We start from the raw sequence: 72,089 nt of genomic DNA on the forward strand, positions 1-72,089 counted from the left end.
CACCTCGAGACGCCAGCTTTCTAAGAAGCCTGCAGCTCAGCGCTGAACCTTGCTACCGCTTTCAATGATTCGCCTTCGAGTGAAATCGAAAATTCTTATTTTTTTTCCTTCGACGAAAGGATCTCGTGTCTAATTTGTTTCCAGCAATATTTCCTTCTCAGCGGCAAACACCGCCTAGAGGACAAGACTGAACAAGCATATGTCATTTTTGCATCAGGCTTACTCTGCTCAATGAATGATTTATTCTCAAACGAAAGAAAAAAAGAAAGCGAATTCCGATCCGACCAAATGTGCGTGGGTGCCGCACAAATGAATCTAAGGCGACGTTTTCCGAACTACATGGCCTTACATGCCGCACAATGTCATTTTCATAATTCTCGCTTTCTGAGAAAACAAAAATGCAACGGGAGAATTTCGAGGGTGCAGTCATCTAACATGCAAGGGCAGGCTCGAGGAATGCCGCCTACGCAACCGGTTTAGGGCACAAGGAAGACGAAGGCTTCGAGTCGCCTTGGAAGGCGTCAACTTTCCCGTCCCTCGATAAGCCGAATTGTGTGCATTTGCTCATTCATTCGACTGAACAATGAACGACACGAAGCGGTTTCCAGCTTTACAAAAGGCACGTGGGCGATGCTGTTGTCATGGCTACGCAATTATCCGCAAAGTGACGGCGGGGTCACGTCACTGCATCTAAGCGAATAATCGGATCACCGAATACGCGCTTACACGGAATGCCTGCTTTGCCGAAAAAATGCGAGCGCCCTGTTGAGTCGACGGTTCACCGAAATATAAGGAAAACTGATCCTAATCCTCTTTTCCATCCTCGAGGCCACTCAACACCGGCGGCGCTTCTCTCAAACGCAGGCGGGCCAACGCCGCCAACACGTTGCGAAATCAATGAAGCGCATGTGGGACACTGAAGCAAGTTAGAGCAATCCATTATTAGGTTCGGACGTCATAGGCCGTCCTCACCGCCTTACACGCCTGCACAGATTTCTCGATCTTCTCGGCAAACTCATGTGTAAAACAAAACAACGAATAAACATATCCTAGAGCTTGGCTAAAGTTTCGCCTTCGCGAGGCAACCCGATTCCCATCGTTTTCTCGAGGGGCGACGTTGCCTCATCGGGCTGGGACCTCCTCGTAACAAGTGTAGCTTTCTATTCAGTCAGACGGGTCTCGTGAAACCTGTTATCGCCGGAACGAGAGATCAGTCTTGTTCCTGCACGTCCCTTTGTTGCCCAGTTGTCGGCGAAAAGGACGTTCGGCACGGGACGATCGAATGGAAGGCCTAGTTGAAAGTGAGCGCATGTGCGTGTGCGTGTGTGCGCGTGTGTGTGCGTGTGTGCGTGTGTGTGTGTTCAGCGCAGGGACGAGATCGTCTCTCTTTGTGTTACCCAGCAGACAGGCTGCTCGCGAACACTTCGTCTTCGTCAACGTGCACTGATGAAACGGACGCGATCAGTTGTGTTACAGGGAGACTCACTTTCGTACCGTCTGACAGGCTATACACTTATCTGACGGAATAGCGCATTCGAACACACATCATGAGATTCGGCTAGGAATCGTGAACCGACATTTTTTTCAGAATTTTTTGTGTACTTAGGTAACGGTTGATGCTGCTGCGTTCGAAAAAGTGCCAACGGCAAGGTCGCGTTCTATGACTTAGGGGCTGAACTGTCTTAAGAGCAGAAAAAGATTAATGATCTCCGTATATCTTGTCGAGGTTCGCCGATAGTGTCCTGCTCTTGCACACTAGACAATGTGTTTAAACAAGCAAGGCACACTTTGTCGTGGCTTGAACGTGGCTTTGTCGTGACTTGCGACTTATGCCTGCCGCAGGGAAAGTCATGCACTGTGAAATAACTTAGGTTCAAGGGTGGAATCGCGCCGATAGTTTATGTTAGCATTTATAGTAGGAGATAAGGAAGCCTAACGAGATTTCAAAGAACGACAACAGAAATTCTACAGTATACGGTATTTCAGAGTATTTCACATGGGAGGTTTCTGGCCCTCTAATCGAGTTCGTCAACTTCCGACAGCCTCCGATACGGCGCTGGTGCGTCTAAAAAGCCACGATAGCAATCCAGGAGAGCTTGCGATGAGTGGTCAATCTCTAATGAAACAGACTCAACGTCATTTTAAAGGAAGAAATAAAGAAATAAGACTTGAAGAATTAATGCCTTACGCTGGCTTCCTGCGTTCACGGAGTTTCTCAGTGAGTCTTTTCAATGAGGGGGTTGGGCTCGGCGAGATTGAGAAAAAATAATCACAATGACAAATTAACGCTTTGACGAACAAATGAGTTTTTCGTACAAAAAAAAAAACTTCGCGCGAAACGTACAGCCACAGCATAACTAGGGTAGACATAAAGCCCGTGCACGAGCCATCTTGAAAAAAGCTAGGGATGACATAGACTCCGCGGTATCTCTCGATGCGGTGCAGTACGGGAACAGGAGAATGTTCGCGTTGTCGGTTATAGACGGCCGGGAGGTGCTTCGCTCCTCCCCCTCGGTAAGGGCGGCCACCCCGGGTATAGTAGAACAAATCGCGGTTGCGCTGGTCTTGTGTCACCCATATCGTTACTAGATTGACACCGACTCGAGAGACGTAATCATAGCTTTCGAATCGGGTAACCTCTATCGGGAGGCGGCCTCTATTCGTGAGAAGAGGGCTTGCCCGGTACTCATTATGTCACGTGGTTCCCCGCACACATGGGGACGAACATTCTCGAGGGCTTTCCAAACCCAAACGAGCTGGCCCACGACCATGCGCGAGAACTCACGCGCCGCGACGGTCTGAAGACTCCGAAGGGGCAGGAAGGGACTCAGCAGAAGGATCGACACCTCACGTTTAATCAAATTACTAAACATTGCCAACTTGGCAGAAGAGTTTAGCCTCTTCCTCACCTGAAACTCAGTAGAGGTTAGTCAGCTACTCTTAGAATGTTGCAGACGGGATCTTTCCCGTCCCGGGGCTTCCTCAGTAGGATATATACTCGGATGTGGACCCTGGTTGCACCGACTGTAGTGAAACATTTTGCTCTATGGCCTACCTGCTCTGGCGCTTTTCCGCGTTGCCTAACGACCTTCTCTCCAGCGAAACTGAATAGGAGGAGGCCATCAGAAGCACCGTACTCTAAAAGCAAGGCCAGGCTATCCATAGGGCCCAGGAGAGGGCGGAGGGTCACGGCGTTCTGTACTCTACGTGGGTGCGACCACCGGTAATCGCGGCCTCCCGTTAGGAGGTCCTGACAGCAGCTCCTCAGATCAACTAATGTTCGTTATCTGTCTGTCCTTTCATGATTCTTCCTCCACCGTGCACATTTCCGCAAAACGTATTTGTTTTAATTGCTTCCCTCGAGAAGAAAACATTTTCTGATAGCCTTGTCGCAACAGATGCTTCTGCAGATGGATGAAAGAGAATAAAAAGGGGCTCGAAATAGAGCGGACGACACGATCGCAATAAAGATCCATTCAAATGTGCTGAAAGTATAGCTTGAAAAAAAAAATCCGAACAAGAAGAAAGGGTGAGGTTGTTCATTTTACTTAAGCCAGCGCGGAGACTCTGTAATGACGTCTGCCTGCTACCAGTAGGAATGATATAATGCGCACTTTGCGCGCTTAATGCCCAGAGAAGGAGTGAAAATAATATTCAGGCACAAAAAAAGTTAACATGGAAGTGAAAACGTAGTGATAAATTCTCCTAGCAGTAAGAGAATGCAAATCATAGGTTGCTTGCGTGATAAATGTCTCCCCGCACACAAACCATTAATTCCAGGAGGCGTATATTCCGAGTCATATCATTTTTTCTTTTTTTGCTTTTGATCCTCTAGATCTGAAATAACCAGTTCAAATCAAAGTGACAAAAAAAAATCAAGTTGATAAACACAGATAATATGGTAGCCTAAGCTGCTACAAAAACGGTTAAAGAAACAGTCATAATTTAAGGGGAGGTTTAGGCAATAAACGAAGTACGAAGAAAAGCGAATCCTAAAAATGGACTGCTTGCGCAGTATATCATTGAATTTAACATGAATTTCACATGCAAACTACGGGTATATGTGATCTCTAACGACTGAATCCTTCTTTCCCAACCATTAATCTTGCCAACCAGACGTCGAAATGAAGTTCACGCCGCCATTGCTGGGAAAGCCGAAATATGTCTGTTCGGGTCAATAATTTAGACAGAGGAATCATGCTCATCGGTTGGGCGACGTATCCTGTTGGTCATTGCTGTTAGCGATACAGTTTCGGCGACAGCACTGTCGTAAGGATGGTGTGGTTGAATTGAATTCTGGGGTTTTATGTGCCAAAATCACGGTTCCATTATGAGGCGTGCAGTAGTGGGAGACACCAAATTAAGTTTGACCACCAGGGGATCGTTAACGTGCCTCCAATGCACGGGACAGGGGCGTTTTTGCTTTTCGCTCCCATCGAAGTGCAGCCGCCGTGGCCGGGATTCGATCCCGCGACCTCACGCTTAGCACGACTTTGTGTACTGTCATGGTCATACAAATAGCAATTAGGTCAATAGTATATGAATGCAATAAAGCCTCAATATAATGAAATAACCGAAACAAGAAAGATACTTAGTTGTAGTCGATGCTATGGTAAAAGCGCAGATGCGCTAAATAAAGTGACAATAAGGTGGCACGGGCTACCAACAATGCGAGAATTCGCACGTTATATTGAAACAGTCAAACAGAGCAACGCTCTGTGGTGGCAACGTGCCGGTGGCGAAATTGTGTTACAGGAAACACACGTGACTAGTTGCCTCGTCCGTCGTCTAGCATAACGTGATGCAGTTAATCACAAGAAACTGCCACCAGGTGACGTAGTAACCTTCGCGGCACTCACTGCCTGTTCAGGTTGATTGGCAAGAAAAAAAATTTAACGCGAAGGGGCATCGAATATGTTGTAGCTAGCGGTTCCCCACGAATTTCCTGCTTCGCAGTTCGGAGCCCGAAGAGCCATGCAGCGACCCTGCCGAACGAATAATCCGGTTTAAAAAGCATACACGGTGGTCCGGACCACGAACTCCCCCAAATAAAGCGATTACGTTATCACGAGCAGTTAGTGTACGCACGTGCAGCACGTAGGAAATGCCTCCCATCACGCTGCCTGCCTTAGCAGCTTGTTTGCACGCAACAATCACCACTCCTTTGGCACTTCGGTGCCAAAGCTTGAGTTGCTTGACCATTCTCCACCTGATAAGGCATAAGCATATGCTAGAGTTGTCAGGTCACATTGAAGGGGGCGGCCTCGATTCAGGTCGCCTTTCTACGCCCTGTAATGTTTTGCCGCGCACTAACTTGGCCACAGAGATTGCCGCTTTCAGTTTCTTTTTTTCGGTTTCTGTCATTCTTTGATGCTTTAGCATGCGACTGCTTATGTCCGTATTGGTGACGTGTCTGCTGTCACACACAACAGGGCTTCCATTTTGCGTCAGGCGCACTTATCCAACTTACTCAGGCCCCCCATGGGTTATTATATTTATTAATTACTTCGTCCCTCGAGAAAAACCGGCAAGGTTTGTTTTTGTCGAACTATAGTTAAGTCAAGACATCGAGAAATAACGCTGCGATTAAACTTAGCTGCTTCGGAATCACGCAACATTTATGGCCTGTGAGCGGAGAAAATGTTACAAAACACCAACACACAGATTCAAAGGAAAGGAAATCTTGCCTGTTATCCCGACTCCAATAAGTATATGAGACTTGCGTCACTGCCTCACCCCCCCCCCCCCCTCCCTTTGCCCACGACCAAACGCTTTTTTTTTTTTTTTGGCGAAAATTGGCTACGCACACTATCAATAATTTGATATTTCTCATACGCGACGAAGAGTCGTTAAAAGTTACTCGGACTCATTAATTCAAAGCACAATGCTCTTAGTCTCATCTCATCTCGCAAATATGAGCATAATTGCTTTAATCAAACGCCGTCGCGGACTTCTTTAATGAGCACAGGCACTGAACTCTACGGCGTGAGCAAATTTCCATTGGACATTAAAGTGCTACTGCGTCGCAAAATTTAAGACTAACGTTAAGCTTTCGTAACCGGCGCCTAATTGCCACCCCACCTATTTCTGCATAGAACTTCCTTAAAGTGACAAAGATGTCACATTAATTGATCGAAGTTCGCCGCTCGTATAAAGCGTGTGAAATCACAGGGAACGAATCGCAATGAGTAATGAGACGGTGCTCAAGAATCGCGTTAACATGCGTAGCCTCCTAACAACGTGGTCTTACTTTTTTGGCACAGTCAAGGTAGGTGTGGACCGAGAACGTCATGACGACAAAGAAGCCTCCTCGACATCGTGCTTGTAGAAGTGCTGTAGCCCAGTGGTTCAATGTTCCTGGTGGATTGAGACGCATTGTACCCCTAAAACTTCGGCCATTCGCTGCCTCCGTGCTCACTACCCTCTGTGCCACATTTGCGCACGCGTATTACACCTGCATACACTGTTCAAACAAGAATGCCTGCACAGTTTATTGCCACTCGGAGTAAGATGAAACGGCAGGATCAGAAAATCGGGGACATCAAGGTTGCGTCAGCGCTTTCGCGCGTTACTGTCCAATGTAACGCTATACTCCTCGGCAATGTCGGTCGGCGCCGGATACCTTCTGGCTATAGTTTTATGCAGCCATAAATAAACAGTAAGCGGATGAGCATGGTATTCCGTTCAATATACATGAATTGCAACAAATTTGCCATCAACGGATTGCTGTTACTTCGCCCGTGTGATGCATTCGAAAATAATAAAAAAAAAGAAGAGGAGTAAGTGGTTTTTGCCGTTCTAGCAGTGCGCCTCAACCCCGTCACTCGTCGTCTGCTTGTGAAGCGGCAATACACTCGCCAGCGAAGAGGCGAGACTTTGCTTCGTCATGACGCGCCACAGCTCCACGCCGTGAAAGCATTATCGCTTCGTGATAAAGGCGCACGGTGTCCGAAGAAAGCCGACGGCCGAAAATAAGTGGGGTCGATGCGTGACGCTGGGATGGCAATATATGCTCCACTTTCACAACGAAGCTGTATGTAGCTATGCTTTCCGGTGGTGGCCGACGTCTGTCCGTCTACGCGTCGCGTCGACACTAAAATAATTTTCGTCTCCAGTTTCTCGCGAATGCTATGGAGCTCTCAATCCAATGTATCTGGGAAAAAATTACACTGAAAGCGCCCGTTCAGACGCCTCTATTATTACGCCGAGTTTCATTTACTTGTCGTTATTCGTTCAGAGTGAAGTTGTAAACGTTAGAGAATTATGGTTAGAGAAAACAGCTGTAAGTCTTCTTTTATCAAAACTATCCCGAAACTAATCACACTGAAATTGGTCGCTAAGATGACTAATATTACGCCGAGTCTCATATACTTGTCATTATTAGCTAGTTCACAGTGAAGTTGTAAACGCTACATAATTATCGTCTTCTTTCAATACAGGGGCGTCTACGGAGTACATATGGTTACAGAAAACGGCTGTAACTCTTTTTTTTATCGAAACTATGTCAAAACAAATTATATTACAAAAAGCCGCTAAGATGACTAACTATACGCTGAGTTTCATACACCTTCAGTTATTACGTGGTTCACAGTAAAGTTGTAAACACTGTGGAATTCCTGTCTGCCGTGTGGCGGTACTTCAACATGTCATTACTTCATAAAAGAATAAGAATAAATTACGCCAGAATCAGAAGAGATACCTTTGTCTGTGTCCTTCAATAATATTAAATATATATATATATATATATATATATATATATATATATATATATATGCGTCGATTGAGGTAAGACACACCACAGCTCTTACTCATATTTCTTCACGGAATGAAAGGGCTGATTTTTTTTTTTAGTACTATACCTCGGAAACGCTGCAACCACGTCTCGCACGCTACTGCTCATGCAGAGTGCTAAACTATGCATGTCGCGTTAAGTCTGAAACACTGTTGCAATACACACAGTGCCGAGCAGCACACAATCAGAACACGAGCCATCTACTATATATAAGCTGCATTTCAGCACAATTCTCAAATTGCATTGAAGGCGTTTAAAAGTAAGCGAAATTACGCCGCATCTTGCTCGCCACGGGCCTATAAGATTGTTTCTCACAACAGCAGGCTTTCCTATCTCGACTATCCGTGAACCTGGAGGCTGTCAAAAACAAAAGCGCAACAAGACGAAAAGAAAAAGCGAGAGTCATGGAGAACCAAGAACTGCGTATAAGCACTGCATCAATGTCCACCATGCGCCACATTGTCGTGGCAACCAAGTTGCAAAAAATACATCGCTTTATACTTCAGTTTTATCGTAATTCTACAATACTGACAATTCCTGTTCCGAGAACCTGCCGGAACACCAGTAGAAAAATGCTGTCTCCAACAAGGCGCGTTTCTTTTGGTTGCTTTGAATGCGTACATCATAAAGGATACAAACTTCAAGATAAAAAAAAAACAGCCCTGAAATGTTATCGAACGCAGCTTAAACTATATTTTGATAAACATTTCCCAGCAGCAAGTCAGGAGGAAGCTGTTTTGAGATGACAGCACGCGGGCACTGTCGACAATCCCTGAAAGGTGAAAGGACTGCGTTCCTGAAAACCAAGCACGCCGCTTACCTTTACGAAGCAGATGGTCCAAGGGGGGGGGGGGAGGGTTGAAGGGTGCAGCTAATTCAGGTGGCGGACCTTGCTAAGGGACGTCACGGCACGCTCGTGCTGTTCCTGCTCAGGTTATCAGCAATGTCATGTCCCTTGGGCGAAAATTACAACGTTCGGAATGCCCATACAAAACGCATCGAGACGACGCCGACTGACCTCCCAGTGGCGCCAGAAAATACGCAAACTAAGCCTCGCGGAACGCGGTGAACGTAGCACGCTGCCACGGGTACTATCACGTCAGGACGAAACGCTAACAGCAGAGGGTGTGCAGCTCCGTACATGCTGCGCCGTCTAGACATAGATTATTGTCTCACCGCGGCTGCACATGCGTAGTTGAGGAGTTCGCGGCTTCGAGTCCTGGGCCGGGATGATGCAGCAATTCTTTGTCAATGCTTTTCCTTTTGCCGCTTCGTCAGTGATCAATTCTGTGCTCGGCCCGCGTTATCAACGCGATCAGCCTGCCGCGAACGGCGGGGGAAAATAGCGGCATAAAATCAAGCAGAAGGAATCGCTACGTTATACCGGCCCTGCTTATATCTTCTCGACCTTCGTTCGCGTTATATAAATTTGGATATCATACCAGCGTAGGGCTGCGAGCATCTGCCTTTTTGAAATACTTGTCGGTAGCTCGTAGCTCAGCCTTGCGCGAGAAGCCAGAAGTGAATAAGTAAACAAAAAAAATGGCTGTGGCTTAGCTAAGGTTAAGCCCAGGATGCGAAGCATACTAGCCTTTATTTTAGTTGTTGAACCACTGTTTAGCCTGGTGAACTGCTGTTGCTTGGATATATTTGGTTCGGCTAGACGAAGAAACAACTCATGCGTTACTCTGCTTCGCCTTCAAGAGTGGAACGCGACAGCGTTCCCGTCGACCCGCCAAGGGGTGTAAGACAATGGGCTACGGCGCAGCGACTACGCGCCCCGTATTGGACGCGGTGAGCGTCGAGTAACGCAGCGTTCGGCTCGGCAACGAAATGTGCGCCTGATCAAGCGACGCACGCCTGAGCCTTAGAAACGAGCTCGCTTCTAAGGCAACACCGCATTCACTAGAGGCGCTTTTGTCTCGCTTTTAACCATCGAACTCGTGGCTGAGTGTTCTCAGTTGTTCCTGTCCAGACCTCCTTCTTTGTCGGAGGGGTTGCGGTTGCAGGGGTTGTTCATCTGGCGCCGCAACTGCTCCGTGAGCTCAGGATTCGCCGCCTGCATCTTGGATGCTAGCTGCTGGCCTGCTTGAAGAAGTGCGTCGAGCCCACCACCTGTGTTTGGCTCAGACCTCCAGACATAAGCCCACTCATGATGTTTCGCATGTTGGGGTCTTGCATCATTGTGGCCGCCATGTTCATGAGCGTGGGGTTATTCAGTAAGGTTCCAAAGTCTAGGCCGCCGCCACCACCACCGCCTGCGGGCCTGTGTGTATGGCCATTGCCGGGGCTCGACATCTCACGTTCTTCCTCGGCAACCCGGAGATTGTTGACGTAGCTCTGGTTTTCGGGGTCAAGTTCTACTGCCTTCTGGTAGCACTCCTTAGCCTTCTGGTGTTGGCTTAGACTCGCATATGCTAATCCTATTCGGCCGTAAGCTTTGCCATACGTGGGGTCAATCTCCAATGCTCTCTGGCAGTCCTCAATGGCGTCCAGGTGGTTATTGAGCTTGCTGTGGGCTGCGGCTCTGTTGCAGTAGCAGACAGCATTGAGTCCATCAAAAGTAATGGCCTTTGTATAGCACTCCAGAGCAGCTGTGTACATCTCAATCTTCATCATGTTGTTACATTCCTGCTTGTACTTCCCAGCTTCCACTTTCTGTGCTTCGGTTGGCTCAGGTACATTTTCACTGCTAGTGAAAATGTACCTGAGCCGCAGGAGGAGGAGGAGGAGGAGCCTCCTCCTCCTCCTCTTCCTCCTGTGTCACCTCTATGTCGTGTGCTAAACAGCTTCGCTGGTCATCCACCTTAAGAGGGTGGAATGGCTCATGATATTTTCAATATTAGTTCTCACAGACGTGTTTTTCGATGCTACAAAATATTTTATCTTGTTTGCATCAACGTTAATTATGGAATCATTTCTCATGTTGAGCTAATGCGCTCCACCCGGCATAGTGGACGAAATTCAGAAGATTACACCCAGAAAGAGGTCAGTAATATTTGCCATTTAATATAAAGGAGCAGTCGTTACTACTGATTGGCCATTTTTAACCTGGTTACTTAATCCTACGCAGCATGTTTGTAGTGATTTTATGACAACTTGTAGCGTGTCTTCTTAAGACTTTATTACATTGGGATTGGTGAAGTGAATTTTTTTTCTTTTGCTGATTAGTCTGATTGACTTGGGCCTTACATAAGCGCTACATATAGATGTGTATGTTTCGTTGTCATATCAGACGGGAATGGTTCGTGTAATCTTTCTTCCCTCCCTATTTGCTATAATGTCAGCAGTGGCTCATTCACATTTATGACCGAACGAAAGGACAACCGTCGTCTTTAGCACTTCTCGTACTTCCATTTGAGAAAACAATAATACAAAAAATGAAGCGACTTCTACATCGCAATTCTTCAACCAAAACCCATAAAGTCAACCAACAAATTAAAAAAAAAAGAAACTTCATGAGAAGCTCTAATGCGACTGAACTTTGTTTCATAGCGGTAGCTTCAGAGGCGACACAGTTTCGATACTTTTTATAGCTCGTGAAGATAACATTAACGACTGAAAAGTTCGGCTTCGTTCTGAAAGACGTCTCGACACTCGCGCGACAAAGAAATAAAGGAAGAATAAATGCATAGCCTGAAGTCAGCAGGCGGTAGAATGGAAGCACATTAATTAGTGACGCCCAAACGCGCCTTCAAACAATTCAACGGATTGCTTCTCTTCCGTCGGCACTGTATAACGACAGTCATAGGGGAAGGGATGGCAGTTCTTCGTGTGCTGGGCACGTGGGTGAGAGAAAGAGCGGTATGGAGGAGAGCTGCTGATCAAATACGAAATGAGCGCAAATTTCTGCTTGCTTCTCTGAATTAGAGGCACGGGAGCGGTGGAGGTGGGAGTGTCCGAGGCGTTCTTCGAAACGTGCCACTCCCGATGGCAGTAAAAGAAAGGAATCGTAGCTAATGAAGGCGATTTCGCAAATCTGGCGCCAACACAAAGCGACCAACCAATCACACTGCCGACGACTTCCGGGTGTCGTCGACGCTTAAAGAGCAGCGACTTTCTGCTTTTAAACATGGACGCACGTCGTGATGTGAAACATCGAGCTTACATTTCTTTGCCTTTCAGCGGTAGGAGTAACAGTTTTCGAAGTACCAGTTATTGCCCAATAGGCGCCTAAAAAGACCTCTCCCCACTACCCCCAACTGGTAATGATGAATGATAGAATGACTAAATAAATGAAAGGAAAGCGTGTGATCGTTTAATCTAGCGTGAAGAATAGAACACAGCGTGAAAAGAATACAGGAAATGCTTGCTAGCTTGCATGGCGGAAAGTTACGACACAGAAAGACACCAATAATTATTAATTCTTTATTAATTAATAGTTACTTGCTTGATAGATAGATAGATAGATAGATAGATAGATAGATAGATAGATAGATAGATAGATAGATAGATAGATAGATAGAGTGACTGAATGAATAAATGATTGATTGATTAATTGATTGATTGATTGATTGATTGATTGATTGATTTCCAGAAAAGAAATTTTACCTCTCTTTTGTACCAGTACAACTATTATTGAACTGATACTAATGGATGCAATAATACATACTGTCCTCACAAACGACATAACAGCTTTGATCATCGGTTCCCAGGGGTTCGAAATCAATTTCGCCGGTAGTGATGCCTGCACGCCTCAAGCCAGTCGGAGTAAACAGATGAGAGCGGTTAGCCCATCTTCCAGCCCCAATCCTCGGTGCATGCGCTGCTTCTGGGCGATGTCGAAAATTGCACGCGTATGGCCTATTTCCGGGAAACACACCTCTCCCCCCCCTCCTCCCCTGTTTGCCGATCCGATCCGACGTGGCAAATGCTCGAAGACGCTCGAACAGACGAGATTCCCAGTATGATTTGTTTACGTACCCAAGGATTAAGCAGTCTGTTTTTTTACTCTCTTCTTTATCATTTGTGTTTATTTCTCCCAGGAGTTCCGTGCAGCACAGAAAAAAAAGTTAACACCAAATCACAGGTGCCGCTTTCTTTGCGCATTAATATACCAATCGGCTTTATCAGTGAAGTCATAACGATGGTACAAATATATTTATGTTGGGCAATGTGATAGTTCTGACTGTCAACTAATGTACCTCGGTGTTATGGCCTCGATGACCGAGATGGCACAGATGTCCTCCCTACGAAGAGGACCGCTGCGGTGATTGCACTAGCACTACTCACCCGTTCCTTTCTCTATATGTACTGTTTTCTTTTTCTGTCACCTACGGCCTTTTCATTTTCTCAAGACTAGAATTCCGACAGTGTGGTGCCTGCGATGTGGCACAGAACTATCACAGTGTACCATTCCATTTGCCCCAATTCGCATGTGAACGGTACATCTGCTGGTTTCGAAATGCGAGGGATTGCGGGTGTGTTTACGCTGCTTGCCGTTCTGAATGCAAGACAGGCTCAAATGTGAATCATGGAGGCACGCGAAGGAAACAGAATGAGCAAAGCGAAGAAACCACGAAGCACACAACATCAGCTCACAGAAAAGTGCAGGCCCGGGCTCAAATCTCTGGCGGGCCAAAAAGAAGAGAAAATAAAGGAAAAAGAAAAACGGAAAACATTTATAGATAACTCAGGCGCTGGCCAAAGCAAGCAGCAGTCATTTCGATGGCTAAGGTTCTCGCCTAGTACAAGCAAGCACATTAATATGTGGTATTATTTTTTTTTTGACGTGGCTTCCCTATTGAAGGAACAAACAAGACAAGCTGAAAATCGTGGCATGCTGGTAGTACAGTGGTCGCATGCGATGCCGTCGTTTATAGGTGCGTGACATATCGCATATTGCTGTCCCGCATGATACTCTTTGGTACCAAATGCCATGAGCCACGAGTTAGATTTTCTTTAGCCACACTGCCCTGTGGTATAGCGTCAAGGTTTTGTGTTTATGAGACTATATGGCCAAAGTACACTCAATCGATTATTTAGTGCCATTTATCGTACTTTAGAAGTCAGCGTATTGGCTTTGTGGCTCTGCCCTGCAGCTGGCCTGAGTCTACACGGTAATCAATAGGGAAGGCTCGGGAAGGTGGTTTGGACATAGAGTTTAATGCAATGTCTTTACAGTGGAATATAGCTTGGCGACCGCCCAACCGTATATTTGTTCGGCTGTACAAGGTTTCACTAAAAACAAAATTTAGGCTTATTTTATTCTTATTAGGGGATCTATTATTTGTGCGCCTCTCAATGCTTCTTCAGAGCAGTGCAGTATTTTCCACACATATGCGTAATTTATTTTGTCAAACAATTTTAATCGAATTGCTGAATCGCAACACTTAGCGATAGCGTTCTTGTAAAACTAGATAGCATTTAGACCGCCATATTCACCGCGGGCAAGTTAAATTTTGATAGTATGGCCTTTTCTTCTTCCTGACGTGTTCTGAAAGCTGCCGTATGGCAGCCGCAACAGGGTGAATGACCCTAATGATCGCGAAAGTACGAAGTTCGCCATGACATGCTAACTTCAGCTGAGGAAAAGTTGGCGAGACCGAAGCCAACATTCAGACAAGAAGGCGTCTTCGCCAGAGCATCGGTTGCTTTCCTTTCCAGGTTTCTTATAGCGCTCCCTCCGCAATGACGCATTGTTTTGAATGTTCACACCTACCTTACCTGACCCTCAACTTACTCCTTTCTGCCTGCTTATACACTCTTAAGAAAGACTGCGCCCTTTGGGGTGTATGTTTGTCGCGCAACAAAAATCGTCAACTGCCTTGCTTTCGTTTCCTTTCTATAAAACTCTGCGCTCACTACTTTCAATAACTCAACGTCACGCTGATAACACGCAAGCCATTCATGACGTGGAAGTACCGCGCCCGCAGCGTTGAAGAAAGGAAGTGCGAGCAAGATAGATGACACTTATTGTTGTGGGTCAAGGTAAGCCCCAAAGGGTGCACATTTTTTTAAGAGTGCATTTCTCTTCACCCATGGGGAAAGGGATATATATATATATAGGTCCCGTCAAGGGAAACAGCTTCTGATATCTGACGAAGGTAAGTTTTCTTGTTCGCTTCGGGATGATTATCCCATCGTTTGCCAGTGTTAAGCTCTAAATGTTTCCATTTTCATGTGGTATTTTTGCCTTCTTCGAAGTTAGCGACTACATATTGGCAACTATAAGGACGCTCGTAACCGGAAAGATTACTGCCGCCTTTTCACCAAGCTGGCTTAGCCGCCACTTTGGCGGTAACCACTAATCCCAGCAGCATGAGAAGAAAGGCACAAAAAGAAAGGTAGATCGTTCGACCAGACGTGCGTAAGATTTTCAACCTTATGCCGGTGGAAGGAAAGAGAGGGATGAAAAGAAAGAGTGGAAAAGGAGCAAAACCTGCCTTCAGCAATTCCAGAGCGGGGATGTTTGTTGGCACAGACTGATTCCACGAACGGATTACAGCGATTCACCACAGCCAACCCTTGATAGATCAGTCCTCGTGCCAGGAGCGGCTGCGGATTCGAAGTTCTCGTTCCAGTCTCCGCGGTGACGGATGGCGGAAATCCGAGAGACCAAGACCACAAAAAAACGGGTTTGCTGCCGCATTACCAAAACAACGAGATTGCGGGCTTTTTGCGGCGACTAAACGGGAACCCAACCGTGTAGACTACGGATGGGTTGGTTGCCTTGCTATACACTGAAAGTGATTTAGGAGAGGAAAACGCAACGCTGCCTTGTTGCAAGACGGTTACAAGGCAAGGGGAAAAGAACGTGGACCTGAAGCGAGAGGCTGAGCCGTAACACTGGGAAAATTGCTCTGCTAAGGACAACGAACAAGAAAAGCATATCGAATGAGGTTGCGACGAGAAAGGGAGAAGCAGGACCTATAACGGATTGCCGAGGCAATTTCGTGAAATTAGCCCACAGAAAGGAAAGCTCATATTTGCAGGGTGGTCCCGTTAAATGTGACGTCTAATATGAATGTCATCAAAAAAGAAGCACATGCAACGCTTGCGTGTGATTTGACGTACGGCTTATCTACATAAGGGCTTTAAGACTGTGTGTGTTGTAATAAACCATGGAATAGTCTATGGTATTGATGCTGCTGTGAACGCTGTGTCGTCCACTTTAGACGAGAATGTGTTTTTAGCAAGGGAGTGTTCGCCAGGCCGTCAGGAGTGTTAGAGTGTTAGTTAGAAAGGCGCAAGGTTTGAGAATGGTGGCGCTGGCTAACGCTCCCAGGGTAACTTCTAGTAGTAACACATAAATACCCGAGAAAGAGGATGGGAACATGGCGCCGCGGTAGCTCAATTGGTAGAGCATCGCACGCGTAATACGAAGACGTGGGATCGTTCCCCATCTGCGGAAAGTTGTTTCTTCATCCACTTTCAATTAAATTAATTCATAATTTCTTTGTTTAAATTAGTAAGTGCAAGTAATTAATTTCCCCTGAGTTGTCCTAGGTGTCTTTGTTGGCTTCTTATGATATGATAAATAAAAATTGGGCCCCTCGGTTAACCCCTTTCTTCTCGTTGATATATATATATGCTGCATACCAACGTCAGTTGCACTTCGCTCCTTGAAGAAGCAGGACGCCGGTGGAGTGAGCTCCTGAACAACGCTTTGCAATGTATTAAACGCCGTTTTACGTAATGCTAACGCTTTTCTGTCGCACTGACTGCTAAATCGCCACTAAACGTTCTTCCTTTCTCTCTATCTTTTTCTTCTGACATTCCAGGGGTTCTGTCCCACCAATCAACACTACATTAGATTTCAGATTAACTTGATTTACGCATTACACAGTGCCATTGATGTTTTATCTTAAGTTTCGGCAATTACTCAGCAACTGATACTATTTTATGGTCAAATGCTTCGATGTAGTGGAAATTAAAAGTGAGATGAAGTGCATGCGTCATCTTGACGAAAGCCAGCACTAATGATCGACTGTTCACACTTTCATACATGAACTGAGGACAAAAAAAAAAAAAAGCTCGCATGATCAAAGCTGCAAAGCACTTCGAAATGATTTCATGCTTGTTCGTCAGCACACAGCGAAAGCTGAGCGCGTCCATTTGGCATCCCCCCAAAATAGTCGCAAACGTTGACGAGGCATCAAATCCGTGTTTTAACGCTCAGCAGGAAGTTCGTTGTCATGCTGCTAACCAATGTCTACTGCAATGGAAGGTTTGGCTTCGCCTCACTGTACATAGAGATTTGGCGAAGCCTGCTTTGGTGAAAATGTACGACTTAAGGGGTTCTGTTATTTATCGTATTCTCGTGAACTGAATAATACGGGGAGATAAATGGAGCGGAGGAGGGGGAGGTCGCAACACTTGCCGCTACTTGCTCCGAGTAACACTTCGTTATGAGCAGGGCACTGCCATGCAGACATATCCATTAAAAAAAGTAATAAGCATCCCTCTCATACAATAATTATTCTTCCCAAATATATTATTGTGCATGTGGTAATAAGCAAAATGATAACGAATTTTCAATTCCGATGGCTTGAACTTCAAGAATTTTAGATTTGTTCGAAATAATTCTTGTCACAAGAAGCGCAGAAATGCATTGTAAATGAACTCTATCACAGGAGGTTTTAGATATAGGTATCTTTTGTTGAAGCGCCCGCGCACGCACGCACGCACGCACGCACACACACTTTCTCGCTTCTTGGTTGAAACGGAGATGCACGGGCATGTGGCGTACTCTGGCCCACTATTTATTTCATTAAACATGCCACCCACAACAGTGCTGAAGGCATGCTAAACTCAGAAACCAAGAAATCACACCAAGCTCGTGCGATACTGTCACGATAAAATTTGCTGTGTGTTGTCGATCGTCAGGTTTCAAAAAAGTTGATTAATTTTTCACCAAAAGCGCTCGAAACCACACCAGTGTGCCATCCTTGCTTTAAGACTCAAGAACCTTGTCGGTTTCCCAGAAAAATAAAAGCAAGAACAAAGCAAAACGTACCCTGCACATAAATTTCAGCAACAGAGTGGTTTCGTCCGCGCCGTTATTTGTCTATGGTAAAACTAGCTTACGCCACACCCCCGAAATAATTGATTTCATAAAATGCCGAAGAGAGCATCCCCAATTTTAGCCCTGCTGATAAATCGAAGCAATCAGCGTGCATTGCGGCCTCGCTATACGGGTGATTGAACAGTCTCGGGCTCAAAGAAATGTGGTTCGAGAAACACGCTTGAATAATCAGAATGGATGCCGTCGCGTCCAATAGTAGCTCACTGTCGTGTCCGTCATTGGTGAGAGTGCTGTGTTGTCACAGTGCTGCGGCATTTTGAATTTGCGATAGATAGGCATATAACAAATCTACAGATATGTGGCTCTGTGGACCAGTGAATGGGCGCTTATGGGAATAATTGAGGATGCCAGTGCAGAGTCTTTAAAATAGTGCCTGCATCAGTCTGCTAGCTCGTGGTAACTGGATGGAACGCGAAATGGCGGGAAATTGAAGGGTAGGTCGCTGACTGTGAACATACATGACCACTCGATGAAAAAAAGAGAACGTCGACCGAGAACTAAGAAAAAAAAACAAATGGTGAAAAAATAAGAAAAAGTCCTTGCTCATGTTGACATACTTGTTTGCAAGACCGTGAACAAGCCAGCCGTCTTGGCGTCGAAACGTCGTTTTAATTTTTACGCCAAAAATTTCTTATTTCTTGGTTGTCATTCTCATTTATTTATTTTTTATCGCGCCTCTCCCCGACCAGACAGGGTTCCGTAAGGCCCTGGATTTCACGTGACCGCTTGCACCCCATATGTAGGTGAGAGAACACGTGTCAGCGCGTGTCATAACGCGAGACGCAAAGGCGGCGCTATTCAATGTTCAAAGTAAGCCACCCAGCTGTTGTAGCATTCCCGTGAAATACCGGTCTTAACGAGACACACTGATTGTTCCAGCACGTATCACACTATATGGGAGTGTTGCGTAACGCTAGGAACGCGTACGCAGACTGCGTAACAGTGCCCACTGAGAGAGAGAGAGAGAGAGAGAGAGGGAGAGGGAGAGAGAGTGTCAACTTTTATACTGAGCCCTTTGTAAAGGTTAGTGCGCGCTGGCACCAGATGGGGTGGAACCTTCATTTGAGGTCCAATATGCGTCCAGCAGTTCCTGGCCCCAGCCGCCAGCGCGAGCTGAGTCGGTAGGTCAGGGCTGGACAACGAGGTCTCCCATCGCTCGGGGGGGGGGGGGAGCTGGGGAGGGGGGTAGGGATGGTGGGGGGTTCTTCAGCTTAGTGCACTCTGCAAGGATGTGTGCTAGAATGCCTTTTGATCGTCTGCAGAACGGGCATGAAGTTTCATGCTCTGTTGGGAACATCTTGTGCAAGAGCACGGGATGCGCTAGTGACCCCGCTTGCGTGCGTCCCACGATCGTTTGCTGCATTCGGCTGAGTTGCGGATGCGGACGGGGAAGCCTACATCTGCCGCTTTTGTACATTTGGGCGATTTCTTTGTAACATGTCACGGGGTGCGGTAGCTCTGGCTCGTCCTCGGCCCGGATGGACAGTTCTCGGGCATAGTGATCGGCGAGTGCGTTGCCGTCCACTTGCGAGTGAGCCGGGACCCACACGAGCTCAACGGCCCGTCCCGGTGATCTGAATTTGGTGAGGATCGCTAGTGCCGCAGGAGAGATGTTCCCCTTGCGGTAGCTTGCGTAGGCGGTCTTGGAGTGTGTGACCACGGTCCTCACTCCCGGTTGTGCGAGTGCGAGGGCCACGGCCACTTCTTCTGCTTCGGCTGCATTCGTCGTCCGTATCGACGCGCCTGTGACCAGTTTATCAATGGTGGTGACGACCGCCGTTGCTCTGGTTCCGTGCTTGGGAAGCGAGTAGTCCGCGTAGAGGACCTCGGGGTCCTCTTCCAGCTGTCGAGCCAGTGCCTTGGCCCGCGCAGAGCGCCTCTCGTCGTTCCTCCGCGGCCGCATGTTCCGGGGGAGGGGCTTGGTCTTAATAATGTCTCTCCACGTTGTGGGGAGCGGTTCCGTTGTCGTTTGTTGTTCAATGTGCCATCCTATCTTGCGTAGGACGGCCCGACCGTGCTCTGTCCGGCTCAGCCTTACTCTCTGGTGGGATAGGTGTGCTTCCACCAGCTCTTCCACCGTGTTGTGGGCACCCATTTCCAGCGGCTTCTGCGTTGACGAGTAGACTGGGATGACCATGGCGAGTTTGATTGCTTTCTTTATCGTCGTGTTCAGCGTCTCGTGGTTCACCTTCGCAAGCTGGAGGTACGGGGCGGAGTACGTTACACGTGACACGACGAATGCCTACACCAGGCGCAGTGCCTCTTCATCTTTGATTCCTCTGTTCCGGTTGGTGACTCTCCGGATCATGCTCAGGACCTGCCCTGATGTGGTCTTGATTTTGTTGACGGCTGCGTGCGCCTTGCCGCCGCCGAACATAGTTATCACCATCGACGGCACAGAGATCAAGCCAACGCAGCAGATCCGGATACTGGGTCTGCTGTTGCGCAGCGACAGTGCCCACAGAAACATTCCGTGTGTTTGGAGTGCACGCGCGCGTGTGTGTGTTTTTTCCTTCACATTTTTATTAATTTCTTATCCTGTTCTCGCACAGGTATCGCATCGCTTTGCCCCTCTCGCAGTACAGGGTAGCCAACCGGAGATAATCTCTGTTTAACCTCCCTGTCTTTCCTTCGCCTTTCTTTCTCTCTCTCTCTCACCAAATCTGGTTAGCATTGAAGACAGTGCACGTTGGCAGCTAAGAAGACAGTTTCGAGCCCATGTAATGGGACGTATGGCTTTTCTGCGATTTTACGCGCTACCTCGCATCAATAATTAAAGGTAAAGAAATAACGCTTGTTATTGCTATTCTAACTTTTCCCGTGTGCCAACCTATCAAAAACGCAACGTAGCTTACATTAGATGTATAAGAAAGTGTGACTACGTTTTCGTTTGCGCACGCGAACTTCCCGTAGAGTTGTAAAACCATTCTCAGTCGGCATCTCTTTTTCATCCATCCATCCATCCATCTCTTGGACAGCAAAATAGTCTGCATTGTCTTCGGCTTTGAAGCTCTTTTTACGAATCTGCCTGTTTTGTCGGCTCCGTAAGAATAGACAAGATACTTAAGACGGCCGGAGACCCACTTAGCTCTTTATTTAGCCTGCTACGGCGAGTATTGGAACACAACTTATGATAGCTGAGTGAGTGTGGTGTGTTGTGTGTGTGCATCTTTCATTTCACATGTCATCGCATTTGTCATGAGCAGCATGCGAAGGAAACCGAAGGGCAAACTTATCAGGGATTTATTAAAGAGATTTCATCATTTACTTCACATCGCGGATTAGCTCAGAATTGGTTTACCAGGTTTCATTAAAGAGCGTCTCTCGGCACCCCTTTGGTTTTGTTGCCTGCAAGAAACTCTTATTTCACCTAGAAAACTCATATCGCACTTAAGACTCCCTTCCTGATCCGCGTTTTTTGAAATTTTGTTTTAAACATAGTAGTTGTTCTCCGGGCAAAAAAGAAGAAGAAGAAAAAAAAACACAAGAAGACTGACATACTGTAAGCCAACGGAGCACGATTGTATCATTTTCTTGCCGATCGGATCATGTCGGCGCTGCTGGTTCTGACTACTAGTAAAGCTTCTGCATGCGTACACAAATCATCGATTATTATGAAAGATTCTACGTTGACTCAAGCGATAAAAGCTGCTCGAACCGGCGTTCGCCCAAAACGAGACGGTATCGATAGTCATAACTACGTCTTCGAGCCGCACGATTAAGGACGTTGCTTTAGTGAAAGACCCGACACAGCTTTCCCAATTTTGTTCTTCACCTCTAGCCGGTTTAATGATGACGGTCTTTCGTTCCATTTTTCTGCAATCTAAGCACTTCAAAGTTCCACCGATTTGTTAAGCGCTTCCTGTATGTGGCCCCTCGTCTGCTCCGTGTATTCCCTACCCCGTCCCACTGTGGATCCACGGTTCGACGGTGCAATGTGGCGCGAAATGCAAATGCGCTCCTTGGTAACTGCTCACTAAAGTCCTAGGGCACTTAACATTTTGGACGAAGAAGGTAATTTTGCATCTCTTACGGAAAGACATCTAGCGAAAACGATACATCCAACTTCAGGCTAGGGAGCATTAGCTCGAGCGCGCACGAAACTCCTGAACACCGGCTGTACGTTCGCCGAGCGCTCTATCAAAATGTAGAGGCCAGCGAAAATGGCTTTTCGTTAATTATTCTGTGGAACTCGAAAATAATCGCCGAGCTGACGCCAGCCGTATCAGGCAAGTGAAACGAAGAGCTCCCCAAAGAGAAACTCAGGTCGCGAGGTGTAATTGCCCGTTAATCACGACACTTTCGGTCATTAATTCTGCCATTAATGATTTCACAGCAAATGTCCGACAACTATTGTTTTTTTACTGCCATCTTCTTACAAAGCCGGCACGTGGCTATGCAAAGAAGGTATCGCAGTAGGTTGGTTAACGTAGAAATGTCACCGAACGCGCTCTGAATACTTCGAGACCGGTCTTTACTTTCGTCTCTCTTGTAGCTGCTGCGGCATCTGTTAAACTTTAGTTAGCATTGATTGGAACGAACAGCCGGTATTTACTTCGTGCTATTGTCTTCCGGTTAGATGGATTCCAGTTTTTCACGGAGGCGCGGCTGTTAGGCAAATACGTGCGGCGCTACCACGCAAACTGCAATGAAAAATGCGTGACATCTGGCGTATTCCAAGGACGATTGCATTAAGAAAAAGAAATGCTTGCACGCTATTTGGCTCACGTGCCATTTGGCCCCATATAAAAGCGACCTGCTGCGCTCCTGAAACCACTAGGCAAAGATGCGTGACATCTGGCGTATTCCAAGGACGATTGCTTTAAGAAAAAAAAAATGCTTGCACGCTATTTGGCTCACGTGCCATTTGGCCCTATCTAAAAGCGACCTGCTGCGCTCCTGAAACCACTAGGCAAAGATGCCAAATGAGCGATGTCATTAAGGTTAGTTTTTGGTTAGGCACTTGGGGAGCTGTAATGGGCCATTAACTACGACGCTTTTGATTGTTATGGTTCGCTAACGATAGCTTTGGAGCATACTACAGTGGCCCAATACTTGCTATCTTTGTTTCCTTATTTCTTCCGGCAAAGCGTACGCGCTTCCTCTGGGCGTGGAGCATTGCGGTTGTTTTGTTTAGTCTAGCATTGTTTCCAGGCAAGCACCTATATGCTACGCGTGTCCTATAGTTTCCGTTGCTATTATTGTTGCCGCTCCTCAGCCTAATATATTTTAGCACGTTCAGTGAGTTGGAAATTTTCGCTATCCGCTTAGTGTAATCGTCGATGCTCACGGCTTTGGGTGTTCACAGCGCCCACCCGCCTGATAAAACGCATTACAAACAAGCACACGGGCATGAAGGAGGACTGCGTCATGCGCCTCATACACTCTTTCGCAATCAGTCACATTACTTATGTGGCTTCCTTCCACAACTGGAACGTCACCGATAGAGAGAAAATCAACACCCTTATACGCAAGACTTACAATGTCGCCCTTGGCCTACTGGAGTCCGCAAGCACTGCTCATCGCTACAGCTGGGGGCATACAACACACTTGAGGAAATCGTGGATGCGCAAAGAGCCTCGCAACTCGAACGCATGTCCCTGACAGCCATGTGCCGGTACATCCTGCAGAAACTCGGCTTCAGTTACCATGTCCAACACAGCCAGAAACAGGTCATTCCAACCGACCTCAGCGATACGCTCATTGTCGCCCCTATCGCTCTAAACATGCACTCCGAATATAATCGGAGCTGATTCCAGGCCCGTGCCAAGGCAGTGCTGCGCTCCTTGGGCGGGAAGAGTACTACGCGCTTCCTAGACGCGGCAAAATACACACGAGAACACCAGTTCACGGTGCTAGTCATGGACGTTAACTCCCGGCTTACGCACGCGTGTAGTGTCGCAACAGAATACCCAGAAACAGCGGAAGAGGTGGCATTGCGCTTGCGCTTACCGGCCCCTTCTGCGAGGTAGTTCTTAGCGACTCACAATCTGCAGTTCGTAACTACGTGCGGGGGCGAATTTCCTCCGAAGCTCTCCAGATCCTAATGAAAGCTGGTTGACAGCACTTCGATAGCACCGCGATCATGTGGTACCCAGCGCACGTCGTCACCCTCACTGACGCGGGCCTCCCTAACTTGAACGAGGTAGCACACCGCTCTGCGCGAGAACTGACACGCCGCGCAGAACCGGAGGCCGCCTCTTCTAGTTCGGAACTCCTGGTTCAAAACACGCGAGAACGCTTGGTCACATACAATGACATTACCAAGCACTACCAGCTAGGAAGGTGGTTATTGCCCCCACCTCATCCCAAACTGAAACGTCGCCAGGCAGTCGTCGGGCGACAACTACAGACACAAACCTTCCCCAGTCCAGTGCGATTTCGGCACATTTTCCCCGGCCAATATTCTAGTGCTCTTTGCATGTCAGAAAACTATAGAGCGACGCTCTCACACATGTTGTGGGAGTGTCGTGTTATATCAGCTACAATGACAGTACCTCCGGATGCTCTTACGTCGATGTGGGCCTCCGCTCTGCGCAGGTCCAACCTCAAGACGCAAGATTGGGCTGTCCAGCAGGCCCGAGAGGCGGCGACGAGGCAAGGCCTCGAAGTCCCCTCATGGGAAACCTGAGCCCGGGTCGTTAAACTTTGCCGGATTTAAAGTAAAGTTGTTTCCATCCCTCCATATTCGTGTAGAGTCCCCACCGCCAGCTAAGTAATGATATCGTTCTCACGAAAACATGAATTGCATGGTCGCGGCACTTAAACCACTTGTACTTCGTGAAGCTTTAACAAAAATGACATCTAATTCTTTGACCACTCGGCCTCCAGTTCCTAGATAAGAAAAGCCCGCCTTTGCATTGAGGAGTGAAAAAAAAAACAAAGATGACATATGCCCCTGTTGCAATCAGATACTATGGAGCGTAGCAGAGGAGGCAACAATAGGGTAAAAACTTGACCCTGAAATGGAGTAGTTCTTAGGATATGTGTTAGGAGCCTCAATATCTCACTCTTTTGATGTGACCTTAGAGCAGCTTTCTTGAAATTTTGCTGCCTTCTCAAACTGTGGCTCTGCAAATAATATGGTTGCTGGTCCAATATACAAACGAAAGCTCCGCAAATGTGCGTTGCGGAGCTGGAGGCCGGCCATGCTAGCTATCCTGGCCGCGACGGCCGCATTTCGATGGAAGATGAATGCAAAAACGCTCGTGTGCCGTGCGGCGGGGGCGAAGTAACGAACCCAACATGGTCAACATAATTCCGGGGCCAATTCTACGGCTCGCTTCATAATCAGATCGTCATTCTGGCGCGTAAGGCACCACAGTTTAATCGACTGGCTATAATAATAATAATAATAATAATAATAATAATAATAATAATAATAATAATAATAATAATAATAATAATAATAATAATAATAATAATAATAATAATAATAATAATAATAATAATACGCATCATCATCAGCCTGGTTACGCCCACTGCAGGGCAAAGGCCTCTCCCATACTTCTCCAACCACCCCGGCCATGTGCTAATTGTGGCCATATAAACTGGCTAAGCCGGGACAAAAACAACGACCAAACGCAAGAAACAACGTTACAACTCAGCGACAACAAGATCCCACTGCGGTATATCTAATAATATCCGGAAGATGTGTGCCTCTGAACAGTCTTTTCTTTTGCGTTTCTTAACACGCTGTTTGTTCAAACGCAATTGTATTTCCAGACATCTGCCGTGTATAACTGCTCCCTCTCGGAGGAGGAATTTCGGATTGCGCGTAGGTGGAGGTTGTGAGGGCAAATAGAAATCTCAAGAAACACCGTGCCTCTGTTGCTATAATTTAAGTGGATCCCAAACGTATCAGAAAAAAAAAAAAGCAGGCACGGGAGACGCCGGTCACCACGCATTGGGAGCTTGTGCAAGGAGAAAGAAGGATAATCGATAAACGATATTTCAATACCGGAAATATCGCAGGCGAGCGCTTAGAAATATCAGAGGCGAGTGCTTATATAGCCGAACGCATTCGTTTTTGTCATTCACCACTGGACCGTGCAAAGCGAGGGCTGCTAGTCGGACACGCCCGGGTGAACCGGCCAAGAACAGAGAGATACATATGTATGGAATGGCAGGAAATAAGAGGATACATTACCGTCTGCGAATAAACGGAACTTCCGCGTCGTCCTGAGGAGACAGTCTCGAGATAATATCTCGAGAACCGGGCCGTATTGAACATGGCGGGCAGAAGCGTAGCCGCATAAACGCAAGAAACGAAAATAAGGCAACACGGAGAAAAAGAAAGACGTGGGGCCGCAATCCGCAGGAAAACAAAACGACAGCAAAGAAAGAACTAGGACCAACAGGAAGGAACAGTATAGGAAGTTGAACAAGAGCGGATAAAGCGAACCGGGACCGGTGTGCTCTAACGTTCACGTGCTGGAGGACTAGCTAGGTGGCCTGCAATGACAACAGCATCTTCAAAGCGGTACGATCGATAGAAACGTCAAACCACGTAGAGAATAAGTAAACGCCTTGCAATGAAAGCAGCTCTCGATATCGTTTTTGCTTTATTTTGTTACATTTGCGCCGTGCATAGGAGGAGGTGGCGGCCCCGATAGGCGGTCGAGAAATGCATCTGGCGTCGCCAGAAGCATCATTCTCAGAACGTCAACTTGTCACCGGACAGCCCATAACTCAAGCCCTCACTCCCAACGGGGGACCCCGCTGGTTTATCGCGCTGTACCACGTCTTTCTGCCTTCTTTAGCCGCCGGCTACCGAGAGCAAACAGTTCTAGCTGTACGCGAGCACCGGTTGAGGAGGGAAGGGGTTTCATTTCCGTTTTATGGTTATTCGAGGAAAACAACTCGGACGTCTCCGCGTTACTCTTGGTGAAGTATTTGGCAGGAATATCGCTTTTGTTTATCCTCTGATAGTTTGTGAAGAAGCCCAGTTGCACCCATCGACGGCACTCGCGTGGCTCGACCAGTCGAGGTGTTACAGTTCAAGTACGCGAGAACGCTGCAGTACTGCCACATTTCGCGGAATCGTCGAAGCCATCACGGTTTCGCAATAGCTCTGCTCTAGGATTCTTGAGCCTCTTCGTGAACATTGATTAACGTTGCATAGAGCAGGCAACGATCGCACTCGGGCAGAGCAAAGTGGCGAGAAGTCCCGGATTGAGAAAATCCTTCCCACGTGCGAGTGATTCCTAAGAACGAAAGCAGGCCAAATGTGGCAGTGAACCAGATATACCGGGGCTGTCTAGCGATGTGACTGTGTGTGGCATTAGAAAAATAGTGAACTCGAGAAAAATGTTTCAGCTGGCCAAAGCTGATAGCAGCGAACGGCAACAGTCTTTCTTTTTTGGAATACGCGCTAGTTACGCAATATGTTCGAAGATAACACGATGATGATGTGTGGGTTTTATTGACTCGAGGGCAGGTCTGGCAAAAGAGTGCCATCAACAAGGCTGTGAGCCGTCGAGGGCACAGAATGGGCCTCCAAGATACATGCTGTACGGCTGCAAAGAGGCCTAGAATTATATTGCACTGCCGATACCTCAAATACTTACATGATTAGAAATGCGAGAATGTACGTAAAGTGTATCCAAAGAATAAAATTGTCATACGTTACAGTAAAATAAAGCCAAAACTGTAATTATCGTCAGTTTTATGGAGCACCAGCTTCTCGTCGGATAACAAGAAGGTGCCGTGTTTCTCTTTTATTTTCTAAAGAAAAATAATTGCTCCAAACAGGACATTAGCAGTACGTCTGTTGAGATATTCATTAACGCCGAGCATATAGTTCCAAGAATTTCAGTGTAACAGTTATCTGTGTGTGAACATATGCTTCTTGCCCCTTCAATTAATTAAATATAGACGAAATTTGGCACCCGTTGATTCTCTTCTTGGGTCGGCACAGTTTTTCAACTCACAGCGAAGCGACAGCTAAAGTTATGCAGATTTTGCAGACGTCCCAGAAAAACTGGCTCACATGTCCTCACTAAATAATGCTTGCAACTAGATTTCCTGTATCGCGCAAATATTTTATGTGCACGAAGTGAGAAAACCGCTTTAAGAAAAAAGAAACACAGTTGAGCGTCAAATGCCACCTTGTTAAGCTTCAAACTGCAGTACTTCAGGCGTTTCCTTGGCGACTCAGATAAAGACAGCTCATATTGTGCAGGCGCAAGAATGATTACACAAGTAGTCATCTGAAGGAGCGCTAGTTTGATTGCCTTAGCCAATTCTTACCTCTTTATATATGTCAATGAAGTCAGAAGCGTTCATTCCTGCCAATTTAGGATAGTATACGTGCTAAGTACCGCACTCCTGAAATACCAAAGCTCGTGGAAGAACCAGTACCTACACACTTTAATGAAATTTCAACCGTTCCTTTGCTAGAAAGTCTGGCAAACTGGATTTCCACGGAGGACGCGCACATAAACAATCTCCGCGACCGAAATAGGCTTGGCGTTGACATTTCGCCGGCAGAAAGCGCCCCGACAATTGTGAGAGCGCACGGATACTAGGGCGTGCCACTTCACTAAAATCACACAAAAGAAAGAAAGCGAATAGGCTGCTCGAGATTTATACTGACTGTCCGCTTTGTGCTCGGGCAATGTCCGCGTTCTTTAGGTTTTTCTTGCTCGCTTCCTGCGCGGATCACGAAACAGCCACCACACTGTCAAATGCGAGTCCATTTCCCCGTTCCGGGCGGGTGCGAATGGCCCCCATACGCCGAAACGACTTCAGACCGTATACATACGACTTTCCTTCAAAGGCTGCGCCTTGTCCCAGAAAGCGCCCTCGGCGCAGGCTGTTGAATGAATACCCGAGACCACGGCTCCTGGCCAAGAGACGTTCCCTTTATTTTCCTCCCAGAGTCGGGCGAGATTTATATCTCTAGTAGTTTTCCACCAGAATTTCTTTACAATCTCTTCTTTTTCGACGTAGCAGACATATTCAAGGTTGAAAGCCGAATCGATCATCGTTATTGGCTTGCCGCTTACGAAGAAGGATTGGTCTAGTCTTTGTAGTGCACCGAAGAACACGCAGATATATGTATGGACAAATCAGAGCGCTTCGTTAAGGCAGAATTCATTCACCCAGTTCCGGAGAGTGTCTTTGCTTTTGGAGCGAACCTGAAGTTTTCGATGTATAGTTACCACGTTGAATATAACTACGCTAGAAATTGCGGTGAGTTCTGATATGGTACGACACCTCGATAAATTTCGACATGACAGTTCATTCGGATTACCCAGACGTCTTCTGGAAAGTAACGTTCAAGATGTTTCTTACACTGAAGAAAAGGAAAACGAAAGGAAAATTGTATATAAGCCTACATCAGTTAATCAACTTTTCTCTCTCTCTCTCTCTCTCTCTTTTGCGAGTAGCTTTTATCAGTCAAAGTTCCTTACCCTTTTTATAAAAGTGAAATGGAGTAGCGGAAAGCACGTGCTTACAGCTTATCCACTTGATACATCGGTTAAATCTATTCCATCTATCTACAACACTAACAAGCTAGGCCAGAATTTAACCACAAACTCTTTAGGCATGCAATTGAGATGGTTCTGACATCTCGACAGTTGCGCACGAATGCGTCGCGGGCGACCTGGCACACTCTCATTTATCAAAGTGACGTTCCTATACTTCGTTTCCCTTTTGCGATTTCGTGCCCATGCGACACGATTGCGTAGCTCAACACGCCTCAAGTGTTCTGTTAGATAGCTTCAAAAATTGGTGAAGTCCGCCTATATAACGTGACCGATGGTGGAGTGGAACCTGTCTTCCACTACAGGCGCCTCAATGCTCACCACCACGATTGCACGCTTGCTTCTCTCGTGCCAAAGTCACCCTTTAAACCCTCTTTGCGTCACATGAACGGCCTGGGTATGTGTGTTTCGAAAACCTTTGTTCGAAAACACCGGACGCTGACGCGGCATGCCGGATTGTCTGCAACACGGGCTGCTTAACACTACAGCGTTAAGACGTCTTTCTCAGCCTAAACTTCACTACTGGCAGGAACACGGCCATCTTGGTCAGGGAAAGTTGGCTCTTCCTAGCACTATTCCCTTGTGACAGCTAGCGCTTTGAGATACTATGCTAAACTGCACTGCCTTCGGGATCGGCGCACAGTTTCTGTTAGGTATGACTAGCACGAAAGTGCGTGAAGTCATCCTATAATGCTATTGCATTATAAAAAAAGACACGTACGCGTCCCGTAACAGCGCAGAGGCCTGCAAGAGGCGTGTGCAGGTGGAAGGGGGGAGGGGCAGAAAAGTAGGTTCGAAATTATTATTTGAGACTACCTGGAATTTTTTTAACGCGTGAACAATTGTAAGTAAACGATATTTTTTCGCATTTACATCATCACCGAAATGTGGCCGCAGCTGTCTGAAAGTGCACGCGCAACCTCGGGCTCAACTGCGAAATGCCATAACCACCGAGTCACTGCGGCGAGTGCAGAAAACTAAGTCATTTTTATGCTCGCTACATAGAGTTTCTCACTATAACACCTAGAGGGTAATCTGGCGCCACCGTCTATGGGAGTTTCTTAAGGGGGCACCGTGCCGTCATGGGAATGACGGTATATGTGTCTGCGAGGCTCGTGTTGGCTGGTGTTGTAAGAGGCTTCGTCTAAAACGTGGATATGGCTACGCAAATAACGCGTTCTCAAAGTAAAATCTTCATAAAATGTTTCCATTCACGCATATTACATCTTTACTCACCCACGATACATGACCAAGCGAAGAAAAGCAAGAACAGACGACCAACTGTTTCAAAGCGAGCGCGAACCTTGTCGTCTGTCCTCCAACTTTAGCGGCCCGCTGATACTTTTTACGTAACATGTAGTCGTACACACAATAACAAGTTCTCATAGTTAAACAAAACATGTTTTCGCGTAATAATAAAGCTAAAACAGCTTTTCACGTGCTGTTCTAGTAGAAAATGAATCATTGTGACAGACGGAACGGTACTTGCCAAGCACGTCTTCAAGGTGTCCTGTCTCTACGAGAACGATGCCAATCCGAATCCACAATATACCGGCATTCCCATGCATACCACAGCGCAGCAGCGCCAGATTTCCCTCTAGGTAATGTAGTAAGAAACTCTGCGGCTCGCTAAGACTCTGTTTTATCACTGGAGCCTAACAGCCTTCAGGACCACTAGGGCGGCTTCGAGGCTAGTTCGATCGACTTTTCAGCAGTGTGGACGCACACAAATAAACGTCTGAACCAAAAGGTTTCAGTCGCCTAACATTTAACGCGTCACTAAAACCAATAACCAATGCGATACGGGCCTTTGCTTTCCTTTTTCTCTCCCCTTTGCGGGCCTTCGTTAGAACGCAACTGTAGAAAAAAAAAAAACACACACACAAAAAATGTACGCGGCAGTTAGTACGGCACTATACATGACTTCTCGTCCCAACTGAGCCGTGATAGCTTTCATAGATCCTTTGTATTTCTCCTACGGTCCGCATTTCCGAAATATATAGCCACGAACAAATAATAGGAGCGCTGCCAATAAATCTGGCAGACCTTTCAAGACCATACAGACGTCATCGCCCTTTAGTCTTTTTTTTTCTTCCTGCGGTTGTCGCAGCCACAGAATGTGTCGAAAAAGTACGATACCCTTTTCCTTTTTCTCGCTATCAGTTCCCCTTGCGGTTGCTAGAGTTCGCTCCAGGAGTTCCAGTTCGTACAGAAGGAGCCGTGACTAATGACTTTCCATTGTGCGCTCTTGGGAGACTCCGTGTCGTTCGAAGGACCATACAGTGGCGCCTGCCTTTTGGTAACGGGCTTTCTTTCAGAATACCGGCTTGCGGCCGATCACACAGTCTTTACTTCTTTTTTGTTATGAAGTAGCGCGCATGGTTAGGCGTGAGAATTCGCGACGCGCCCTACTCATTCCACACACACTTTCACAATCACTCCTCTTTTTTTCTTTTTTCTTTATTTTTTCGGTTCTGCCGGAACCTGACCTCCGAGATTAGGGAACTCGAGCGCGCAGCGCGTACTGCCCGATCTCGAAGGCCATGGCAGGTGCAAACGTGCCCTGTCTGCGGCATGTAGGTGGCGACGTTTGCCATCGGAAAATTCTTTTCTCTAGGCTACGAAGTGTTTAGTTTCGATCGGGATCTATAATTGTAAATCCTTATACATCAGCCTCTCAAGAAAGTAAAAGCTATATTATTTTGGATTAGTTTATTTTCACGTTTTTCTGATGTTATTATTACGGCCATTATTCATTGCTGCAGTGCGTCGTAGAATGCGCTCACTTAAAACGAATGCTCTGACTTTGCGATTTTGGTGCATTTGAGACCGCCGAGAGATTTTCAGAAAATTGATGGTCCTAGTGCCTCTATTTTTAAGTTCACTCGAATTGGTGACCACACACTTGATGCGAAACCTGATTGTGGCTTCATGGACGACATTTGTGAATGTTTAACATCAGAGTGCTGAACTTGCTTTCACCTTTGCTCATCCTTCTTGCTATGTCATCATCATCCCTCATCACATCTTTATGTCCCCGTTCCCCCTCCCCCTGTGCAGAGTAGCAGGGTAGAGCACCTTAGCTCAGGCCGACCTCTCTGCCTTCTTTCAATTAAATTACCTCTCTCTCTGATGGAACAACCACTGCGAGATTTCTTCAAAGTTACTTACAAAAAAAGAAGCATTGTAGCTATCACTCCCATAAGTATTATTACCACGCTTAGAAAAACTACAGGCCTCAAGCACCAGTTTCCAAATGTATCTGCACAGAGTCAAACACACCGGCGCTTAAATGCTAGTATAACCGCAGCAGTCATTAAGTGCCCACGCTTTTCCACTGTTTATTTATCTCTCAATTTTATTTATGAACAGCATACTCTAGGCCCTGTGGTCCAATCAGGAGGTGCAAGGTACACTGTTAAATATGCATACCAACAGACTAGAACGCTAATATAACATTGCAAAAAAAAAAAGAAAGAAGGTCGTGGGTTCACTTGCAGGTGATATAGAGGCCGCGTTCAAATGTCGACGGAATGCGAAAGTTCTTGTGGGTTGAGTCTACGGGGCATGGTAATGAACCCCGGATGACCAAATGTAATCAGGAGGCCGTTACATACGGCGGGTCCCAACGTACATGTGCAATTGCTTGGGTCTATTAAAACCCCGCAATCAATGAACCCCCCAAATGATACCATCTCGAATACCTGAATGACAATGTCCTAGGTTATTGGGTTGAACGGCTCTCGGATATCAGCCGCAGGAACGTGTTGCTTCTTCGATATTTACAGCAGAAAGTAAGGAAACAGCGTATTTACGAATGTCGAAATCCGGGCATTGAGAAACAGAATTTGGTACATTTACCCGTTTCTCCTTACGAAATTGGAGCATAGCACTGTAACACGACATTGACAAAACGGCTGTATCAGACTGGTCTAAGGATGTCAGACATGGCTACCGGAGCTAGAGCTGGGTTGCTACGTGGCCTGCCGCAAAGACTGATTGGCTATGTCGTTGCGCTGCCGAACAAGAGGTCGCGGGTGCGAACCCAGCCGCCGCGGCCTGCATTCCGACAGAGGTGCAGTGCAAAAAAAACAAAAGAAAGACTTTCTTGCGTCATAAATTGGAAGCACGTTAAAAAATCGAGTGGTCAAATTAATCTCGACCCCCATAGTGCACGGCGTCCTTCGTCACCCCCTGTGCAGATTAGTTTTTAGTTGCTCTGTGCTCAGTCGATCAATCATTGGTGTCTGAAAATAAGAAATAAATAAACATTAAGCCCAGATTCTTCATGTCAAATCAAACACGTCACTTGAAGCGGCAAGCGCTTCGTATAACTGGCCTGACATGTCTAGCTTCCATTAAACTTTCTCTTTACTTCTCTCCTGTTCTGTGCTCACTAGTCTTTTTAGCACTGGACTGACGCACACGAGCCCTAGTGCATATATATTACACAATCTGAAGGAAGCATGGTACGGCATGACGTACTTTATGATACAATTTTGTTTTTCAGGTAGCGAGCTCGAAAGTACATTGATGTAGGGAAAAAATATAAATTCGTGGTGCAGCCTAATAAGGTATTAAGCCCAGCTGATTCCGAGAGATCCCAACGGGAATGAATTATTGTTTCTCTGCTTTCGGCGCACTGGTCACATTTGACTCGGCTAATGCATCGACCGGCTTGCCTTCGGTTGAGTTCGTTGAGGGAAAAACAAAAACCGAAGGTCGGGGTGGTTTGGTGCTGGTTCTGTGACAACTTTGATGTATGAAATACGAACTGCGAGCGTGTCATATCCTGGGCGCTGTATTGCGGCGTCTATTTCGGCCTTCAGTCTCGGCTTCAGCTTATATACGTTTCGTGTGTCTATAAGTTTATAAGTTGACAAGTTTCATAAGTTTGTTTTGCTTCAAAGACGAGAAAGGAGAACACGACATTACTACGCAAGCTCGACGAACGCGTTAATCAGGAATTGACTAAGACTACTGCAGCGCAAACTGTAAGCGTCTTTAGTCACCACCGAGACTTTATTTTGCCAGTTGTATATCGCCAATTAAAGGAAGAAAAAAATTACCTTCCATTCGAGACACTTCGGCTACAATAGGCTTCTTTGCAAAGCCCCTCTTATAGGCTACTGGGAGGCGCGAAATTAACATCTGCAAGCCAACTGAAACAAACGGTGTATTGCTGCCGCGCACGCGCCATCATTAGGAATCAGGAAAGAGAGGCGGACAAAGTTTAATGGTATCTGACAAGGTTAGCCTGGCGACAGGCTTGGATTCAGGTTAGGATGGTGAGGGATGAAAGAAAGTGAGACGGAAACGAAAGAACGACCCCCCTCCCCCTTCCCACACACACGCATGCACGCTCACGCGCGCACGTAAGCCATAGAGACACATAATAGAGACAGTCACTAAAAACGTCACGGGGATCCGAAAAGAGCGATATTGAGTGGGTGGGTTTTTGCAGCGTGATATGAAATCAGTGACCCAAGATACGGATGTTGAAATCAAATGCGAAACTGTAAAGACTTATGATCTCCGAGAGCCATCTCCGTTTTAACGACTTTTTAGCGGCATGTGTAGCGTTATTTCCTCCATTTATTTGAAAGCGAGCGTTGACAATGCTCGCGCCCGCAAAAATAAAAGAAAAAAGATGGTGAACAAACATTACTCTGTTGTTGAGCAACAAGTTCTGTGCATTGAGCTGAGAAATTTAGGTCAATACGCTAGATTTTCAGGGCCTTTAATCAGAAAATATTAACTGTGAAATAAAATATTGCAAATAACGTAACATAATGAGCACATTTGTTGAAGGCCGAGTTATGGTTAGTTCTGCATACTTTATCATTGCACTAAAGTATTCTTCTGCAAAAATCATAGGAAGAAAACGATCAGCACATATTTTAACCGAAAGCCTGCAAGAATGACATCTTGACAACAGAAAGCATGTTCAAGTTAGTCTGCATTTTGATGTGGTAAATAGGCGCAATTATAGCAAATACGAGAAAAGTAAGAAAAGAATATTCTTCCAGTGGCAACAGTCACTGCTTCCAATGAGCGATAATTCCACGTGTAATGTACTGTTCGCTGCTGCTACGCTCAGTAACTGTTTGCAAGGAAACTTTCAACTCAGTGTTGCTAAACTGTAACGCAACAGTAAGACTTGAGGCCTGCCTGGTCATGGCGTCTCAATGAATCAAAATAAACTTTGTCTAAAGACAGCGCTTGCAAAGTTTTCATTATTAAGGATATACGAACAATCATTACCATGAAAAAACAGCGAAAATGCAAGCAGAACCAGAAAACTGTTACTGGTCATCTTTGATAACAGACGCATAAATTACGATCCGCTCTTGGAGAGAGCGCGGGCCGCCACCGATGCAAAGCAGTTGGAGCTTTTAACCACGAAAGGAGTGAAACTTTTAACGCGCTGACGCTGTCTGTTTTACTGCAAGCTTTTCTATATCTTTGTTTACCTTCACTTCATTGTCACTTTCGTGTTCTGCACCAAAGTATTTGTTATCAAAAGACAGACAGCCTGACGTTCAAGCAACGAGAAAACAGAAGCCCAACCCTTCGCAGCGAAAACACATTAAAAACATAAAAGAAACAACATGGGACATTGACAACGTGTCGAAAGAAACGTAGCTGCAACCGCTTTTTAAGTTCAAAATAAAAGACAAAACTTCTGCGTTTTATTCAGCAAAAGATAGAAGGATCGAAGTGCCGAAACACGGCGTTCTTCACGCGATGCGCTGACAAAGCAGGGGGACAGAGGATCAGAAAGTCCTGTAGGAAGGGCAAACAAACAAGAAAAACGTTTGATATCTATAAATGTGGAATACCACGCGATATCAACAACAAACTACGAAACATTGCAGACCAGCGGACGGTGCACAGGAACAAAGGAAGACACAACGAAACGCTCGAGGAAACTCTTCTGGAACTTCGCTTTGCGACAGAAAAACAGCAGGGGCTGGACGCCGGAAATTGTGTGCTTGTTTCACCAAAACCGTGCAGTACATAGGAAGCTACGAACGCTGTTTCACGGGTGTCGCTATGCTAGGGCTTGGCGGAGAATAATACTACATTTCTAGTGTATAGCCCCCCCCCCCCCCCTTCCCATCCAGGTCTATCATGGCTGAACCGTGTCACTACGAAATTTAGCGAACTCAGCCAGGTACTGCAGGTCCAGGTTACCATTTGTGAAGGGCTCTCTATCTCTGCAGCGCTTAAGCGAATAATGTTATAAGATCCAGATCTATGCATGACGATTGGGTATGACGATTTTTCTCGAACCTAAATGCAGCGGAGAAAATCTGAGGAGAAGCGCTAGTCTAGGCGCGCGCTGCGGGTGCCATTATCAATGCGACGTTCCTCTTGACTCTGGCCTGAATTCAAGAGCCAGACAGCAGGCGAAGGTTGCAATGGCGCATGAATGACTTCAACGTTGCAATTTGATTTCTTGAGGGAGGTTCGCGTTCCAACTTCAGTTCGCCACACCGTGTATTGTGCAAAAATTCTACGATGACCCCTATTTGGAGTTAACATCTCCTGTCTCCCCTGCCCTCACCCACTTATGGCTTTTCAGTGGTTCTAAAAGAAAAGGTTATTGTATGCGTAACTAGATACGGAGGGTCGTAGTTTTATGCCAGACACATGACTGCGCCGTGGGTGTGATTGTGTGGGTCACAAAGGAGCTCTGTACGCAGAGTATCGAAATATCTATTTACTACTTTTTGACAAATGACATGTCAACGACAGCATATTCGAAATAAGTTCTTGCCTGACCCTACAAGCAAGCCACTCGTGTCCAAGAAAACTTCGGAAGCGTAGAGATTAGCTTCGGTTGAATGGTAACTAAGTTAGCGCCTGTGTATGAAACGTACTGCACGTCAGTACGTTCGCATGACCTCGTACTACTCTTCCTTCAGCAATACTGAACGGCTTAAGTGAACGAAGTATACACAACCTAGCCAAGCGTTCAATCGCGGCACCTCTGAAACTCAACGGTTCGAGGCTCGCTAATAAACGAACAACAATCTATGTCCCCGCTCCCTTCCAACCCGACTGAATGCAACCCAACAACGCAGTGCGCTTGCTTTCCTGTCGATGCGGATTTATCGTTGCCTATAGAAAGCGGCCGTGTGAGAGATGAAAAAAGAAGAATAAAGGAAGACTGTGAACCGTCGGACGATGTCGCTCGTTAGCGGCGTCAACAAGCTTACAGTGCACCGTCGTGCTCTTAACGGACAAATTGGACTGAAGTCCGGACACGTTTTCTGTGTTGTTGACGCTATCGAAAGCACGCGTAAGAGGCTGGATTTCGGTTCAGCGGTATAGAAATAAAATATAGGTGGGCCGAGGAGTTTAAGAATGCTTTAAGCCGGAGCCGGAGTTAACTTTGACCACTTTGTTGATCGCATGACGCGGACGAAGCTTTGAAGTTGCGGAATGAGAACAACTTGAAGCTGGCAGCAGCACCGGATTTCAAAAGAGGCGCCGAATAAGAGTTTCCTTCCGTGAACCAAGTTCAATCATCTGTCGTCTCTGTTTGGTCGAAGGAATTGTTCTCATTGGTACTTCGTCAGTTACTTTTGTCGGTTTTGCCTTTCGTAGTAAGTTACGTCTACTTAACCGACCTAATCTTTTTCGCAGCCCACGAAAAGAAGTACGCCACGACTACTGAGAAAACAAACAAGAAGAAATAGAATTGGAATCCTTCTTGCGATAATTGCGTACGTGTGCCAAGAGATGACCACAGTACTCGGTGTGACAATTCTGGCGAATCGATTAATGATGTTCGTAAGTCTTTAGCGCTGCCAGAGAAGTATTCAAGTGTTCTTAATTCTCAAATCTCAAAACTTAGCTAAATTAAACTTGAGGTTTTACATACTAAAACCTTTATCTGACTATGAGACACGCAATAGTGGGAGATTGCGTATAAATTTTGACCACCTCAGGTTGCCTAACATGCACCCAATGCACGGTACACGAGCGTTTTTGCATTCCAACTCCATTCTGTTGGTACCCGGCGCGGCCGGGTTCAGACCCACGATCTCGTACACAGCAGCACAACGCCATGGCCACTGAGCTACAACGGTAGGTTTAAAAAAATATGTCAGTTTTGTAAGGGTTGGCAGCGATAGCAAGATTTAATGCTGCGCTTGAATGAACTGCTCGGACGCTGTTCTAACTATACGTTGGAGCGAAATGTCGGTTAGACGCAGCACGCAAGACAACGTCTGCTGCGCGGCAGAAACAGCACCCTGGCAGCTAGCAGGCGTCTCAGAACGCTAGCGTGGTGAGCGCCGCCATTGGTGTTTCATGCATCTCACCACGGTGGTGCACCTACAGGAGACCGTCGGCGTTAGTCCGCGTACTGTAAAATATTAGATGGTGTTAGCTGGATGTTTACTGCTCGCTTCACTCAGACCTGAGCATACACGCAACGGCTCAGCAAGAACGCCAGTGCGACTGTAGTGCCGTGCGCACAATGCTCAAGCCAGCAGCTGAAGTTAGAAGGCTGACCTTGCTTCGCCGCCGAGGCGATTGAGCACAGCATTAAGCGTGCCTCCACCACCCGTTTCGTAGTTCTTGCAGCCAAATGAACTCCGCGCCTTTGGAGACCCTATGTAACTCTCCGCGCGCGAGCCACGTTCAGAGAAATTGCACGCCATCTATGGCACAGACGGTAAGACTGCGCCTAGGTTATCAGTATAATAATTTGTGTCGAAATATTAATTTAAAGCTAAGTTCATTCACAATGGTCCCTTATAGCTCTGCAAAGCTTTCCACGCCATACAATACAACGCGAAATTGTTACGCTGTCAAGTACACATTTTTTAATGCGCTCGCATTAGGAGTGTCGAAGTTGAAAAAAAAAGTATTCTATATATATATATATATATATATATATATATATATATATATATATATATATATATATATATATATATATATATATATATATATATATATATATATATATATGGCTGAAGGTGCTTCGGACCGCCGTCATGTGCACTTCACCCCTCGAAGGGGAAGAACGTGGGTCGAGTGAGCTCCTGAAAATTTTGGAAGGATGAGTGCGGTGTAAATCGTGGATCCGGGACCTCGATGAGGTTCGACGTAATGCGAACAAATTCCTCTCGCGCTTGCCGCTATATCGGCACTGAACGTCTTTGATACCTCGTGTTATATTTTTTTTCCTTGCACAGTTGTCTCATTTGGGCTTTGTTGTCACTTTATTTACGATACAGCATTCATGAAAATCTTGTCATTCCTGTGATTGCAAAAAATAGGGCACGCAAAAGATATTAGAAATTTGTGCTGGTCGAGGAGGAGTTTCTGAACGAAGATGAATTTTTCTCCGTGAGCTATATCTTTTTTTAACAGCGAAAATGTAGGCTAGTTAGTATTGCTTGAGTTTAAAAATTGTACAGTCTTAACCTCATTCCACGAAGGCTTCACTTAGTGGAACTTATATGAAACGAAGAGTGTACTAGACGAAAAAGACAGGGACATACAAAAAAAAAAAAGAAAGACGACAGACAATAGCACAGCTGTTCCACGCATTACGCACGATCTTGTGACATTGACGAGTGCAGTTTGGAGTTACTTTGTAGTATACTTAAATATTTTGTATGATTAACTAGATTGATTGACCTGCGTTTAACTAGAGAAAGCGCAAGGCCGTTTGTACGCGTTTTTTTTTTAGTATTTCATGCTTAGTCCTTAAGCACGTTTGCTAAATTTGCCTGATTGCTGGAATATCTTTTTATATATGAGCTAATGCTATCATCCATCGATCACTAAATTTATTGTTTGTGGAGACACCGGAGACATAATAGTTGCGAGCATTAAAATTTCTTTAAAAAACCACTCACTCACTCACACTTCCTCGCCACAACACAAACGAATGACATACTCGTACTTCCTCACACTAAACTATTTTACTAGACCACAGGTTTAAAATGTGTGCGCTTATATGGACAACGTAGAGCAATAGTTTACGTTGCGTTGACCTCTGTATGCAAAGATGGTAGGTTGACTGTAGGCCCTCTGCAGTCAAATAACGGCCGTCTGTGGGATGTCTGAACATTAAGCGATAACGGAAAAGTCTCTAAGCAGTGAAACTTGTCTACCTGCGACTTATACAGACTTCGGAATAGTCTCCCATATGCGCATAAGTCCTGCCCATCTTTATATTTTGTTCAAATATGAGCTCATACATTACTTCTTGTCAAATTACTTTTTCACATTTACAGACGCTCTGTTTCTTTGCTTTTGTGTTTGTATTCTTTATTATTTTATGTTATTTACAGTTCTGTGTTTGTTTTCAAAATTGATCTATTCGCGTTACTTCACATAGTTTTGTGTTTGTATTTTTGTAGTAATTTTCATCTATAGTTAGCAACTTTAGTATCTGTTTAACTCATAACCAAGATTCCCGAAGCTCAGTCTCTGGAACACTTGGAATTTTGGAATAAACATACTGTCTGTATGTTTATTTTTATCTAGGGTTTGTCTTTTGAATTAATAATGAACTGAAACTAGAGATGTTCTCATGAAAGCTGAGCGCTGAGCGCATACACTCACAGACAGTCATGAATTGTTCTGGCACGCGAAATTCACACTTAATGTAATCTTCAAAGGTTAGCGTGGACTCCGTTTCCACAAATCCGTACACGACTTTTCTGAAACGGAATACTATATGTGGTAGGGCACGAAGTTGGAAGGCCAGGTGGAAATAATTTATGAGAAAATGTTTAGAAAAGGCAGTGGATATGGCGAAATCAAATGCCGTAAACGAAAGACACCACGGCGGAATGCAAACACGGCCTAGAGACATATGTATAAAAAAAAAACGATAGAGAAAATATTAAATCAGATAAGGACGAGCGGGGCTGAACTATTCCATTGCCGAAGCGGGGTGCTCGTGCATAAGTGAACATACGGAATACTTAATCTTTGAGCGCACGCGCATCTAATTAGCTATGCGACGGTATTCGGACTTCCTTTATTCCCCGGACTCCCACGCGTGCTCGTGACTTGTGCGTCGGAAGCAGTGCGCCTCGATAGGAGAGGGACACGTGCAGCAACAAAAGGGAGACACGGAAGACGATACCGAAGAGGCGGAGCTGCCAGGTCAAAAAAAGTGTTCGGCAGCGTCTGCCCGCGTGTACATTCGTTCACCACAGTTTCTTGGTGTTTGTAAGAGCCTCAACACGCATTCACGCCCTGCACAAATGACGCGCGCTGTGATGTAGTTAAATCAGAGTAAGAACGCTTTTCGTGAATCATAAGCACACAAGGTGGGAACGGGCCATCAAATCTAAAGGGGGGGGGGGGGGGCTGTTGACGCGTGCTCATGGCTCCTAGAACAGCTCAAGTGGGACTCCGTCGCTTTTCTCGCAGTCCCGCATGCAAAGGCAAAGCAATAAAGAGAAATGAAATACGTCCGCCCTGTTCTACTAGCAGCGTACAGCCATTCGGAGTGTATACCGAGCGTGCCACAAGTTTGGCTAGTGTGCACGTAAAAGTACTGCATTGTTCTGACGGTGACTAAATCGCGTGTACGTCAACCGGGTATAGGTTGCTCTTGCAGTACTATATCTGAGCGACTACGCACTTTTCTTCCCCAAACAGCAGCAACCCACTTCCATAAGATATCAGTCATATAACATTTACCCTTAATGATGAGAATGTCATAGATAAACTCGCGAATCTCGTGGCGGGATCTATAAAAACTGTCTATAGTTAAGTGTGTCAAAAAAAAAGTTTAACACATATATACTTGACACAACTGAAAAGTCGTTTCCTCGTCGACGGCGGCTGCTGTTGTTGTTCTTGTGCAGGGTGCTTCAGTCAGTGAAAATTTTCTAAAAGGTGTTAAAATTATTTGTGGCAGTTAGTATAATTATAATGCATGAGTTGGTCTATTCGAAGAGGCGGACACCACTTATACAAAAAATTGAAATGCATAATCGATTAATTAAAATAAATTAACAAATTAACATTTTTTAGCTACTTACCTTACGGCACATCTTGCAGTTTCCAAATTCCAGCCGGCCAGACTGCAAGGCAGATCAAAGAGAATTGTGTGGACGACACCATTTACGAAATACGTGTCGTCAAACTTGCGGTAAAAATGAACTGTCGTTTCACTTACTTTCTTAACAAGACGTCCTATTATGCATCGAAGCACAAAAGTAACTGGAACACCAATGCATTTCTCCGCAAAGTTCGGTAATTAATGTAAGGTTCTCGTAAAGAGGTGCCGTAAAGCCGATGTTGTTGTGGTCAAGCACGTGCATGCCGCATGAAAAGGCGGATTCATATGTATCGTATAGCAGGGCTGGCTCCTACAGGCTGAAGCCAGCTTTCACTTCCATGATAGTGCACGCTTTACGTTGCGAGATCGAGGAAGGACTCGAAAAGAGTTATTTGCATCAGTGCATTCTCTCGAGAGCAGCCTAAAATAACGGGATGCCACGCGTCCTTTTCCTGGCAAGTCTGGGCCCCGGGGAGTCATTTGCGGGGGTTCGAGTCGCGTACGTCTCGCGACGACGCGACAAGTTTGCCCTTTGTAGCGGGCTTGAAAGTGAAGAGATTTCGAGTACTTAGTGCCGGAACGTTTTCGGGACAAAATTCAAACAACAACAACAACAACAACGACGACGAGCGAACATCAGTTAATGGCGCTGAATAATAGGTAGCACACAATGGTCGACTTTTCTTCCTCGCGGAGGAAATACTGGTACTTTATCGCAAGGTACTAATGAGACAAGGTTAAGGTCAAGTGCTTCCAGGAGCATTCCTAATTGAGAAACTCTGAACAATGCTGAAGCGGTGTCCAAAAAAATAATCTCTATGTCAAAGGTAATTTGCTTAAATGCGCAAGCAAAGTACCTTCGTCCAGATTCGCGGTGAGGTGAAATACTTTCAATATCGGCGTCTCTCTGGAGTATTATGGTTTTGAGCGTGGAAGCAAAGAGGGTGGTGATTCCAGCACAAGGTAGTAAGCAACGTTTTTCTTCCGTTTAACCTTCTAGCCTTTTGCAACTCAGTTTTATATGTATCTATATATATCTGTCTCCCTCTGAACAATGTGGTTTGATGGGCCCAACCTTTATTGGATATTTTCGTCTCCGAGTACGGTTGATGCAGTGGCCTTAGTTCTTGCCTCCACATGCCTTGGTAAAGGCTTTACCTAGTTCGACAAAAAATCTGTATTGCCTCAGAGGTCGTTTAGCAATTTACATAAAAGAGAAATGTCGCTTAAAAAATAAAGTACAGGGTCGTCAAAATTAAGCTTTAGTGTTCCCTTAAAATTAGGCACTGGGAGGCACACGAAGACCACCTGTGCAAGTAAGTAATGTGGCCAGGGGGACACAAAATGAGATGATAATTATAGCTGTCAGCAGCCCACCTAATTAAAATTGAATAATTACCTTTTTGTTAACTGCAGTAAGTAGGTATGTTTGTACTAAAAAGTTAGAGGCAGTCGTGTTTCTACACAGTATAAGTTGGAAGAATTCCTCTAGCGTGTCTGTGCTCCGACATATCCGACTCCAAATTTTAATTCCGTTCGCATGATTACGCATGCAAGAGAATGAGGATCGGCACAAAGCTCTTCCCTGATGTGACGCGTCTGTTGCGTGCGTGGTTAGTCTGACAACGGGACAGAGACATAGGCAAAGATAACTCTTCCCCTTCCCCTCTCTCAGTAACTGCAGTAAGTGGGTATCACTTACTGAAGTTAACAAACAGTTAATTATTCAATGTTAGTTGATTGGGCTGCTGACAGCGATAATTCTCATCACACTATGCGTCCGCCTGGCCACATAACTTATTTGCACAGGTGGTCTTCGCGTGCCTCCCAGTGCCTAATTTTAAGGAAACAATAAAGTTTAATTTTGAACACCCGGTATATTTGTTTTTGACGTACGTCCATTTTTCCGAGGTATGCGCGTGTGTGAGAGAGAGAGAGAGAGAGAGAGAGAGAGAGAGAGAGAGAGAGAGAGAGAGAGAGCATGCATGGTGGGAAGCAACTCCTGTGGTTTTGTTGCTGATGTGTCAGCAAAAAGAAAATTACGCACTGAAATACAAATAAACGGTCCGCATATTCAAAATTGCTTTTTTTAAGTATACATACATCATTTATTGTTTCTTTCTTTTTTAGGAATACATCTCAAAGAGTGAGCCTGCTTTTCCTTAAAGGGTTATGCATAGAAGAAAACGCAATCGACTAAGGCAGTGGGATATACGAGAACATTCTGAGAAAGAAAAAAAAAAACATTGTTCCGATGGGCATGTCTTTACTGCTCGACGGCGAATATCAAGTGCATGCCACAATAAAAGACTTTTGAAAACTTGGAGAAGGCAGTCAATCTTCTCGAAGTGTCACATGTCATATTATGTACCGCAGACGGCATGTTTCCGTACTCACGCCTGTTTTTTACAGAAACCTACGAAGTTCATTGAGCGTGCAAACCGCACACACTACGCTTGTCACCTTGTATATTTGCGGTTGAGCACTTGTGCGGTTCCGTCATTTGGCTATCAGTTTTTCTTTGGCTCATTTTGCATAACGGATAAAAGAAAAAGCGCTCGTTGAGTATAAGCTTGAATGTGCCTGTCGCTTCCCATAATATGCTTGCTCATACACCAGGGAATACCATCCGCAGCTCTCCACACAAAATCCCAGTGCATCATTTATTTTACGCTGAGTTTTATCACGAATATACTTATTTAGGGGGGGGGGGAGGAGTTGAGTAACTCATACAACCGTTCTTCACATGCTGAAGTGATGCCAGCAAGCCGCTTACTACGCGAACGATTACTTATAGTGATTCACCTGTAAGTCAGGTAACATTTCGTTATTATATGGCCACAAATGCAAGTGACCAAGCTTTTCTCATTTTCCTTGATGTGGAATTGTGTTTCGATTTTGCGGGGTTAACATAGCCACACTAAGCAACTAGCTACACCGGCCTTTTTTCGGACCTAACAACACTTACTTCTGCCATTTTCCCGATGCAATCTCCACAAGCTACCGACGTTATCAAATATATATTCCCGATTACCGCATACTATCTAAAGAAAACAAATCGTCAGAATGGGACGCATACATACGCTGAACTAATAGCAAACAGTGGTATACAATACGCGCACATCCATCAAAGCCACGCAATAAAGCCGTAAATCTTATGGCTCGCGATCGCAGGGTGACACGTATAACCAATGATTTGTCAGATTGACAAACAAACAAAGAAGTAAGCAAGCGAAGCAAAATGCAAAACAAAAGCGACGACCTTGGTTTCCTAGCCCACTGCGCTTGTCACAATAAGACAAATGGCACGGCCTTCTACGTACGCTTGAAACTTCGTAAAAAATATTTAAAAGAAAGTAACGATAAAGTTCGTACCAGCGCTTCTGAAGCAACAGGCTGACCGATATCCGACGGTTCGCTTCCGTCGTCTCGGCCGCGAACATTGTCAGGCAGCAGCGCCCTCTCGTTACGCTCTCTTCACAGGCATTTACGCTGCAGCTCCACCATCAACAACTGGTCACTCGAGTTGCTTTTGGCTTGTTCCCTCGTTCGCGCCAAGCTTCCGCCACTGAATATGAAACATCCAGAGTTGTGACAGTGAAGGATGGTCCTTCGGGGACGTCGTGTGGCCTTGCTCGGGAACCGCTGAGCGCTATACAGCGCTATACGCGAAGTACACGGGATCAACAAGAGACGAAAGACAAAGGCAGTCGGAAAGTGTTGCAGCCTGCGTTGCGTTAACCAATAATAATAAAAAAAAAACACTGACATAAGGAGCTTCGATAAAGCTTCGGTTAGGACTAGCTGGCACATAGTATTTTAAGGTGAAAAAAAAAAATCGGCGCCTGTGCTTGTCTTGTCTCTTCTTTGTGGTTTTCTTGTGTGCTTGCGCTGATTTTCTTCACCTTAATATTCTGATATAGATGAAGGCCTACTCCAATTTCTCTAAAGGTGTACATGTTAAACGTCGAAATGCTCTCATAGTGCACAAGCGTCCAACAGAATAAAATGAAATTTGGGGCAATAACGAGAGAACAATCAGTTTTACCGACTGCAGGAAGCAATGCTTCGTTTTAGAGCATCAAACGTTTCTCAGATATTTTTAGAGTTTTGTAAGCTTAAAATTAAGTCAAGCACGAAGTTTAGAAAATCGCAAGTCTTCCTCAAAACATCGAAGTTCCGTTAACTGCTCGTGTTAAAACAACTGAAACGGACAAATTTGACATATGAGCTTGGAGCATGCGTGAAATGTTCGTAGTGTTTGCGAGGATATTGCAAAAGTCCCACTCACAATTAAGCGACGCACTTCAGAGCGCTATGTGAGCGAGCAAAATAAGATGGCACGAGGGACTCCATATTCTGCCAGTAACAACGACGCCAAGTGAGGGACAATGAAGCGAGAGAAGGCATAGGGGAAAACGTATAGAACATCAAGTTTGTCCGCTTACACATCTAAGCAGCTGTAGCTTACCGACTCGTCATAGCGTTTTTTTTTCTGTGTGTGATGATACATACAGTTGTGAACTTGTCGTTCGACTTTTTATTACTTTCGTATTATTTAATTTTTTTCGTAAAAAATATAACCTGCATCAACATGCTGAATAATACAGGTGATAAATTTAAAACATTTCTCTTTTTTTTTGAGGAACCTCAAAAATTTATGAAGGGAATGCCGAAAATCACGACCTCCATTCTCATATATATATATATATATATATATATATGATCCCCCTCACCCTTCTCGAGCTAGGGCTTACATTTAAAGCTAGACTGGCAGATTACACATTTGTAGTTGTAGTACCAGATAGGTCAGTCTTAACACTAACACGAACAGAAGCTTGATAAGTTAGGAAGCACGCAAAAACGCAAGACGGGTGGCGACACCACGTTGCACTTCGCGCACTAGCACCGCATAGCATCGTGCACTGTAACAGCATATGCCATCGTCTGGTTATATTTGATTGATATGTAGAAATTACTGCATTGTATTTGAATGGGAAGCAAAAAAAAATAAACAGAATCTTGTTTCTTGGCTAATGTTTTCGAGCACATACAAAAAAAAATATATGAGAAACGTGATTTGCGAAAGTATACCATAAAATTTATGACGTAAGGCTACGCATCTGCGGCGGGGGCCTGGGTAAAAATTCGGGAGAGTCGTGGCCTTTATTTTTTTCAGATAATGGCCAGATTTTTACTCTCTCAGAAGGAAGTAGAGCTCAGAATGAAATGCTCTAATAGCTGAATTAGTGTTTGCATGCTAAATTTCCTTACTGTGTGCTTGATCAAAGCGGCCCCTATATGTGTCTATTCATACCCGTTAATCACTGCAAGCACCGCAATGACACAAACTAGGTGAAATCAATGACCTCAAGCGGGAGAAAATTTTATTTACAGAAAGGTCGGCCTGGAGCTATAGCTTGCTCTGGCCTGCAACTCTACGCCCGCGAAAAGGGACGGGGTGGACATGGAATGATGAATAATGAATATGATAATAATAGGAGGAGGAGGCACGTTACCACAAGTCCATCACACTGTGGAAACACTAAAGCCGGTCTTCTAGACCTGTGGCTTGTAGCAAGGTTATCTGCGACTGTCGGCGGAGCAGGTTGGGCGCTTGTTATTATTATTATTATTTTTTTTGTACTAAGGGCTGCGTTATTGGCGTCACGCCAAGGAATTCAAGAAGTATGGAAATCTCTGCAGTGTTATGAAACATCCATGCGCATACCGACCTTCGAGCTCGGGCTCGAGCGAGCGGGAACGCGAGATAGAATGAAAACGAGAACGGCGGAATGCTCCCACCGCTGCCAAAACCACTGACGAGCGAGGACGTCAGTTACAAGTCCGGCGAGCCCGTGAGGCTGCCAGAAAAATGTGTTATACCGAACGTCTCGTACTTAACGTGTTGTTACGCAAGCCAACACCTGCCTCGAGTGCCCCATCATTTCAAATTTCCAGCGTCGCTTAAAACGTGTCTCTATAGAGTTGTGTTGGGGCCTTCCAGCTGTTGTAGAGCGCCGCAAGAAAACCAAAGTTGGTCACGAACAATACGTGAGCGAAGTACACACAAAGCGAAAACATTAAAACATTTAATCTTTCTTTTAAGAAAGCTTTTCACCCAGCCATTCCATGCTCCGCCGTTTAAAGCAAAATACTGCGCGAACCTTAACTAAGGATTATATTTGAATCAGCACCTTAGAATTTCAGTATCGCAACGCCGGAAATACGGTTTTGCATTCCGCATTCTTTAACGCAATGAACATGCTGCAGCGTCAAAGTTAATTGACGCTGGAAATGGGATAACGATTTGGGCATTCACGCCGTCACACTGGAAGCCACACAGGTTCTCGGTAAGTGCACAATCTTTAGACGAGATCGTCAGCTGACTAAACAGTAGGGACACCGGGAAGGTCTGCTGCCAAGCCCAAGTGATAATCCGACCTCCAGGCAGAACTGGAAGAACGTAAAAGAGTTCACGGCGCAATTACAAGAGTGGCTTTGTGCCACGTAATCTCCGATTATTGGTGGCAGTAACTCAGCATGTCGCAACCTGAACCCGTGTTTGCAGCACAGCGTCGGTGCTTCTCAGCGCCCGACGGGCTCGTTAAACTCGATGTGTTTGCGAGCGGTGTCACATTCACTAGAGGCTCCAGGACTGTCGCAAGCCATAAGGAAAACGGCACCAGTGCAGAGAAGAACACGACCCACCTTTGCGCTAAAGAAACCCCCAAAGGACACTTCAGAGGCGCCTAGAAGCAGCAAGCGTCTTTCCGTGAAAGATACCAGCTGGCCATGACGTTCGTCAAAGTAAACATGGTGGCCTTGCCTATAAAGGCCCAGTGCTCCAGGCGGCATAAAAACGTTGCCAGCAGAAAGCAAAGATGTAATGGCCCTTTCCCAATTTCTGGCGTTGTGGTTTTATATGTCATGCATTATCTTTACTGTTGAAGATTGCTTCATGCTTTCTTTCAATTGATGCAAGCCGTAGGCAACACTGCGTCCTCGGTAAATGGCAAGGAATAATGGATTCGTTTCGGAAGTGTAATGGGAAGAAATGCGACTCCCAGCTACATTACGAAGGGAATAACCATGTAGTGAAAACAAACACGTTGTATGGTTTCTTATAAAAGTAATATCTTGAGTGTAACTTGAAGCAGCGCGAAGAAGACAAGGACAGAAATCGAAAAAAAAAAAACAAAGACATACAGGACTAGCGCCATTTCAGCGTGCCTTCGATTGTGTTTGTTTTCGATTACTGTCCTGGTCTTCTTCGCCTTGCTTCAAGTTATACCCAAGATTAACAAACTAGCCCAAATCAAGTTGTTGCCAATATTTTGGGTGACAGTCAAGCTCTTCCCATCGATCCATCGCAACCTTGAGTGGGCATAAAGCCTAGTGCAGTATAAAACCGCATAGCGATTTCGAGTGGACAGCGTTATGACGTGCACAAATGAGGGAATGACGACGTCTAAGAATTGGTTAATTATTTGTTGTAAGAGTACTGCGACATGTAACAGTCCAGTGTGAAAATTTGATCAATTTAGTTTAAATAGTATAATATTCAAGCAATTGTATATAATTTGATTGCTACATTTTATTCACATTTAGTTTAATTGACTTCTGATGGATGTGAAGTGGAGTCGCGATTTCCAGAAAGCTCACTGTGCCAACAGATTCATTAACCGTTACAGTCTACTCAAAATAACTGCTACGTCACAAAGTAGCAGAAGCAGGAGCCATAATTACTTGAATGCTAACTTGGAAGCATTCAAACACCTATTTTCAATTTTCTGAGGCAAACAGAGGCGTAGTCTCACGTGATCGACGTACGCCATCTTCACGGCTTACGCGTTAAGCGCTGCCCTTTTTGCTCATCTCGATTTCGTTCATGCCGGACGTGGTGGCCTGTCCACCGTTAGAAGCTCAAACATCCCGACAAAATGCTGGCGACTGTTTAATGTTTGCCCCGAGGCGCACAGCGGGGAATGCCACGTGTAAGGCGCAAGCAGCAACTGCCGAGCAACTAGGTCTGAAATTTCGCAACTAAAGGACGAGGCGCGGCGAACAAAAATAGAATAAAGAAAAAGAAAAAAAAGAGAAAGAGACCGGTTTCTGTATCTCTGTCGTACAGCCGTATGCTTCGTAGGCCGACACTGTCGTCCATATTTGATTAGATTCTCTCCGGATAGACGGGAAATTAGTCGTCGACGTCGTGCGCTTGCCCGCGAGCCATTTCCGCCGAGTTCGTCCCGCTGTCGGTGTCATTCCTAGGCGCCCCTGTTCCGGATGTCCTTGCGCGTGGAAGTGCGTGTGTATGTGTGTGCGGGTGCTTGGGTGGGCGTACACGCATGCGTGTTGGACCGTGTCCGAAACGCCAGCTGTGGCACATAGCGAGAATGTGCTTGTGTCTTAGCCTATTCGTTACTTCACTCATATCGCTTTGTCTCTGAGAGGCTCCATGTCACATAGAGAAAAAGCACCGACAAGGTGCGCATTGTCCCCATTCTTGCGGAACGACCTTTGCCGCGGCAGAGTCGTCTTACAGCAGGGGTGGAGCCAAGAGGATGGCAGAAAAGAGCCCGCACAATTCTTTGAGGAAGCGACGGACGGAGGGACTCCTTCAGTCGCCAATGTTCCGCTTAAAACAAGCATCGCTTATCGGGATTCAGCCTTCCCCACTCCAACGCACGGAGTTCATTAAGTTTGATAAAACTGGAAGTAGCGGCTATTGTTGTCGAAGTGACCTATTGCAATCGCTATTGACAGAAGCAAATTAGCTCACTTTAGCGAATGCTAGCTAACTCGAAGTCACTGGTATCTTGCCAGACTTTGCAAAGTTAGTTAACTGGACACGTTTAAGGGCTTTTGCTACAGTAATTTTTCCTTACAAAGATAACCATGACGACTCTTCTCGTGCTAAGTCGGACCTTCTTACCCAGAAAATTACTCAGTTGAACTTCCTCCTTATTACTAACATCTAGGGTTCAGCGAGTCTCAGTCGTCGTTTCACCCGAAACTTTTCTGACTAGTGAATGACGCGATCAAAAGAACTAGGGAGATAAAAAAAAAACACAAGGACAACGCAAAATAAGCGCTTTTGCGAATAGGCGCTTCCATCGCTTTAGCCGCATGAGTATCAGCAGCCGCTTCCTCGTCAGCACAACCTTCGGCAAAGTTGGAGAATACTTTCGACCCTAACAGCATTTTTCAGCTGGCCTTGTTTGCATCCCGTTTTCTTTTCATTTTGCAGCTGCCGTGGGCCACCGCAAGCCTCAAGTGGCGGCTCCTAGCCGTCGCGACCGATAGAAAAGCCAAAGAAGGCTGAAGGAGTGCGAGAGAATTCAACAGAACCGGGCAGGATTTATGGTCTTCACTGATTGTGCGGCGGCTCGTGACGATCGCCGAGCACCTTCGCACCGTCCTCGCAGGCCTCACTACTTGAGCTTTCTTTTGTGCGTCAATTCGAATTTTCTTCATTTTTATCCACCAGCCATCCGATGCATTCGCAGTCAGCGTTGAAAAATTTCTGGTGGGTTCCGCGACAGCCTTTATTCATACCTATTCCCGCTTTTAACTGTCGTTGGTATCTTTATTCTCGCGACTTTATCTGCGTTTACTTTTCGCCGTCATGATGTGCATGAGCAGAGACCCGGTTTCTTGAAGATGTGTGCCATATGCCTTCCCAAACGACCTCTCTCGGGAAGCAAAGGAAGCGGAAAGTTGAATACTCGAGCTTTCTCTGCCGCATTACCTTCTTTAAGTGTTTGGCTGAGGATTGACCTTGAGCCAAAAACTGGAAGAGAAAAAAGAAAACCTCTGTGAGTGGTTGGCGAAGCTGAAACATCCCTCTAATGGTGCGAAATATTCACGGTTTTGTTCGCTGAGTCATTCGTTGCCTCCAGTGAGTCTTCGTGTGTGTGTGTGTGTGTGTGTGTGCGCGTGCGCGTGTGCGTGCGTGTGTGCGCGCGCGCGCGTGCGTGCGTGCGTGTGTGTGTGTGTGTGTGTGTGTGTGTGTGTGTGTGTGTGTGTGTGTGTGTGTGTGTGTGTGTGTGTGTGTGTGTGTGTGTGTGTGTGTGTGTGTGTGTGTGTGTGTGTAAGGTGACTGACAGATAAACACTTTGGGTGTGCAAGAAGCTGCGCATTACACCTCTTTAACGCCACAAACAAAATCCCGTCCCTATATCCCTGTGTGTTTCATCGCAAAAATAAGTTCCCAAGAGCGCCAACTTTAGTGTTCTCCAATGGGCGGATATCACAGGCTTAGCGCAAGGATAAAAGAAATAAGACGACTCCCAGACCTTAAGATATATCGAAATATACTAACCGCAGATTATAGCTTGTGAGCAGATCTTACCAGGCTTTTCGCCACGCGTGCACTCTACAGGGATTCTTCTGCACGAAGACTATAATATGCTCGCCTCACCGGCGTCGCACTGAATGGTATTCCGCAATTTGCTTTTAAGCAGCCATGCCTTTGGCGCCTAGCAACATAAGCACAAGACGGGACTGAATTAGGTTCTTAAGATGCATTCTAGCTTTAGTTCAAGACGATTCCACTGGTGCTCAGCGTTGATGAACACACTGGCATGCCAGAATAGCGATGTCCGAGGTATTGTCCCTCACCGTCCAATAGCAACAATGGCATCGAAAACAGGCGATCCTCTTGCTGTGCCGGAATATATAGCTGCGTTTTAATGTTGTTCCCTCTTATACTAAAAAAACATAATCTATACGATGCCTGGCCTTGCCAACCTGATTTACCGGCCTATCTTAGTGTGATCCTTGCCTGAACACTCACTTTACCACCTGAGCTAATCAAGAACCTAGCAGGTAGTTGGGCGAGGACGAATGAAAAGGAAGAGTTAGCAGTGGAACATTTATGGAGCAAATGAGTTTCGTGGAAACACGCGAGGTCGAGCAAGTTTTCCGAAGGAAATAAGTGATCTTCAAGTGGTTTAGGATTCAAGCACCCCATGCCCCACCATCATACACATTTTTCAACTACACACTCTTTCACGGGAACCCAGCTAGGTCTCCTTTGAAGAGTTCAGGGTTGCGCTCAGGAGCCAACCAGATTTTTTTAACCTTTCCTTTGATGCTCATTCTTGTATTATTATTTTTTTATTTATTGAGCTTGCCGTACGCTCTATTACTGCGAAGGTGTTAGCCTTTAGTTGGTCCGTATTTTTCGTGTCCGTCAGAAAGAAAAAAAAAAGGAATAGAAAGAAGGGCGTACCCCTTTTGGAACCAGGCATACAGCACACAGCTCAGTATTCGTTTCAATAAAGAAAAACACAACATAAGCGTCAAAACCACATGATGCATGATGAGGCGAATGCGAACAATGCGAGGCACGTTCCTTCTCCCCCGTGTGTGTTTCCCGGTAAAGATTACATTTGCATAAGCTGTTCCGGTGCGAAAGGGCAACAGCAGCATACGAATCAGTGAGTGACGTCACCAGACTTCACATATAAAAGGAAGACCTTTATAGCAACTCATTCAGTTCATTGCAAGATCGCTACGACTAGAACACGCGAAGTTGTGACTCCGGAAGAGCAGCGTGAATACGCTGAGCGTCGAAGAGCGAAAAATCGCAATGCTCAACATTGGTGTCGTACTAAGACTAGGCAGAACAATAAAACATTTCATACCTTTTCGACGGCATTTGAGTGGTTTTCGAACAGCTTCGCTGGCCATCCGCTTTCGCAGGATCGGGATGGCGAGTCAATTTTTTTTACTGGTTGCCTCATTTCCAGTGCAGTTAAACTGTTTTGACCCTCTTTCTGTGTCTCCGCCTTACAAAATCACTCATTAATGATAAAAATCAAAGCAAATAACAGCGAACTGCATCGCTATACCTGGATAACTAAAGCAAATCTAAGTTAGTGTGCGGTGGTAATCATGTTATAAAGAAATGAGTGAATGTAGAAAGAGAAATGTCAAGTTCTACTGGTCTGTAGATTTAAACTAACGCATTAGGTAAAACGCAGACTCGGAAAAACACAAAGGAATATACAGGCTAAATGCGAAAGCCAAAGCAGGTCTCCCGGCTGCATGATGCCGATTTGCAGGCGGAAGTAATGCGACGTGCCCCGGCGCTAATGGCCTTGGCTCAGTGGCCCTAACTGTTTCGAGGCATTCATGAGAAAGGGAGCAGTAAACATGCGGTCGTGCAGCCATTTGCTCCCATTAGTTTGATTTGGGCTCCCGGATTGAGAGTCTATTGGCGTTTGCCAAGTGCGGGGAACAAAAAAGAAAGCAATGAGTAATTTGCGACAAACCAGATTTGTGCCCACAATCAATGTCATGGCGCCCGTTAACGTAGCGATGGCGATTTGCCTGATTAAGAGAGAAAAAGGCTGGCAGCACTGGAGTGCGACAGTGCAGGGAAAGGAAGGAGGACGGGCGTTCGTAAGAGATTCAGCATACCTCGGTTGTAAGGTAAGTTGTTCATCATTGCCCGCAGAAGCTTCTCCGTCAGTTATTAGTAGTTTACCACAACATAGCTGCAGAAGCGTCAGTCGTCTGTAACGTAAGTACGCTCTTGTGGAAAGGGCGAACCAAAGAAATTATAGGAATATCGCAGTTTCTACGTACTTATTTGGATCTACGTTATCCGAAGCTTTCTTGACTTCTTTCGATTAAATGCTATGCAAGGAGACGTATGATGTGAGCAAGTGTATTTCATTTCAAACACTATCCACGGGATCAGCCCACATTAGTATTACACTGCCTCCGGGACTGACTAGCTTTTACACGGCAAAAAAAAAACGACAGGCAGAAAAAAAACCAGGGAGGCGTAGGCAAAGAAAGCTTCACTTTCATAACACGAGCCCCACTCTACTGTTTTTGTGAATCCACACGTCGCTGAATGTAGCCAAATAAAGCTAACGTCAATGTTTATTTGCTTCTGGCTGCAAAAACGATAAAAAAGTGGAATTATATCCCTATAGCGAGCGTTGCACTGATAAACACATTGCAGCACGGAAAATGGATGTGGAGTCGACAAACAAAGTTTCTAGTAACGCAACCTGATGTAGGGGTGCCAAGGACGCGTTGATTGCGTTTACATAATTCTAGCTGATAAAAGGCGACTGAAGAGTCATGGCTGACCAACGCGCGCTTACCGCTTCTGTGTTTACTGGGATACATTCCTTGTGGTGAAACTAATTGTTTGGAGATGAAGACACGCTCGGCAGACACATTTCGCAGAAAGCAACAAGATAGAGCGGTGACCCCCGGAGCTCGCGTCCTCAGCAAACAAATAGAGTAGATCACTCCCCGTTGCTAAAGACTCTGCCATAACGACCACCACACAAACAACGGGCTGTTTGCTCCGGCATTAATCCTCCACCTATATTACACGAGGACTGTTTTCCTGTTGCATCGAAACGTTCCCCGGCTTCTCGATGGCAACAAAAGCACCCTCTAAACAGGAAACTGTGTTCTGATTCATTAAGCCTGCCGAGGAACGAAATTGGGTGGTTTGGACTAAGAGGCAGAGACAACCACTAGTGCTCAGCGTGGTCCCCATGGAATCCTGGATTGAGCAGCGTGGCAGAGTAAAGGGGAGGCGGGGGGGGGGGCACTTATTGATTTCGGATATCCGGCGAATGCAATGAGGTTCAATGAGGGGTGATGGTTGCTCCTTGGCTGAGAAGTTTCACTCCTTCCCACCCCCCTCTCTCCTTCATACTGCGCAGAATTTCGCGGCCAAACGGGGTTTCTCCCGACAACCACTGTTCTATCCCGTGGTCACAGCTCGGCGAGCCGATCTTTCTAGCGCAATTACGCCGGCACGCCTACCGCACCACCGAATTTTTTCCGGGTCAACGTCTGCCGACGCGATCGAACCGAGATCTTATAGTGTACGAGCTTTCCCTCTTCTCCTTCTTAGAGCTGGTCAATCTTGGCCCCCCGGAACTGCCTTCGCGGGGAGTACGTATAACGGCGCACGGCGAGGTCTGACGTCAGCACGAAGAGCCGCCGTCTTCTTCGTCATGCATGCGGTTGTCCACGTAGACGCGATATCATATCGAGCGTGTGGATGAGTTAGAGGTTGGGCTTATACTTTCGCGTTTATGGAAAAGCAAGTGGAAAGGAAATAGCGGACAATAGGCCGCAGTCTAGCATGACGTCAGCGCTGAGGGAACGAGGTATCGCTAGGTATTTGGAGCTCAATAAGGCCCTATGTGAAAAGCAGTTAGAAAACCTTGCACCAAGCTATAGGTTTCACGCGATAAGGAAAGGGGTAACAGTAAACAGTAGGTGATTAATCTAATAATTAAGGAACATTAATCTTGGCCGCGGGTAGCATGCGTGGTATGAGTTTGAAATTTACCTGGCGTTGTTAAAGTGGCGCAAATTTAGTCGACCTTGAAGGCTTTGCTTCAAGCTTTAGCTTTTCTCTCAACTCTTTATTCGGAGTTACATAGGCTGCGGCATAAGTACTCAGAAAGCATTTAAAAGAAAGTGTTGTAGTTGAAAAGTTCGGTGTCACTGCGGTGAGTTCCCATCCAAAGTAGGAAAAGTAATTCTCAATTCGCAGTCTAAACTTGCTGCCGCGAGCAGAAAAAGAGATGCCATACCGAAAGAAATGTGGGGCCGTTCCTTATATGGGAATATTAATGGTGAGAGATGACCAAACAAAGCAACGCAAGCAAGCATGCGTACGATCTAAGTATATAGTTTCGCGCATTTTGTTCACACAAAAAAGAAACCAAACGTTATAGGAGTGTTGGTGGTCGTAGTACTTACGTTTCATGAGATTTCCACACTATGAAATATCAGTGCTTTGTAGGATGGGTGGATCGCCGCGCACACAGAGACCGCCACCAGGCAAGCAAGTGTAGTGAACCGCAAGGAATTCGTCACCGTGGAATCGGCAGCCTGCTGTATACACGCAATCGCAGGTCCCCATAATCGGCTATTCCGTGTTTAATGCACCGGCTTCCGACTGGCTTGGTGTAAGTATGTAGCAGGACGCTTGATGACTGCTGGGATGGAGGCTAACCGACAACGCTGATTGTTGATGGTTCCCTTTCAACTGCGGAAGAATTCAACTCTTGACTGAGACAGTTAAGACTCCGACAACATAATATTCCCTTTCATTCCAAGCGACCCATCCATTTCTCTCTCTTCTCACTGGGTTCGATGAGGGCGGAAAAACACACGTACTAGTTTTTGATAGCAAGTGACAGGTAAAGGTAGGCGTAGAATCTAAGACCACATCCGTGAGTACCACCGAACCATTATGTGCACATTACAAGCGTAACAGGATAGTAGCTTGGGCTAGTTACCTCGACATCGGAAATGATCAAGAATAACAAAAGGCATGAACGTAAGGAAGACGTAAGACACGCCGGCACTCTGTGTATATCTAGCGTCTTCCTTTCATTCTTAAGTCTTTCGCGCTGCTTTACCATCCCCAATAGGTGATATCTAAAGCTTTGCAACTTGGGAACTGGCAAAAGTGTCGTGTTTCTGGCTCCACAATCACTTCCGAAGCATGCAAAACTCGAAGAAGCATAGCCTTCGAGATGCGTTTGCTACTAAGATTCAGCCGCCATCAGGGGCGTAGATTTGGACGCCACCTATACGAACTTTTTACGCCCTACCTGTAAAGAGCTGGTATTGCTGACGAGCAATCTTCCAGAATGTGTCATTGAAACGAATTGGGCGTGGCTTCGTGAAACGGAGGCCTCTGTGTTGTAGAAATAATGAGCACATAACATTTTTACGTTCACCGCTATTAGAAAAAATTCGGCAGCATGTTTACGCTCTTGTACCACGTGAAGGCGAAAGCCCGCTGCATACTTGGTAATTGGCCGTATCGTATCGTCGCGTTGTTGCTTTCGCAGTTTGGCTTCTTCGGCTCGTTTTCGAAGCTTAGCTGCGGCTTAGGGCGCTCGTATAGCGAGGTCGGACTCCCGCCAACGACGCTTCTCTTCAACTTTACGTTGCATCCTATAAGCAGGGGATTGAAACGTACGCTGTCCTGTGTGTTGTATGGGTGATTCGCTTGACCCAAAGTTCGCTTCACTTTGGTCAGCGCTTGTAGCCTCAGCCTTACGGGGGTATGAGCCACTCCATTTCTTGCTTGCTTACGGGGGTCATCTTTGTGGATGCCGCTTCTTGTAACGGACGTCGAGCGTTCACCATCGTCACTGTCGATAGTCGGCAAAGAATCACCAATTCTGCCTCGGTTCGGACGAGGGACTCCGAAATAGCTGAAGCTATTGCACTAGCCCTGCTAGATAGCTCACGGGATGTCATCTATAGTGATTCAAGGTCTTCAGTCAGAGCATTTGAAAGAGGCACAGTTTCCAAAAGGCCCTCAGACTTCTTGGGGGCAAGGAAATCACACACCACTTCATTTATTGGTTTCCCGCACATCAGGGTCAGATAAAGGGTGCTCCTCCCAACCTCAACGAGTCGCCTCACGGGGCTACGCGTGAACTTGCCCATCGCGTTCCCCGCGACCAATCGGAAGTCGACTCTCCAGAGAACAGGGACACGCCCTCCACCTACAACGAGATTACTAAACCCTACTATCTCCGCCGTAGAGCCTACTTCGTTCCTCATCCGCACCTCAATAAAGCTCAAGCACTAACGCTCCGTCTACTACAAACGAATACCTATTCGAATCCGTCGCTCTTACATAAAATCTATCCGGATACTTACACCAACGCTACCTGCCACGATTGTGGAGAAATAGCCACGTTAGACCATATGCTCTGGCGGTGTGCCCGGTCACGCTCTATCATCGTTAACAGCTCGGCCAGATGGGAGGTGGTTCTCCGCAGCCCTCTCCTGGCTGACCAACTCTGGGCTGTCCAGCAGGCCCACGATGCGGCCGAGAGGCTCGGCCTTCCGGTCCCCACGTGGTAGCGGCCCGCTTCGTGAGGACTTACGATATGCAGGACTTCAATAAAGTTTTGCCATACCATACCATACCATACCGTACCATACCATACCATACGGGGGTATGAGCCATTGAGAAGGTCACGTTGTTTTTGTTTTGTGCCACTTGACTAGGCACCGCGTTTCAGTACTTTGTATGCGTGATTCCAATGAATGCATGCACTGTACGCTTCACTTGCTCAGTGCTTGAAGCCTCTGCATTACGAGAAGGATGAGCCATTGCATTTTTTGCTTTGTTAGGGGTGTGTGCGTCATTGCTGATGATCGTAGTTTTTGTACCATTGGATCGGACGACGCGTTTTTTTCAAGGCCGTCGAGGTTTGAGCCCCTTAAGGCTATCGTCTTAATACCGCCGATAAGATGAGGGAAGAACGCGGCACTCAATATACTGCAATCTTTCTTGGGTTGCGCAGCGACAACCCTACAGTACTGAATATACGTGTTTGTAAAATGGCACGGTCATCGCTAATCCTAATTTCAAACTGCATATCACTTTGCTACTCGCAGAAAAGGCTTTAATATTGACTATTACATGATAGACCTCACTGTTGGACTGAACACTCTTGTTAATAGCACCACGTTTTTTTTATTTATTGCTCCACTTGCGACACAGGCAAAAGGAAATCAGCATTACGCAGAAAAATAACAAAAAATAAATATGAACAAGAGAGGGTGCCTTGGTGTTGAGAGATGGTGTGGAAAGCTCTCTCCTCCTACGTGCACAAGATTCCGAAAGTCGTTTTGGCTGAGGCGTGCAGAGGTTGCGTGTTGGCGGGGGAGCGAAATGAAAGAAAAGACACGACGACAGGAGGACGTTGAGGCAGAACTTTTTCGGGAAGTTTGTGAGCGGGGAGGAAGCTGGCGGAGGCACGACAAGATTGCCAAAATAACTGCTGCGCTTGCCATACAGCGGCTGTTTCGTCGTAAAACAAGTCTCTCGCGCTCGGCTTTCTCGTGCAAAAAAAAAAAGCAAAAAAGAAAAGGTCGCCGCGAGTTACGGAAGCTTCTCCGGTGAAGGAAAAAAGAAAAGAAGCGACTTTACAGCTCTCGAAACTTTCAACACCACGCAGTCCAGTTTTCGCAGCTTTTACTACGTTGTTATTTGGAACAGCTCGGAAGACGCAAAATAGCAAAATCAATAAGTGTCTCGGACGATTCTAGAGAAAGATAACTTTCAAATAAACGAAAGAGAAAGAGGTATTATATGTATCGTCCTTGTCGGCGTCCCAGACATGCGTTATGAGATATATTCAGTACCGCAACTCTCGTGAGCTAAGAATATAGTAAGCGTGTGGTCATGGTTTTCCTGAAATGACATACCTGATTTTTATTTTCTTCAGAGAGACTGTATGTGCACTTAAGAAACGTAGATGAATGCTACTAAAGCGGATGCAGTTTTCTGAACGGCTAATCTTACTTGGTTTAAAAGAAAAATTTCCTGCCATGGATACAGCTCGAACGAAAACAATATTTTTATAGTTCCATGATGACCCTCTCGATTCGTGACCATTACGATGTTTACTTCAAAATTCACGCAGAAACTCCTCTGGGAGTTGTCTACCTATGCGTAAGCATTGTGCCACTTGCTCATCTCCAGGCAGCCCGGTGCCATCAATGTTATCAATGTTATGGAACTTGATCCGCCCAGTGTAAACCTTTATCAGTATTTATCAGTATTAAACCTGCCTTATCATCTTCGATAGCGAACGTAATAAGGCAGGTTTATTTAGACACTTCATAACGGTACTAGAACCCACAACCATTGCTGTTAATTAAGGTGAATAAATTAGCCACATTTAATTAAGATGGAGGTAATTAAGGCGCTCGCATCTTCGACTTTTGGTGGGAGTCGAACCCATAACCTTTGGTTTTAATTAAGGTTGACTAGGCGAAACTATTGCAGATTTAGCGAAACTATTGCAGAACCACCACTAGCTTTGCTGAGGGGGTTATGCAGTGCTTTATGGATTGTTCGGGTGCTTGTTTCGAGTTCGTTATTGAAACGTATGCTGTTCTGTGCGTTGTATGGGTGATTCCAATGAATGTATGCACTGTTCGCTTCCCTTTACTGAGCGCTTGTAGCCTCTTCCTTAGGTGAGTATCAGTGATTGCTTGCTTGCGAGGGTATGAGCCATTGCTTACGGAGCCATGAGCTGTTCATTGCCTTGCGTGACGGACAAATTTCTCTATGGGTAGGCATAGAAATGCTTACGCATTTAACATCCTAAGTAATCTTCACGTAAAACAAAAAAAAATTTACTGCAAAGTAATTCTGTCATGCGTAATTTCAGCTAATAAACTGGAGAACAGTAAGTACGCTTGTTCTCCTTACCACGATATACAGCTCTGCTATACTGCTTATCTGTGGCGTCCAGAAAAATGCCGTTGCTTTTTTTTTTTTTGATCTGGCAACTTCACCGCATCAGAATTCAGCGCTATAGAATGAACTGCTCGTGTTCTTCAGTATGCTTAACAAGCAAATGAACCAGCGGTTGCGCATGTGAATGCATACGTCACTGCGTAAATATGGGAAAAGAATACGAAGAACTCAAAGGTATCACCACCACCAATGTATCGAGAAAAAAAAAACAACCAAAGTTTGCTAGTTTTTTCTTTTACAAGCACTGCTTAGTGCTACACAGGTAAACAAAGTGACCAGGCGATTGCCTCCCGTATGTAGTCTAGGATTTTTAATTCTGAAAGCATTTGCCTTTGCGCTCCGGTTGTTGCTTGCGGTAATTGCACAGCGAGCCCATCTCAGGCTGCAATTTTACGGCGCGCAAAATGGAAGCAGTCCTCGCCGCGGACACGTGATTCACATGAAGTTCAGCTGTATGCGCTACACGGAGCGACGTGGCGGTCCCATTCCAGCAAGCTCTGGCTACGGTCCGAAGGGACCGGGTGGCCCGAACTGAGACGGCGGCATCAGCATCGGCGGTGGAGGGCGGCCGAATGTGCCGAAGGGTGGGCCAGGTGGTCGTCCGAATGGCGAGAACTGTTGCTGCTGAGGCTGCCCGAAAGGAGGAGGCGGACCTCCGGCCGAAGGCTGCGAGCCGAACATCCCAGGGGGCCCGAAAGGTCCCGGATGAGCGTACATAGCCTGGACGCAAGGTGGAGCGTCTTCGATTGGCCGGCCAGCGCTGAAGCTCCTGCTCCGGTGCCCCTTGGCCATTCTTCCCGGCAGACCGATTCTGATGTGCATTCCTTCGTCGGCATTTGGAGGCTGATTAGCGCCGCCGACGCTCAGGCTGGTACTGTTCGGGTCAGCGGCGAGCGCCAGGGCGGTCTTCGACGTCCTCGGTGTTGTGTCCTGAATTCCCGGAGGCGGTGCCGGTGGTTTGGTGGGACCCGACATGAAGCGGGCGAGCTGCTTTCGCATCTTTCGCTGCACGGCCTCCCACTCGGCCATCTCTTCTTTGTACCTATCGTACTCGCGGTAGTACTGTTCCCAGGCGGCTCGCATCACCATTTCGGCCGAGGTGGGCGAGGAACGCAGCAGAGCACCACCCACCTTCTCGGCACTTTTCCGCTTGCCGATTTCGAGGGAATTCTTGCTCGTCGCCAGCTTGGCCTGCATCGCGTAACGCATCTCCGGTGGAGGCGTCGGAGCAACGGGCTTCTTCGACATACCGCGGCCGGCGCTCCTCTTCTCGCGCACGGTGTCACCTTTGTCGCGGCGGCTGCCATCCCACTGCTTGCTCACGCGGACCTCGATGCTGGACGACCCTGAAGAGTCCCAGGAGACATCCTCCATCTCCAGCTTGGCACTGGTCGCCATGGATGGAGAGCGCGAACCGGCCTGGGACGGCGACGGCGCACTGGACACTGGTCTAGAAGACTGCCTCGATGATCGTCTCGAAGGACTCGGCGATGGGCTTGAAGAAGGACGCGACTGCGTCCTCGAAGCAGGCTGCGAGACAGTCCTCGAGCGAAGCTTCATTCCAGACAGAGAGGGCACCTTGTATGGCGCCCTAGATCGATTTTCCCTCTCCCTGTAAGACGGCGGGGGTGATGCTGCCTGTGGTGGTCCCGATGGAGGCTTTTTGCTGACGTAGCGGGTCTTCATCTCACACAGCCTTTTCTCCCGGTGCTGGCTTTTGGAGACGTCGCCCTCCAGGTCGTCCGCATATATGTGAACCATGGACGATTTGCGCGCCAACCTCGGAGTAACCGGGCCTCCGCCTGCACCCGCAGCGGTGGTGCCAGCTCGCGCTCTATCGTCTCGCAGCTGTACACACATCCTACACGTCTGGTAGTCGTCCTCGTACGACAGCTCGGTCTCGGACATGTCCGCAAAGTGCCTGCACTCGCCTATGACGTGCGCGATGGCTGGCAGGCCTCCACTGCGATCGGTGCTGCCCGAGTACTCTTGGACGCGGCCTCCCATGCCACCGCGACTGGCAATGTGGTCGCGGCAGCGGCCGCTGCGGCCAACAGCGGGCGGCACACCGATTTGCTCTTCGCGGTACGAGTAGGAACCGCCGCTGTGGTCGGTGCACCGTCCGATCACGCGGATGCCTGGTGGCGCACTGAGGGACAGTTCGGCCAAGTCGTCGTCCTCTTCCTCGTAGTCTTCAGTCGGGTCGACAATGACTCCCGCCTGGGTTCCGTACGGCATTCCGCGGCAGCGGGACACGAGCCGAATTGTGGGCTGCTTGTTGCGAACCTGAAAAATTCGATTGAGTTTCTGAGTCAATCATATTATGCTCGAATCATTCGTCGAGTGAGAGACCGACCGATTATTTGATCGATTGTTTTACTGGTGGGCAGGTTTTCAAGAAGGCAAAATAGTCTCAAGGCTCTAGAGCGCAATGACAGTGACAACGCTGGGATGACCACAGTTTGAAAAGCAGGGCATCCGCACTAAATGAAAGGCGGAATCACACTCATAAAAATTGATTGATTAATTCCTACGACTTAAGTCGCAAAGCAGCGCTGGAACTATTAAATACGCTTAGTTGAGGGATCCACTTTAGTTTCGCCCGTTGGGTGCTCTTTAAAGGGAATTTAAATATAAGTACACGACTTCTTTTGAATTCACCTCTCATCGGCATGCGGCCATCGCAGTGGGAAATCGATCCCGAGGCCCCGCACTCAGCAGCCACAGCGTTATGACCAATGGGCGACCGCGCAGGCCTGGCGTGTACTACATCATGGCTGCCATACCTTGACTCCCATGTCGTCCAAAAGCGTGTGTCCCTTGCACTCCTCCACGACGTTGAGTTCGGCGTCCTTGTCGCCATCGTCGATGGACGCACTCACGCTGGCACCGTACGGTCCCACGACGGCCCTGTACGAGACGGGAGGGCGGCGGCTTCCGAAGCTGTCGTAGCTGGCCGACTTGTTGGGACTCTGGAAGCGAACCGCGAGCTCCTGGTAGCTTTCATCGACGGAACCACCACCCCTCTCCAGCCGGATCAGAGGGCCTCCGGCGGGCTTGGAACTGCTCATGACTGTGCGAGGACCGGCTGAGCGAGTGTTGAGAAACGACTCACGGTTTTTGGCCGGCGCCAGTCATGACTCGGTTCAACCCGGCACCGGAGCCAAGCCTCCGTGAGTGCTGCGACGGCTTAAATTTTTCCTCTTCTTCTTCGTTGCTTCTGTTTGTCATGGCACGTGCCAAGAGCCAGAAAATTACCAAGGATTTACGCACTGATACCAAACAAAAGATGGGATGATGATGATGATGCCTTATTTAATGACACAAACCCACTGTGGGGGATAGGCCAGGAATCTGGTGGTAGCATGACAAAACAAATACAATGAAAGAAGTATTCGCTTCCCAGAAAAGAGAGAGAGAGAAGAACGAGGGAAGGTAGAAATTTTAAGCAGGCAGACGTCCGGTTTGCTATCGTGCACACTTAAAAGGAGAAACGGAATAGAACGAATAGAGTCAAATGTAAAATAAAATAACATTAAAGTGAGTAGTAGTACATACAGTGTCTAAAAGCGTCTTCTCAGGTACGTTCATATTAGGAAAGTCATTAGAGTGGTGGTGGCGGTGGTGGTATGGTGGTGGTGGTGAAAACTCTTTCTCCGGCAAGTTAATAGGGTGGGCTTCATCCTGCGTGGGCGTCTGCCACGAACTCTTGAGCTCTAGTACGTGTAGATATTTCTCGGCTAACGAAAAAAGAAAGAAGAAGACACTGAAGCGCTGACTGTGCTAAGCAGCCCATTTTCTCGAGACAAATTGAGTTCAATTTCTTTTATTCGTATGTTTCTCATTTAATACTCTTTCCATAATTTCACTAATTTTAAGCTACGTATAGTCAACTTGTTTAAGTTCTTTTACATTTATTCTTTTTGGAACTTCCCCGTCCTTGGCCGACTTACCCAGAGTGGGTCTGTGCCGTCAACTTCAAGGCTGTACATTTATGACTATATCCGTTGCGACGTGTCTGTTCACATGATTTATAGCAACCCCTGGTGCGATTGTAGACACTGTAAAGTTCAGCCACATTGTCCAATTTGGTAGTGGTGGCATTTTGAGCCCCCTGGAGAGGCTGTAGCAGACCTGTGGACCTCTCTGATTGACTCAAATTGCCCACACTGTAGAAATGCACAACATGGCGGAATTTGGAAATGCCTAGGATAGCACTCAATAGCAGTCATAGCATCATAGCTTTGGGAGCCGAATCCATCGTGCCGCAGTTTTTCGGGTAGTGACATTTTTCTAGATTCAAAAGATGATATGGCTTGTACGAAGAGTTCGCATCGATTTCCCAATTTCTATGAGCCCGCTGAAACTAAACGCTTAAAAGATAATTATTTACTTTTTGTAAAAATTAGTGATTACAATGAATCACCCGTCACCCCGTGGTAGCCACCACGACGGCAGGTCTCCGAAGGAACAGTCCTTTTAATTCTAAACGAATTTTTTAAAGTATCACTTACAGTAATCGCAGGTATACTCAGCAACAAAATTGTACGGAACACGAAATCTGAGAAAAAGCTGAATATGAGCGCAACCTGACAACGCAGCCTAGTATTCGCATTTACAGCCTCTACTAGTATATGTGAACAACATTGTGATGTTCAGTTTTACTAACTACTTTTACAGGTTGCTCGGAAGCTGAACGTTTTCTGAGGTCCCGTGGTCCGTAAATTGTTAAATTAAAATTATGGGGTTTTACGTGCCAAAACACTTTCTGATTATGAGGCACGCCGTAGTGGAGTACTCCGGAAATTTCGATCACCTGAGAATCTTTAGCGTGCACCTAAATTTAAGTACACGGGTGTTTTCGCCTTCACCGAAATGCGGCCGCCATGGCCGGGATTCAATCCCGCGACCTCGGGCTCAGCAGCCCAACACCATCGCCACTGAGCAACCACGGCGGGTCCGTAAACTGTTGTGGTTGGCTATACATCCAGTAGAGGGAGCCTCACTTAACTTGGGCCAAATGTTGAAAACATGCAAATTCTACGTAACTGGAAAGAACCAAGGTAATGTTATTTGCCGTCGCTTCAAGATAGATGATTTTTGCATTCCGCGTAATGAGATAATTAGTTTTAATGAATTATTCAACTTCTCAAATTTTATTATTACATGAAAAGTGTCAAGAAGAAAATTGTAGATTAACATGAAATACTCCCTACACAGCTTTCTCTTGCTCAATACGTGCTACATAACAGCGATTTTCCGAGCGCGAAAGAAGCCTGCAAATATCTTCGAAGTGCCTCGAGTGGCCAGTCGCGCGGCTACCACTGGTAGCTGTGTGCGTGCTTGAGGACTGCCCGTTGGAAGTGACACAGCATTGTCGCTCTGACAGATGATCCCGTAGCAAAGGCATTAAAGGTGCAGAAACACCGGTTTCGTAGAGTTTTGGGAGCGACATGGAAAGCGTGACAACATCAAACGCCTTGCTTAGGCCACAGTAAACCGTGTCAAGTTGACCCGTGTTCTCGGCCGCTTCTGCTGCGTGGGCATAAAGCTGGCGAAGTTTGCTGTTAAACGGCCCAGCATAAACCGATGTTTATTAGATATTAAGCTACTCCATACACTGCATACGCGATTAATTTGTGCAGGACCGACTCAACAATTTTCGAGGCAGAGCACAGGAGAGATATGGGTATGTGGTTTTGTGCATATGTTTTCATAAAGATTTGTGGACGGGAATGACACGAGATATTTGCCATGTTATTTTAAGCATACAGGCCCTTTTCATAGAAATAGTGCAACAGTTGTTTATAGAATGTGTTGTCTATGATCTATCGTTCATAGTCTTCAGCGCGTTCACTGTTGACTTTCGCACCTTTAAGCACAATTGGAATATTTTTAGTTTCTACTGGCCTTATACAATGGGGCAAGCCAAGCGAAAAAGAATTTCGTACATCACTGTCATGATGTACGAAATCTTTGTTTCGAGGCATGCGTTTTATATGCAAGTTAGGATTATACTAAAGACAGCACTCGCATATTTAATTAAAGTCATAGAAATGGCAATCAGGATCAAATGGCAGTGACGGTCGTGCGCTGCGAATGCTCTTGGCGATAAGCTCTTCACCAATAGATGCATTGGTTGACGCCTCATCACTGTGCAGTGGTAGGTCGCACAAAGTGAGGCTCCCGGCACTGATGAAAACTGATGGAGTTTTGTGCAAATGCGTCTGAGACGTTCTATATAGTTTCATGATTTCTTATTAACAGGGATCGTGTCTCGTTTACTTGGTGTCGACCTCCGTTGCACTTCGCTCCTCAAAGATGCCGGTTGTGTGTCGAGTGATCTTCTGAAAGATACCTTACAATGTGGTGAACGCAGTTTAATCATAGAAGAGATTCGGCGCAAAGATAACACATTTCTCTTGCATTTAGCCATAAATCGCCACTGATTCCCCCCCCCCCCACTTTAACACGCCGAATGCTAGCGTATTAAACTGAATGCGCACCCCAATCAAATACGTGATCATGAATTTTCGGCGAATTAATTAACGCAGGTTAGATGTAATGTGGTTGTAAGAGGCCTAAAGAGTATGCTCCCTGAAGTGCGCAAAATATATATAAACTAAAATAAATACGATAACTAGTAAGTGTGCTATGAACAGCAAATATATGCTACAGAAAGATGATACACCAAAAGATGTCAGTGCCAGCAGCCCTTTATACTGCCTCTCGCACATGTGTGTCGTTATCAACTAGCCCTTCCCTTATGCCTGTTTCGCTAATGTTTTCCTTTGTTATGACTTCTGAAGCGTCGCTGAATGTTATTTTAGTGTACACACAACGTGAAATTGAAGAGCAGCGACATTATACAAGAAAATAAAAAAACGTATTTTAGCAACAGGCGAATGACAAGAAATACATTTTAAAATGTATATATCGACTAGGCTGCACACCATGTACTAATGATCGGATTTTTGGTTTAACACGGAAGTGCCAATATTAGCCCGTGCCGCAAGAATATTGTGTTTTGTTAGGTATTAGAAAATCACGCATAGCCAATAAAGAAAGAGTGGTTTGGAGAGCATGCACATTCAGTTGCAACACCAGCTTAGACGGTCGCACGCGGAGCAGAGTGCTTTTAATACTTGAATCGTCTTGAAACGATATCGAAGATCGCCTTGAAACGATATTCCAGACAACCCCACAAGAGGCGTTGGACAAGTTTTTCAAGGGGAAGCGCGAACACGAGCACGAAAATTTTGTATTACCACTCCGCTTTAATTTTCAGGCTTACTTAGCGCGAAACTAGCTACGAGTAGGCAAATTGCGACGCGCGCTAGTTCAATCTCGTGTCGGTAACCAGAAAGGGACGATTCGAACGTTTCTGTCACAGCAACGCATTGGCTCGAATGGCGACTCGCATCCAGCATCACAGTTTCCCTACGCTCGAGCTTGGCGTCTCCTAGACGGCACTCAAGACGGTGGTGGGGGACCCGTTGGGGGAACCTTCGCCACTGGAGAGCCATTTCCATTGGGAGACGGAGAACCATTTGCCGATCCAGGAGGCATGACAGGGGACATGACAGGCGCAGGCGACATGACGCCAGGCGCTGCCGGTTGCGCTGTGCCAGCAGGTTGACCGGCGCCTGGGGTCTTTGCTTTAATATAGATGAGGTGTTGTTCACCTTGCGCCCTGTGTAGGGGCGCCGCCTGTTGGATGGGTAGGGAATTCGGAAGAGCTCCGGCGATGGGAAGCGGCTGGTCGGCTTGCAGTTGCAGCGGAGGGCAACCGTCTGGTCCCAGCGGTGGGAAAGGTCCTGGAAACCAGGCCGCCGTCTCGTTGACAAGGAGCTTGCTTTTCCGGTTGGGAGACACCGCGATGCGTATGCGCATGCCCTCGTCGTCCTTGTTTGCTTTCCGCTCCTCCAAACTTCCGCTGTGGCTATGCGCTTCCTCTAGGTTGCCCGGCATGATGGAGTTGGGCCGCGGTGGCGCCACAGGGCGCCGCGGCATGCCTCCTTCATCGCTGTCCTCGTAGCGGCGACGTTGCGCCATTTCCCGAAGGCACTCCCACTCCGCCAGGTTCTGCTGGAAGCGCTTGTAATCGCGCGCGTATCGCTTCCATGCCTCGCGGGCGATCTTCTCAGCCTCCGAATCGTCGAATGCTTCCGTTGTGGAAGCAGCGACGCCGAAAGATGCCTGGGTTACCGTCTGCTCCTCCGCCCGCGAGCGCTCCAGCAAGGCTTCGCCGGAGAAATCGTACTGGGGACCAGTCATATCTGCGCTAGGCTCTTCCGGCGGCAAATTTTCCCACCCTCTTCGAGAGCGTCGAGCCTGATCTCTGCGATCCTGGTAACCTCCTCCTCTTCGATTTGGTGAAGCGCGGGGCCTTCGCGTTCTTTGGCTTCTCGGTGAGCCGCCTTCGGGCTCCCATTCGTGGTCTCTCGTGTCGAACAGCACCTGAGTCGGACTATCACTCACGTCGAGCCTCTCGCGATATCTCGCGTAGAAGCGTGGCCTCCCATTCTCCGGCTCCGGCGTTGCAGGTGGTTTACTTCTGAAGCCTCTGTTACGTGAGGGTTTCTTACGCACGCGAGCTCTCACTACCAGGTCAGGGAATCCGAGTGATTCGTCTTGCAAAGCTGGCTGTCGGGAGTAGAAGCTGGCACTGCGACGTATGACATCGGGGTGCGGGAAAACTGGGTCATACCCGCCCTCAGGCATGACGTCAAAATCACACGAAGGGTCCTGATCGATAGCGTCGCCGCAGATGATCAGTGGCCCGTACTCGTTCACCTCTGGATCGCAGGTGCCTCGAGAGTACATTGGCTCAAACAGCGCATTTTGGCGCGACGACACACGGTTTGGAACTTGCAACGTTCTAGGCATTATGGAGTCTGTCGCGCCTATACCGAGTTCTTCAAGGCAGTACTGGCAAGCCGGAAGGGTTCCAGTAATCTCGCCCACCATGTCGCATCCGGCGCCACAGCGGCAACACCTGTCCATGACCGAGTTGTCATCGCTAAATTGGCCGGAAAGAAGATTTCGGCGCACCCGTATAGTCCGGTTCGTTTTTCCCTTCAGGTGTATCTCAGCCAGTTGCTTGGCTCCTTGAACCAGTGTCGTTGAAGAGGTGACGCGGGGTGCCTCGCAATCATTGCTGCTGTCGAGGCCTCCGACTTCAACTACAAGGTGGCTGTAGGATGGCTTACCTTTAACTTTTGTATCAGACTCGTCCGTATCGGAGTTGGCTTTACCTCCATTCTTCTTCTTCCGGCCTCTGGGCTTGATGGGTGGCGTGCTATCGTCATCTGTGTCATCTGGCGGCTTCTTTCTTGCCTTCTTACCCCTAGAGTGGTTGTCGTCATTGACGAACCTCTTGTCCTTGAGTTTTCGACGCGGCGAGTCTTTTCGCGGTTTCCTGTTGTTCTTGTTCCCGTTGAGCAGGCGGCCCCCATTCAACGTCCTACCGTTTCTCGCCGTGTTCAGCTTGGTCGTCTGCGAGAAGCTGATCTCGCACGAGGACAACTCGCTCGAGGACGGGGACTCGAAGTCGCTGTCCGGTCGGCCGTCCAGCGCTCTACCGCTGCGAGTGTTACTGAACATGTCGCCGCCATCATCGCTGTCGTCGCGGAAGACGCCGCTGCCTCTGCCTTTACTAGAATCACGTTTCCTTCTCGCATTGCCATTCTTGGCATTGCTGCGCCGGCGCGGTGGTGGCTCGTCAGACGAAAGGGGCGTGTCGCTGTCCGTCGCCGAGTCACTCTCGTCGTGTATGGTCCTCCTCATGGTGGCCGGCCCCCACCGCCCGTCATGGCGCCGTCGTGGTCACCTCCTGTGTGGCCAGCGGAGCGGACGCGACGCGCCCCGTCCGTAGGCGAGCCATGATGGCGATTACGATAAGGATGAAGACTGTTTCCCTCCACGAATGGCCTAAACCCACTATGGGCAATAGGTAAAAAAAAACGGGACCTATTAAGAAGGCCGATCTAGCATACGGCATGAAATCGACGTGAAGAGGTATATATCTGAGTGCTACAAACCTAAATGCGACGTGCTCAACTGCCATTCTTGTCCTACTATGCAACGTGTCACCTCGTGCAATGTTTATGCACGGCACAGGCCTCCGTTTTAACGCGAAAGCGTTAAGGGCCCCGTTTCGCAAAAAATCTGTTGTAGGTGTTGGACGCGAAAAATAATTCCGCACCACAACCACGCAGGCCCTCCGCGCGGCGCATAGGTGTTATTGAACTATCTGAATTTCTCAAAGTAAAATGTGTCAGAAAAACCGTGAAGTACGATTCAACCACAACCGTAAAGACACGATAGCGTCGGAGCTTAATTTCAGATATATCAGAGCAAAACAGTTCTGTTACGCAGAAACTCAAATGCGAACCCCTCTTCCAGCGTTTCTACTA

General features: G+C 46.7%; 1 protein-coding gene and 1 pseudogene across 2 annotated transcripts in view; both read right to left on the reverse strand.

The window, feature by feature from the left end:
* Nucleotides 1-9,749: 9,749 nt before the first annotated feature.
* Nucleotides 9,750-38,988, reverse strand: LOC142559913 (small glutamine-rich tetratricopeptide repeat-containing protein beta pseudogene; annotated as a pseudogene).
* A 22,988-nt stretch (nucleotides 38,989-61,976) lies between these two features.
* The window catches only part of LOC142560022 (uncharacterized), a 186,212-nt gene continuing 176,099 nt past the window's right edge, over nucleotides 61,977-72,089 (reverse strand). The window contains exons 1-2 of one of the 2 annotated variants that reach the window (XM_075671769.1): nucleotides 64,458-64,866; nucleotides 61,977-63,957 (exon numbers count right to left, since the gene is read on the reverse strand). In XM_075671769.1, coding sequence (XP_075527884.1) covers nucleotides 62,173-63,957; nucleotides 64,458-64,742 — 2,070 coding nt within the window. In that variant the 5' untranslated portion in view covers nucleotides 64,743-64,866 and the 3' untranslated portion in view covers nucleotides 61,977-62,172. Of the gene's footprint in view, nucleotides 63,958-64,457; nucleotides 64,867-72,089 lie in introns of those variants that run through there. The other variant, XM_075671770.1, reaches the window with a different exon arrangement.

Source organism: Dermacentor variabilis, chromosome 10, assembly GCF_050947875.1.
Source record: "Dermacentor variabilis isolate Ectoservices chromosome 10, ASM5094787v1, whole genome shotgun sequence".
NCBI classification, from domain to species: domain Eukaryota; kingdom Metazoa; phylum Arthropoda; class Arachnida; order Ixodida; family Ixodidae; genus Dermacentor; species Dermacentor variabilis.